We start from the raw sequence: 72089 nt of genomic DNA, 5'->3' as shown, positions 1-72089 counted from the left end.
TCAAGATACAAAGGTTGGGATCACAATGCATCCACTACCCTGCCGGAAAACTGCCTCGGTCAGGGACTCAAGATACAAAGGTTTGGATCACAATGCATCCACTACCCTGCCGGAAAACTGCCTCGGTCAGGGACTCAAGATACAAAGGTTTAAAGGTGTTTCATTTTCTTTCTCAAAAAGAATTTCCATATTTCTCAACTTCCCATGTTTCATGATATGATGAATGAGGATGAATGCATCAAAGCACATATGCATGGATGTAATAATCAACTCACATGTGGTATAAGGTTCAAAGTTCTCAAAACTTAACCTACACATGATATTCACCCTCAATAAATAGTAATGGGAAGAACACACTTTCATTTAAATATTCACCCCTTTCTCAATAATATTTCAATACTCAAGTATGCTCAAAACCCCCAACTCAATCTCTCAGGCGGCATCACAAGTCAAATAATATACTCAAGCCTCTCTCTTAGGCAAATCATAATTCACATGCTCTCAAAGCAAATAAGATAACAAATAAGGCCCCCACACGGGCTATGTAATACAAATAAACCCCGTCACGGCAACACATTAATAAATAAGCCTCCACACGGACATCACAATATATATAACATTCTCAACTCATATTACAACCCCATCCCAAAGTCTATAACATATGAATGACTAATTACCCCATCTCAATCTCAAAGAAAGATAGTCAAACCTACCTCAATTGTCGAAACCGCACTCGAATACCTCCACCGGACAAGCAACTCTCGAATTTAGCGCCCGGAATGACAACCCACTATCAACAATGAAACATACACGTCACAAGGAGTCCAATGACACCCATATTAATAGGTTTTGGAACCGGGGGTAAAATGGTCCAAAAATTAACTATTTTCGAAAAGGGTCAAATCTGGAAATTTATTGAACAACCCCATTCTATTGGTAATAAGGAACTCATGGTTGAAAAACCCATAAAAATAGAGCTCAAAACGAGTTGGAAATCACAATTTTCCTTAAATTCGGATTAGGGAAGAAACAAAGATTTTTGGGGTTTGAAACTAAAATTTAGGAGTTAAAATCATCAAAAACTTAATGAAAAAGGAAGGTTTTAGGTCAAAAATCACTTACCCAACACTTTGCCTCGAAAATCTCTTCTCAAATCACCTCAAGGAGTTCAAGAACTCAAACAAATAATGAAAAATATTGAAATGGGAAGAAAGGGACATTTTTTGCCCAAAAAGTTACTGTTCACGCGTGTTACTGTTCACGCGTATTTTGTACAAATTTTCGAAAATCACCCTCAAGGTCATTAAACATAATAAGGATATTACTGCATTAATATCAAAAAATCATCTTTGAAATGTAAATGGAATATTCACAGTTTGCATTCAACAAGCTCTATTAACAGGAATAATGATTCAAATTACTATACATGTATCTTCTTTTTTTTTTGATAGCTAACTTTATTATTTAATTAGCAAGAGCAAATCATTACAAGCAAGCAGCCATCACAACATGTTTTTTTTAACAATTGAAACACTCAGTAAGCAGCAACTCTAACATATCTATTGCTCAAAACTTAAAGTTATTCAAAACATTCCTTATGTTGGACTTAGATCTAACAATAGTAGCATAAGCTATCTCTTTGGCTGTGTATTCTATATTACTACACTTCTTCACAAAGATTCAATCGTTTCTCTCAATTCATATTCCATAGACACATGCTGTAGGATAATCTTGAATATTTGAGCTGCCGTGGACTTTCCTTTTTCATGTTGTATGCTCCATCTCATAAATTGATCCAGTTAGTAGAGCAAAGCTATGATTGTGGCTCCATAATAGGAGTTAGTTTCATAGGCATTTGGCAAATTGGTTTTGGGCAAACAAGTGCTCTATAGTCTCATTTGCATTTTGACACGGTACACACATCTGAGGCACTCCTATTCCCCATTTAGCTAATCTATCAATAGTTGACAGTCTCTTGAGAAACATGAGCCACATAGTAAAGTAGGCTTTAGGTGTGGCTGCATTCTTGAACATAAGACATCTTCATTCCATTCTTGGTTGATCTCCTATCATGTGGAGGTAACATTGTCTGATCATGCTACCTTTTTTGTTCCCAATCAACTCCATTTGATTAGCTATATTCATGGCCTCCATGACTTTCTTAACCATCCAACTAGGTTGTTTTGGTGTTTGCCATTTGTTTTGACCTTTTATGTAATAATTATGAATCTATTTAATCCATAACTTATCTGTTTTGCTTGATAGATCCCAACATATTTTTGTCCCTGCTGCCTTGTTCCACACCTGCATATTAACTAGTACCATACCTCTAGCAGATTTAGGACAACAGACTCTATCCCATACCACTAAAGCTTTTTTGGTTATATGGACCTCCAGACCACAGATAACTTCTACATAATCATTTAATTAGCTTGATAATCTCTGTAGGTATAATGAACAAATGTGCCCAATAAGATTGTACTTTAAACAACACAGTCTGAACCAATTGTGTTCTGCCAGCATAAGACAATTTTCTTGCTATCTAGGAGTTGATTTTAGCCATTATTTTCTCTATACGAAGGTACCACTGGAGTACTGATAATTTCTCTGTAGATAATAGGATCCCAAGATACTTAAAAGGTAGCTTCCTTACTGAGTAACCAAATTGTTGTATAATTAGTTGCCTATCCCCTGGTGCCACCCCTCCAAAATAAATGAAATTTTTGTTAAGATTAGCCTGGAAGCCTGAGAAAATTAAGAGAAACATTGTTGGAGGGCTTTAATGGAGTTCATATCACCCCTGGAAAAAATAAGGAGATCATATGCAAAGCATAGATGAGTAATTCCTAGCTTAGAGCATTTTGGATGGAATTTAAAGTTCTTAACATCCTTAAGACCATTGAGAGATTTGCTGAGGTACTCCATTGCTATGAAAAATAAGAATGGAGACATGGAATCCCCCTGCCTAAGTCCTTTAGCAGCTGCAAAGGCTTAGAAGGTAGTTCCATTCATATCAATAAAATAGCTAACTATTTTAACACAGTTCATTACCCATTGAGTGAACATATCAGGAAATCCTAGCTCCTTCATTACCTGTTCCAAATAGCTCCATTCCACTGAGTCATATGCCTTTTGCAAATCAATTTTTATCATACATCTAGATGAAATGTTCTTCCTAGTGTATGCTTTAACCAACTCATGATCAATCATAATATTATCAGAGATTTTTCTCCCTAGTATGAATCCATCTTGGCTTTCACTTATAATAGTAGGCATAACATTATGTAATCTTTTAGCCAATACTTTGGAGATAATTTTGTATAAAACTGTGCAGCATGCAATAGGTCTGTATTCTTTCACTGTGTTGGGACTATTTCCTTTTGGAACCAGGGAAACAAAAGTGCAGTTGACACGTTTATGAAGCTTTCGAGTAATAAAGAAGCTCTGAACTGCCTTAATAACATCATGTCTAATGACCTGCCAAGTATACTTAAAGAAGTAAGCATTATAACCGTCTATACCTGGAGCCTTGTCATTCCCAATGGATTGCATTCCTGTATATATCTCCTCCTCTGAAATATCAGTAAATAAGTTAATCCTTTGCTGTCTAGATAGTATTGGCCCTCTCTTCATAATCTGAATGCCAATGCAGGTAAGTTAGTTGTTAAGGTACCCATTAGACCCTTGTAGAATTGAACAAACTCATTTTAGATGTCTTTACGATCATGCAACCTCTTTCTTGACACAGAAGTAATATTCCTTATTTGCTTCTTCTGAGTTCTCTTTCATGACAGCACTGAAGTATTTGTTATTAGCATCTCCCAATTGAATCCAATTTGCTCTTGATTCTATTTTAAAACACTCTCCTCTATCATAGACCATTTTTCCAGCTTCATCAGGATCTCATTCTCTTGATCAATTAGCTCATCTGTAGCATGGATGGCTAGTTGCTCTTGAACACCTTTCAGATCATCTCTGGCCTTTTCAATCTTCTGACTAATATATTTAAATTCAACATTATTTAGCCTTTTTAGCTCATGTTGTAGGTCCCTTAGATTGAGCCACTCATTCTTTATAGTTTCCATGCCATAATTTCTCCTCCAAGTGCTCTCAACCACAGGTAGGAAATATTCATGCTCTGTCTATATATTAAAGAACTTAAAATTCACCCTACCTTGAGGTTCCTATACAGGTATCTTCACTTGATCAAAATATATGATTTTTACAAGGCTCTGAAGCATCCTCTGGGTCTTAATTCTACCAAATATGTTTTGCAATATTTTACATGTATTTACAAGAATTTGAAATATACATTATGCCAGTGTATGCTCTTTTCCAAAATTCAATCTCAATTCCTATACTCAGATCACCCAAAATTGTTGCATTAAAAATCAGTGTAAATATATGAATATATTACACATTAAAATTGTTCTAGCACTTTTCTTATTGACATTTATCTTGTGTTGTTTTGATTGATGCATTGAGTCGAATTTGGGCTTACTTTTGGGCTTGATTTACTATTTAGTTCTCTTACTTTTTATTTTGAACAACTTTATAGAAAATTTACCTAAATAAACATTATATTTTATCATTATTTCTAAAATTCTCTACCATTTAAAAAAATTAAAAATCACTTATCGGATACATCACCCCCTCTCGCTGATACATCTCTATTTTCCTCTCGGATACATCTCTCCTCTCACTGTTACATTATTTCCCTCTCGGATACATCCTTCTCCTATGTATCTAGATATCCTATTCCCTCTCTGATACATCTCTATCCCCTTTTTGATACATTCATCCCCTCTCAGATATATCTCTTCCTATATATTCGGATGTATGTTGATGTATCCAAAAGTTCAATGATGTATTCAAAATCTATAAATTTTAAGAGATTTTTGTAATTTGGAAAAGAGTAGGTAAATAATATAATTAACTCTTAACACTATGAGATTTATGTAAATTAAACAACTTTATATGTAAAAAAGCTCTCTATTTGAATTTCTTAGTTTTGTTTTAATTTATCACAGAGTTAAAAGAAGTAACTAATATTTTTTGAACTTATGATTTTAAATTATAAATATATCAAATTCACTAAAATGCCCTTTTATCCGGAAGTCATACAACTTTTATATGAAAAGTTAAAATTAAAGAGTTACAAAAAAAACATGATTTTTAAAACAGAATAAAAGGAAAAGTAGGATAAACAAAATGAAATGAAGAAAGAAATTTCTATTGAGTCTTATTAACAACAATAGGAGCTTTAATAGGATAAATTTTAAAGTAGATACAAGTCATATTTTTCCACACTTTGTAATGACCTTGAGGGTCATTTTTGGAAATTTGCGTGAAATTATCATTTTACCCCTTATCATTAGTGCTCCCGAATATTATTTGTTTAGTTATGTGGTTGAATGCGTTAAAGTCTTAATAGTTAGTGAATTGGACAAATTCTTGAGTTTTATAGAGCTAAATTGTGAAAAAGTGATTCTCGAAACAAAATGGAGCTATGGGTCTCAGAACGTGATTCCGTCAGTTCCATCAGTTTTGAAACATTGAAATTGGTCTAGGAGAGTCGTTGGAAACAAATTTGGGGTTGATATGTAAATTTGAGATTTTAAGTTGAAAAGTAAAGTTTTAAATGAGTTAATTTGACTTTGGTCAACAAATCGAGTTTGGAGACTTGGATTGGATTTCTAATAATTCCAATGGTTTCAGAGGGTGATGCTAACATTAGAAAAGATTTCTTTGTCATTTTTAAAGATTCGAGGGCATTTTGGGTATTTCAAATGCTAAAACTAGTTTAGTTGCGACTTATTGAATTTCGGCTCAAGGAGACCTTGAATTCAAAATCCAATAGTTCCATTGAGTCCGGAATGTTGAATTGAGTGTGATAACATATCTAGTTTATTTTTATCGAACCCCGAATGATTTTCGAGGGTCCAAACGGAGTCGTTTTGAGTTGTGTTTTAACTATTGTTGCTGAGTTCTGGTGCAACACATTTTTCTTCATCGCGATATCGATGTGTCCAGGCTTATGTCTTCACGATCGAGAGAAGGGGGTTCGTGATTGCGATGGTCTCTTCTTCTCAGTGTTCTTCGCAATCGCGAGGAATAGTGGTTCGCGATCGCGATGCCTAAATTGATGCCAGAATAGTGAAATATAGGGAAAACTTTCATTTTTCACCATTTTGAGTTCTTGGGGCTTGGAGATGTGGCCATTATGACCTCGATTTTTGGGTCATGACAAATTAGAATTAGAGTGTTAGGTTCACCGGTCTTATAAGTTAAAGAGCGGGGTGTCTAATAGAGTCTTGAGGATTGGTACGTAGACGTCCGTACCTATCTTCGAGAGGCTACAAGATAATTGTTAGGATAAATCTTTCTTTTGATTCCTTTTGTGCGCGTTATTCATATCAAATATTGTATACCTCTAATCTATTCCTTCTGCACAGATGGTGAGGACTAGAGCCGGAGTCACTGAGAGTGAGGCTGGACCTGTTGCCCGAGCCCCAGTTCGCGAGCAAGGCAGAGGACGTGGTGGTGTCAGGGGGATGAGACCGAACTAGGGGAGCAACACCTTCTCGTGGCTGAGCTAGAGAGCCATCGCTTGAGCCGGTGTATGAGCATGAAGATGATTATGAGCAGCAGGCTGAAGAAAAGAGGACAACCCAGCCTTCAGCGGTCCCCGATAGTGCTCCGATGCTTCAGGAGTTATTGATCAGATTATTGGCTAGATTGGATGGTGCTCTGACTCTTGGTGTTCTTCTAGGTACTTTAGGCTCTCCTATCATAGATGGTACTACGTCACCACTTCAGGGTCTAGTGTTAGGTTTCAGACCCCGAGATTTTCTTCTGTACCTTCTGTCATACCTCCAAAATTTGCAGCTCTACTAGGTTTTGCTAGTGCTGATATATCGGTAGCTGAGCAGAAGATCTTTAAGAGATTTGTTCGATTAGCACCTCCCATATTTAATGGTACAGTGGGGGAGAAGGCTTATGATTTTCTGACTGAGTGCTAGGACAAATTGTTCCACTTGGTATTCTTGAGGCATATGGAGTAGCCTACACTTCGTATCAGTTCACAGGTGTGGCCAAGGAGTGGTGGAGGTTGGTTATTGCCCGTAGACCTGCTGGTTACCCTATAATGGGTTGGGAGCAGTTTTTAGAAGTGTTCTTTGAGAGGCTTGTGCCTTACAACCTCCGTGACCAGCGCCGAGATTAGTTTGATAAATTGGAACAGAGCTCTTTATATGTATCCGAGTACAAGGCTCACTTTCATGAGTTGTATCGTTATGCCATGTCTAATATTCTTACTAAGTTTGAGCGGATCCGCAAGCTGGTGAAGGAATTAACGGGTTATCTCCAGAAGGCTATAACTTCCCTTATGTTATTCGGTGGTACCTTCCAGAGTGTTATTGGCCACACCAGGATGATTGGGAGCATTCAGCATGCTAGATAGGGAGGGGCCAAGAGGTTCCGTCGGCAGGGTTAGTTTGGTGGTCACTCCTCTTGAGGCAGGAAATATTCAGGTTCAGGTGCCCACGCCTATTAGGGCAGACTAGTCTAGGCAGCTATTCTGGGCTCAAATAGTATAGGCGGGCCTAGGTCTAGTCAAACGGGTTATGGTGATTCTTCAGGGCTCTTAAGGATGTGTTAACACTTCTGGTTATCCTCCACACGGTTCAGAACCTCAAGACTGCTTTGTATGTGTTGATTTTGGGCATAAGGCCCAAGATTGTCCTAGACGTGCTCCTTCTACTGAGCGTCTCGAGACACCAGCTGTTTGTTCTACTCCCGCTCCAGCTATCCGAGGTATTACACAGGGCACTAGGGGTGACACCAAGGGTGGAGATAGGGGTGGTGCTTGTGGTAGTTCATAGGTCATAGGGGACCTTCAATTTTGCTACGCTCAGGTAGATCTGAGGCGGAGCCCTCTGGTGCAGTTATTACAAGTATTATTACGGTTTGCCACCATCCAACTTTGATATTATTTGATCTAGGGTCTACCTATTCTTATGTGTCGACATATTTTGATGTGGTTAGCGATTATGTGTGTGAGCCTTCTACTGTGCCTATTACTGTTTCTACCCAATAGGTGAGTCCTTAGTGGTGAAGCGGGTATATCGGGGGTGTTTGGTGATATTTTCGAGTAGAGAGATCCGTGCAGACTTAATTTTATTAGACATGCTTGATTTTGATATGATATTGGGTATGGACTGGTTATCTCCTTATCATGATATATTAGATTATTATGCAAAGACCGTGACCTTAGCTTATTTGGTATGCCTAGCTTGGTGTGGAAGGGTAATCCGAGTTCGTATCCAAAGGGGGTGATATTTTTTATTCATGCTTGTTGTTTGATAGATAAGGGTTGTTTGTCTTATTTGGCTCATGTACGTAATCTCACTACAGAGTCACCTCCTTTGGAGTCTACGAGGGTGGTGACAGAGTTTATAGATGTATTTCCCATAGACTTACCGGGTGTTCCTCTTGACCGTAATATCGATTTTGTGATTGATTTGGAGCCGGGCACCAATCCCATCTCTATTTCTCCTTATCGGATGGCTCCGGTGGAGTTGAAGGAGTTAAAAGAACAACTAGAAGATTTTTTGAAGAAGGGATTTATTTGGCCTAGTATATCACCGTGGGGTGCACCGATCTTATTTGTGAAGAAGAAGAACAGTACTATAAGGATGTGTATTGACTATCGATAATTAAATAAAGTCACCATCAAGAATAAGTACCCTCTTTCTCGCATCGATGATTTATTTGACTAGTTTCAGGGTGCATCAGTATTTTTCAAAATTAATTTGAGGCCGGGTTATCATCAATTGATAGTTCGAAAATCTGATATACTGAAGACTGCCTTCAGGACCCGTTATGGTCATTATGAGTTTGTAGTTATGTTCTTCAGATTGACTAATGCCTCTGCTGCTTTTATGAAGTTGATGAATCAGGTATTCCAGCCTTATTTGGACTCATTTATGATCGTGTTTATTGATGGTATCTTGGTTTATTCCAAGAATGAGGCATATCATGTTTTACACCTATTTTAGCCTTTCCCGAGGAGGAAGTGGCCTTCATTGTATTTTGTGATGCTTCGGGATTCGTCTTGGATGGTGATTTGATGCAAAAGGGTAGATTTATAGCTTATGTTTCTCGACAGTTGAAGGTACATGAGAAGAACTATCCTACCCATGACCTAGAGTTGGCGGCGTGGTGTTCGTTCTAAAGTTGTAGAGGCACTATATCTATGATGTGCATTATGAGGTCTTTACTAACAGTCGTAACCTTAAGTATATCTTTTCCCAGCAGAATCTGAACATGAGGTAGCGTAGGTGGTTGGAGTTATTGAAATATTATAACATCACCATTCTTTATCATTCGGGCAAAACCAATATGGTAGCAGATGCCTTAAGTCGCAAATCCCCTAGTATGGGTAGTTTGGCCTTCCTTAAAAAGGATGAGAGGACTTTGGCCTTGGAGGTTCAGTCATTGGCTAGGAAGTTGGTTCGACTTGATATTTCTACACATCCTAGCATTTTGGCCTTCATGGAGGCTAGGTCTACCTTGATGGAACAGATTTGGGCACACCAGTTTGAGGATGACAAATTGAGGACCATTCGAGACAAAGTATTGAGTGGTGAAGCAAAATCAATCTCTCTTGATCTGGAGGGAGTTTTGAGGATTAATAGTTGTATTTGTGTGCCCAAGGTTGGTGATTAGGTACATATAATATTGGAGGAGGCTCATTGTTCCAAGTATTCGATTCATCCAGGAATAGCAAAGATGTTTCATGACTTGAAACAACACTATTGGTGGTATGGCATAAAGAGGGACATTGTTGATTTTGTGGCTAAGTATTTGAATTGCTAACAAGTAAAGTATGAGCATCAAAAACCGGGTGGTTCTACGCAAAGGATGCCCATTCCCTAGTGGAAGTGGGAGCGTATTACTATAGACTTCATGTCTGGATTACCTATGACATTGGGTAAGTATGACTCTGTTTAGGTGACTGTGGACCAATTGATTAAATCGTCCTATTTCTTTTTGGTAAAGACTAGCTACAATGCAGATTAGTTAGCTAGGATATACCTTCAGGAGATTGTTCGGTCGCATGGGGTGCCTATCTCTATTGTGTCGGATCGGGGCTCAGTGTTCACCTCTCACTTTTAGGAGACATTACAGCATAGTTTAGGCACGTGAATAGAGATGATTTTAGCATTTTATCCCCAGACCGATGGCCAGTCCGAGCGGACTATTCAGGTGTTAGAGAATATGTATAGGGCCTGTGTGATTGATTATGGTGCCCAATGGGACAAACATTTTCCCTTAGCAAAGTTTGCCTATAATAACAGTTATCACTCCAATATTCAAATGGCACCATTTGAGGCATTATATGGTCGTAGGTTCCAGTCACCTATTGGGTTGTTTGATTCAGTTACAGTTGATGCATTAGATATGTCTTACCCAAAGATGCCATGGAGCAGGTACATTTGATTCAGGTTCGACTATTGATAGTCTAGAGTTGTCAGAAGAGCTATGTTGACGGGAGGGTTTGACCCTTTGAGTTCATGGTGGGTGATTGTGTATGGATTAAAATATCGTCCATGAATGGTGTGATGAGATTTGGAAAGAAATACAAGCTTAGCCAGAGGTTTATTGGCCCATTCGAGATTTTGAGAAGAGTGGGTGGGGTGGCTTATGAGTTGGCCTTACCCCCTATATTGTCGATTTTCCATCCGATGTTTCATGTCTCCATGCTTTGCAAGTACATACCGGATGAGTCTCATGTGATCTCATATGATGCGGTAGAGTTGGATCCGAATAGAAGCCGATAGCTATACTAGACAGACAGATTCATAGGCTTAGGACCGAGGAGATCCCTTCGGTTAAGGGGCAGTAGAGGCATCGTCCTGTTGAGGAGCCGACATGGGAGTTAGAGTCTGATATGCGGTAGAGTTGGGTCTGGATTTGACTTATGAGGAGGAGCCGTTAGCTATCCTAGACAGATAGATTCGTAGGCTCAGGACCAAGGAGATCCCTTCGGTCAAGGTGCAGTGGAGGCATCAGCCTGTTGAAGAGCCGATGTGGGAGTTAGAGTCTGATATGCGGGCCTAGTACCCTTAACTTTTTGATACTCTAGGTACCTATCTGATCTTATGTTGTAATGACCTGAGGGTCATTTTCGGAAATTTGTACAAAATTACCATTTTACCCTCTATCATTAGTGCCCTCGAGTATTATTTGTTCAGTTTATGTGGTTGAATATGTTAAATTCTTAATAGTTAGTGAATTTGGCAAATTCTTGAGTTTTATAGAGTTAAGTTGTGAAAAAATAATTTTCGGGACCAAACAGAGCTACGAGTTTTAGAATGGAATTTCGTCAGTTTCATTAGCTCCAAAACATGAAAATTGGTGTCGAAGAGTCGTCGGAAATAAATTTGGGATTGATATGTGAATTTGAGATCTTAAGTTGCAAAGTGAAGTTTTAAATGAGTTAGTTTGACTTTGGTCAAAAAATCTAGTTCGGAAACTCGGATTGGATTTTTGATGATTCCAATAATTTTGGGGGGGTGATTCTAATGCTAGAAAAGACTTCGTTGTAATTTTTAGAGGTTCTGAGGGCATTTTGGATATTTCAAGTGCTAAAACTAATTTAGTTCCGACTTATCGAATTTTGGGTCAAGGAGACCTTGAATTCAAAATTTGATAGTTTCATTGAGTCCAGAATATCGAATTCAATGTAGTATCATATCCGTTTTATTTTTATCATACCCCGAGTCATTTTTAGTTGTGTTTTAGCTGTTGTTGGTGAATTCTGGTGTAACATGATTTTCTTCATCGCGATCGCGACCAGAGATCATGCGGTCACGATGTGTCCTGGCTTATGTCTTCGCGATCGCCAAAGGGGGGTTCGCGATCGCGATGGTCTTTTCCTCCTAGTGTTCTTCGCGATCGCGAGAAATGGTAGTTCGCAATCGCGATGCCTAAATTTATGCCAGAACACTGAAATATCGGGAAAAGTTCCATTTTTCACCATTTTGAGTTCTTAGGTCTTGGAGATGTGTGCCATCATGACCTCGGTTTTTGGGTCGTGACATACTTTTATTAATAAATGTATAATATACGTGCAAAACACGTACTCTAAACTAGTATATATACTATAATGGTATCAAGATCCAATAGAGCAGTTTTTGGCTGAGACATTACATGTAGGACTGTTCACAGTTTTGGTTAAAACCAAAACCAAACCGAATAAAAAAACTGACATTTGGTTTGGTTTTAAATTTGAAAAACCGATAATATTTGGTTTAGTTATGGTTATAGTAAAAAATAACCGAATAAATAACCGAATCAAACCGATAATTATATACATAAAATTTATAATTATCTATATGTATAATATTCGCTTTTCATAAATAATTAAAGATGGTCGAAATACTTTTGATTATATTATGGATTCTCTAGTTAGTTTAGTTTAAATATGTAATTTTTTTCACTTTAATGGACAAAGTTGTTTGTATTTTGAAACCTTTGTTTGACTTGTTTTTTTAAATCTAAACTGTATTGCAAGTTTGGTCCACCTGGTTTGCCAATAGCATGTCTTTCCCTCAATATGCAGCAAAGTTCGCCCTTGTGGGCCGTGAGAAAAAAAAAGCTTCATAAGAAATTTAAAGAATGTAGAGAGTGAATATTTGAATTATCCCGGCTAGTCATAAACCGAAAAACCGAACCAAATCGACAATAACCAAACCGGTGGTTATTATTTTATTTGGTTTGGTTATAGTTTTAGATATTTAAAAACCGATTAAATTAGTTTAGTTATGATTTTAATCAATAACTGAACCAAACCGAACAATGAACACCCCTAATTAAATGTTCCTCTTTATATACATACTCTGATGGTATCAACAAGCAAAATAAGTAGTGTTTTCACTGAAACTGCTCGTTCGTCCTTAATACCATCAAAGTGTCACCTGAGAGAGCACTCTAGGCATGACCGAAACTCAAAAATCATCGCTGGCCTCAAGCAAACAATTGGTCTGATCACTCATTCAATCACTCAGCGAAAGACTCGACTCAATAAATAATTGACTCAAATGGGTATTTAGAAACATCATCATCAATCAATAAATAAATAATAGATAAAAAATACTCAAAGAATAATGTAATTCAACCTCGTAAACTCAATAATAAAATTATGGTTTAAAAAATAGACTCTAAAAGAGTCCTTCTACTCAACTCTACTCTATGAAGCTTTTAACTGACGCATAAGAAGGTGCAGAAATAAGTCCACAACTACCTTAAATAAATATTAAATAATAAAGGAATGAATGGAAAGAAAGAAGCTCTTCCGAATACAAAGAGGTCTCACCAAAATTGAAGTAGATCCTTAACGATACGCCTGTTGATGATCTCTAATACCTGTGTGTGTATCATAAAATGATGCAGCCAAATGACGTCAGTACATGGAATGTACGAGTATGTAAAATAGCTAAAAAAACTTTTTCAAAGATACTCAACTCAAAGGACTCAACTCTGAAAAAAATTCAACTCAATCAAGCATGCAATATGTGTAAAAGAATGCTTTAGGAGATATGAATATGTAAATGTAACTCAGTATATAAAAATATAATATTTTATTTCTTGGGGAGTTTCTCTAACCGACAACCTTCATTTATGCTAGTGATGATACAACGAAGCGATGCCGTTGCCACATCCATCCAATACTTTGCTAGGGTAAATGACGTCACATCTTTAGATCAACATCAAAAGTCCTCTTATTTGGGACAAGAGAGGTTTTACCTCTATCCTACGCTAGCTACGTAGTTTATAGGGTTTGAGTTGCCTCTACTCTTACCCAAATCGGTGCTTAATACTACTCCCAAAATACTTTATTATGCTCATATACATCAAGTGAGTAAAATACTCAATTAACTTATTTAGTCTCATTTGGACTTAGCTCAAAACTCAACTCTTATCAACTCATCTCCTCTTTAAAATGGATACAATCTCAACTCAATGAATGCCTTTAAAAGCATAATTTAACTCCTCAACTTAATCTCAAAATAGATGTTTTAATGTAATAATGCTCAATTCGTTTATACGCAAAATACTCATGCTCAAAATAATAATTAACGCATTTCTCAAGCTAATACTCAAAATAATAATTAATAGACTCCTCAAACTTAACTCATTCTCAACTCGTGCTTATTTAAAACGTTCACAAATCATGCTTTAAGACTCAATAAAATCATGAATGACTCAAGAACTCAATTATATGAAAACTCAAACTCATTTAAAATCAATGCTCATGCTCAAATCATCAAGTTCTTTCAGTAAAATATGCTTTCAAAATCATTCACATCTCATCAAAACTCTTTCTCGATTTCAATCAATCATGTTTGACCCTCATACCCATTTAGAACTATATATATTGTTGTGGAATCAAGCAGTAAATTAGAAGTGTGTTTGTTGAAGGACTATCTATCTATCTTTGATACCATCAGAGTATAATATACTCTGGTGGTATCAATGAGTAAATAAGTAGTGTTTTCACTGAAGAACTATTTCTTCATCGTTGATATCATAAGAGTATATGTATATCATGATGGTATCAAGAACTAATTGAGCAGTTTTTGAGTAAAGCATTACATGTAGAGTGAAATTACGTTTGTGCTTTCAATTATTTGTGTTTTAAATTAATGGATACTGTGATGATATACATATATACCCTTATGGTATAATGCAATAAGTGATAATTTCTTTTTCTTAATATTTTGATTTTGTTGATTTCTTTGTGTACTTTTATCGTGTGGGCAGGTAGGTGATTTTTATATCAAAATAGATATTGATTACAAGCCAAAGGTTGAATGCTCTACAAATTGTGTTTTAGTTAACGATTTGAATTTTGATAGTAGAAGGTAGTTTGGGGAAGAAGAAGATAGGTTTGGGAAGAAACGACAATTTGCACGTTACTTTTTTAGCAAAGAAGAGTGCGAATTAGCTGATATATCCCTTATTGGGGCATGAAAGTAATAGACTATTCAATGGTAAATAATTTTCCTTTTGGGGTATAACAATAATTATCCCTAAAAACAAAGCTCTTTCAGAATGCGAAAAAAATAAAAATAATATACAAAGTAAATATTATTTTAACAAAAGACGTGCAAATTTAGGTGTTACACACATGTTCGAATCAGTGTTTTAAAAGGTGGAAGCGTGAGCCGATGCGTTTTACTTAGTATAGGACAAGACATAAGCCTCGAGAAGTGGGTGTAAGTCCTATGAATCTTTAAATTTTTAATTTATAATATGATATAATAAAATAATAACACAACATTATAAAAATACATCAATAGTTTGAAATAATTACAAACATGATTAAGGAAACTCATAGAAAATAACACTTCTAACATGATTGTACAAGTATAAATAATCTAATATCTCAACTTTCTAATAATAAAAGAATCATTATTTCTAAGTATATTTTTTATCATACTATACAATTTTCCCCCGAAAAGAAAATAATCAATAAAACTTACTAGTATTATAATAAAAACATCACTCCATCATGAATAAAAATAAAATTACTTTCAAATAGCTAAATAAAATATGATAATTTTGAGACATATGACAAAATCATGAAGACCAATGATAAGTGAAAAAGTAAATTTTCGCTAAGTAATTTTAAAAGAAATGTTACGTAATATATCACCTTCATAGTGTTACCAAATAGTAAAGATGTGATATTACTTGTTATTTGAGTTACTCTCATCTCTATAGATTAAAAAAAATATTAAATATCATTTATTTATTCAAGAATTATTAGGGTCAACAATATTAACAAAAGATTTCAACACATAATTTGTGTAAGATTTGTTAGGCGAGCCCCAAGCGTTGGATTGTGGACATGCTTAAGGTCTACAGTCGGGCACTTAGGGCATAAGTCTTATAAAATTAAGTCTCACACTTGAGTCTTGGCGGGTTTTGCTAAAGTCCCGCCTCAGAGCGAGCCTCGAGGCGAATCTCAATAGAGTCTTTTAAAACACTGATTCAAATATACTTATCACTTTTTTTGTTAAATCTGACATATACTCGTAATGAACGTGACTGTAATCTCATCATGACCAAATGAAGTAATTATTTCGTTTCCTCCTATTTTTAAATACTTTTCAATAAAAGTTTCATTAATTTTCTCTACTCTCATGAAAGATTTATTATTTATAAGGAGCCCAATTTGATCTTATTAAACACAAAACATATTTCTTATCATCATAAAATTGATCAGCGTAGTCGTTATTAGAGTGATTTTGTGTACAAGGATCTCAATATATTTGTAAAATATGATTAGACACTTTTTTGCGAAGAAATATACGTGTAACTTTTTCAACTTATAACTAGATACTTCTGGTGTAAAAATAATGTTTGAATAATGTACTAGTGTTGGCATTAATATGAATGGGTATTAATTTATCTTGTTTATTATTACATGAATTTTGATTATCTACTTGTTTACATTCTTATTTGTGAGTTTGGTGATTACAAACACTAGATGAAGCCCTACCCATCTATTTCTTGCTTGAAAAAGTGGAAACTAGATTTGTTTTTAACAAATAGCAAGTAATCCAGTATATTAAAAAAAATATGCTAAATTAATGAAATCGAACTACGAATAGAGAGATTCCTACTTGAATCTATCCATTGGGTTTTAATATTGTTCTCTCTTTAATTTTGGAATAACTTATAGAGATTAACTTGTTAGAGTTGGAAAATTCTAATAGGTAGCTTTCAATTGAATCATAATAATTAATCCCTCTTATATGTAAGCAAGATTTTTATATCTATGAATATATATCTCATATTGAGGCTACAACTCTGGTCCATTTTAAAAAGGGAAAAGAACATTTATACTCAAAAGGGAAAGTATTTATCCTTAAATATCTCAGTACTTTCATAATTCTTTTTATTTTAAAATGATTTAGATTTATTTTAAAATTCGCTTGCTGACTTCAACGCATCGGCGGAATATCACAGAGGATTAAACTCAGTTCTATATAATATCGATATGGTATCAACATACCGACGGAATATCACAAAAAATATATTTTCTACTAATTTAGAATTTAATAAATAAGATTGTGACTTAAATAATTTTCTCTTAATTGTTTTATTTTTATTTCTTAAAAATAGAGCTCAATCCTATATGATACCGATAGAGTATCAATATACCAATGAAGTATCATACAGAATTAAGCTCAACCCTATATGAACCTATATAGTATTAATATACCGATGGAGAATTACATAAGATTAATTTATAACAGTGATACTGACGTCATGCTGATGTCATGCGCGAAATAAAAAAGAAAAAATTGGGGTAAGAGGGCAAATAGTTTGGATCATGGGTCCATTCAGGATAAATAATTGAAAAAATTACCTAAATACACAACTTATTTTACCATATTTTCTAAATTTCTCTATTATTTGAAATAATTACGCAATGTATCGATCGGATACATCACTTTACGTGATATATCAGGACGGTCAGTGATGTATCCAAAATCGAGACACGATATATCATGATGTTTTGGGATGTATCCGAAATCTAAATGAGATGTATCAAGACGTTTTGAGATATATCCAAATTTCACCAAATTTAAAAAAAAATTGTAATTTGAAATAGAGTAGGAATAAGATGTAATTAATTCTTAATACTGTGAGATTTGTGTAATCCCTATTAGATAATTTGAGTTGAATCCAATTTAGATAAATAGTTTCAATTAGATCTATATTTTGTAGTTTCCTTTAAAAAATAAAAGTCATATTTTTTGCATTCCTAACTTATACAATAGTCTAGTTTTTAAGTAATCATTTTGCTCTTATTATTTATAGATAAGCTTAGAAATTCAAAAATTCGCACTCCATATATTTAGTTCAAATCTCATTTTATTACACATTTGGATATCATAATACCCGCTGGTTAACCCATTTTTTGACTGTTAAATATGAGTGAAGTGGATATTTTGTTCGTTTTTATTGAACTTATTTTCAACCAGCACATATCCGATCCGATCCGACCCGCCCGTTTGTTTTAATGCATGCAAATCAACTGAACCCTCTAAGGTTTACCAAAAATGTAAAAGAGAGATTACACTAAGGAAATTTTTAAATGGCTTTTACAAAAATTAGAATATGATATTGCCCAAAAATGCTGCCATTAACCACTACATAATTACAAAGGCAGCTTACAAATGTGAACGACAAACATTGAATGATCAATGTTAGTAATGTAGCTCTGTTCATGTCAGCAATTCTAGTCTTTGTTTCGAGAGGAACGATCTTTGCGTTGACCACCAAGAATACGAGAAATCTGAAGACCTCTACTGAACGCTTGGTTGAACAGCATACGAGTTTGAAACTCGGATACAAATGGAAACCATGCCAGAAAAGCAACTGGAGTGAACAGAAGCAATCCCATCACAATCTCATAGCCACGAGCTAGAGTCCGAACTGATCCCCAGAATCCAGCTCTCCGAACAACAGGCTTCAACGCTTGAGCAATCTGGAAAAAAAAATGCACACAGAAGGAAATTAACACACAAACTACAGGTTTCCTTCATAGACACCGATTATTATTAAGTGCTCTCCATTTGGCTTAGCCATTCCGGATAAGCATGCATCTTAATCAATGACGACTACACCTCAATCCCAAGAAAGTTGGGGCCTTAATTTCCTACTAACACATGTTAATTACTGTTCATTGCAAGAAAATGTCATGTTTTAATCCTTAGTCTAAGCTCAGTGTTCAGTTATTATAAAGGAATCAACAATTCTGAGTAGAATATCACCAAGGAATACTTGTTGGAAATTTATGATATATATGCAGAGTATGGGAAATTTTATAGCATCACCAATATGAGATCTTAATGTATAAAGCTAGACAAGAAAATACAGGAAGGAGAACATAAAAAGGATGATGACTAACCAGAAGCATGCCCCAGCCAGTTGGCAAGAAAGCGAGAATACACACCAACATGTCTTTAGGAGTCATATGGAGCAGTGTCATCAGAATCACCAGTGTTGCAACAAATGTTAAGAATATCAAGCCCTTTATAAGACGGAACACGAGTTGGAGATTTGCGCTGAATTTTCGTCGACCAACAGATATTGTCTGAAAAATATAGAAAAATAAATCAGAAAAAGATAACAGCATAATAATACTTGTCAGGATATATTAATTTAAAGGGGTAGTTATTGACAACTCGAGTTGATCATTTTTGAGTTATCAAAGCAAACAGCAAATAAGTATGATGGATATCTCATCCCGTTTCATTTTGAAGCATTCCATATTTTTCAGATAAGCAATTTGAAAGCATCTCAAAATACGGAAACAGCTTTGAAATGCACCATTGAATGATGCCACAGGCAGAGAAAAATGCTCTTTATTTTTGTAATTTATCTTGTAACAGATTATATGAAGAATTTGGTCTTACCTTCATGACAAATAGTACCAGAATTATTACTAACCATGATGCACCATAAACCTGCAATCCATGCATAAATATTAGAATATAGCCTGATGTCCATTCAAGATCAAAAGAAGGGGCAATACATGTCATACCAGAAAACTCTGATTTTTCAATGTGATCTTCAAGTGATAGACGAGCCCATACTGATAGATAAAGAAGCGCAAAGACAACAGAATTTCAGCAACAATACCACGTATTCCAGAATGCCTAAGATGCTCTTGTTCCTCCTCCCACCATGATTCCCAACTTTTCTCGGGGGGGACACCAATACCTCCTCTGTTACTTATCCACTTATTCCAATCAGTCCAATCATCAACTATCTTTTGCCATTCAAAACCCGAGGGGTTGAAGAGGAAGGGAGCAAAGAGCCAGGTTCCCACCATGAACCACATTGACACAGTGATTAAGATATATGCAACAGCTCCTCTATATTCTTGACCAAAAATTTGATACACGAGTAATAGTATCATAAGCTCAAGTCCCTTGACAAAGTGGCTACGGGAGTAGAAGCGATAGTTATCGGCAAACTTGGCATGAAAGACCACAAAACCACGACCAGTAGGCCTATATTTTGCACCTCCATGGAGTAGCGTTCTTCCATAATAATGGGTCTTTGTCCCAAGTGAAAACGTGAAGAATACTGGCGCCAACTGCAGTTGCATCAGTATAAATTCACTGAGTGCTGTGCGGAATCCCTTTTCCAACCCAATCTCCATCATCATAGGGAGAGCCATCAAAAATCCAATTTGCACAAACGACTGAGAAGCAAGAGCCACTTGAAGAGGTTTATTGTCTTTTATAGCTGGTTCATTGCTGAGCCCTTCCTCAAGTCCACTAAGGACAAGGTAAAGGCGTCCATAGAGGAACACATACACGGTGAGGACTGTAATCTGCCAGAGGGAAGCAGAAAAAAGTCAGGGGTAAATTAGTTTTTTTTGGAAACAATACAATCATTACAATACAGTGAATTTTGAGCTACATACCAAGGTACTGAAATAGAAACCAATAGTAGTGAAATAACATGATAACATTCTGAAATAATCAAAACGATGTCCAAGCCTGTATAAATCCCGACTCAGGGTCTGTTCTCCATTGCCATTCGCTATTTTCGCCTCAAATAGAGATATTTGATTAAGTCCCACGTCCCTCCCTTTACCAACTTGAATGTATTCATGGTGAGTAACATTGCCTTCACGAAGTGTAGAATTAAAGCCTACAAAAGCCGTAATGAAGAAATTAGGTTTCACAAGTCAAATTACACAAGTAGATGAAAAAGACAAACATTAAGGTAAAGATGTTCAAATTTCAAAAAGTTTGGACCTACCAGCAAATATGTCCTCACTTAAGTTGATAATCTTAGAAGCCTTGCTAATCCCACCCCTTGTAAGGTGGAAAAGTCTGTCAAAAATATCAGGGTGGCCATAATGGAATCGAACCCTGGAGAAATATAAAGTGGAAGTTATTAAATAAGAGTGTAGAAAGAGCCACATTCGTATAGGACTTCGAACTTGGACAAATAGAGTATAGTCTAAGTAAATTTTAAATGAAAGAGAAGCACAGAGTAAACTAACTGTAGCACAGTTCAATGACAAATGTGGACTAGTATTTGCAGAGGGCTATATTATCAAATGCCAATTTTATTTCATAAAGCTGATGTGTTCATTTTATCTCCAACTGTAAGTAAGACAATCTAGAAATCCACATAATTGGTTGTTGTGAAGGAACTATGTATACACCAGCAGTCCTCAGATTTAAGATGTCTTCAAACACTTTGCCACAGCCCCGCATGATCCTAACTAAGTTTTAAGCTTTGTCTTGCACAGCTTTGAGGTCCCGACAAGTTGGAATGAGGTAGGAGACTATGATTTACCCTATATATATTAGGTAGCAGCACCATAAAACTGATATCTAAAAAATTGTATTCACCGAACTATCTCACTACATAAAAATCAGCTAAGAAGACAACATTTAGTATTTATATAAATGGATAACACAGTTCTCTTCTATAGAGCTTATTAAATGTTTGTTGAAGGGCTAACTATATTAGAAATAGAAACAAGGAGGAGCACTGGAAATTTAAAGTTCTTACTTCAGAGGGTTTGCCAACAGTCTCTGGCCTATTGTCACAAAACTTGTCTCTTGATTTGACATAAACCAAGCGAGAGAAGAAACACTGCATCAGACCAAACAAGAGATAAGTATTACTCATAGAAACAATTTTTTTTTTTTGAGAAGGTAACATTATTTGCATAACTATTTGCTGCATAAAAACTGCAGCTGTCCATGCTTACAAGGGAATATAGGACGATGTACTAAGCTATAACCTATATACAGAGATACTAATAATATAGATAACAAATCAGAAGTGAAATACTATTATAACAAGTGTCACCTTCCAGTAAATATGTGCTCTCTCAGCCCAAGTATAGTAGGGAACCTCACACCATCATGTTTCTTAAGAAATTCTTCGAGCAAATTCCTCACTTTTAAGGCTTCCTCCATGTAGTTATCCTAGAAACGGATATTTAATGTCAAGATTAGAGAAATTGAAATCAACATCTCATATTATTACAAGGACATACCTGATTCATATCTATAGTCTGCAGCCCCTCTCCACGAGTGAATATAATAGCATGATTCTGGTTTTCAGGCTTTCCCTCACCCAAGATAGCAGGACCTGGAAGTTTTATGCGGTAGATAACCTAAAAGCAGAAGACAGATTAAAATTAGAAGGTATTGTATTATACAAAAAACTATACTGTTCTGGCTAGTGCAACTTAACAAAAATGTCTAGATTACTTTTTAAATGGTTTTCCAAAAACTGCTTTCTATTTTCAAGAGAAATTCAAACAAGTTCACATGCATTCAAGTTGTGATTAGTGATGTCAAGAACTAGAAAAGAGGCCACTCTTGTGAAATCAAACCATATTGACATCTCCCAAGAAGAGATTCTGCCATGGTAAGAGCTTCAAATGAGTGTAAATGTAATAGCATTTAACAAGTTACCTCCATAAGGCAAGATAAACAACCAGAACAATAATAGTACCAGTTTAAAATTTTTAAATAAAAAAAGAAATATGCTTCAATTGGGTTAGCTATATGACTCCTCACTGACCATGTTGCTCCATTTGTAGGGCAAGAAACCTTGACTTTTTTTCCCTACTAAAAGAAATATATGTACTCCCTCTGCTTTAATGTGTTTGTCCTGATTGACTTGGCACGGAGTTTAAGAAAGTAAAAAAGACTTTTGAATCTTGTGGTCTTAAATCAAAGATATGCAGATCTTGTGGTCTTAAACATGCCATGTGGAAAGTTAGAATTAAAAAGTTGTCAAAAAAGGAAAGAGGCATTTTTTAAAACGGACTAAAAAGGAAAGTACGACAAAAATTGAAACAAAGGGAGTAATAATTATGACAGATTATTTCACACTTCCTACTAACCTGATCCAAGTTTTGACCAGGCTCAGTAGAATTTGAATTTGGAAGGGCAGCTTTGACAAGAGTGGAATAGTAGGCCTTTGGATTGACTTTCTTGGATTTATCTTTGCTTGGTTCTTCAATTTCATCAATATAAGCAACACGCATAGATGGGTACCTTTAATGAGAATATATAGAGGTTAGCACATTGCCTTATCAGATGGACTATCTAAAAGAGTTTACACATACGTTGTCATAAGCCGCAGAATATCTTGTGCACGTTGATCACCAGATCGCTTGTGAATACCATATAGCTGGCATGAAACAACATATGTAAATTTCATATCAGCAACTGCTTGACATTGTGCCCACAGAGACCGTTCTCCCTTCATCTGATCCTCATTTAATTCGATAGCCTTATACCCCTCCATCAAATCTGTTAAAGAAAAAGTAAACGACTTCTCAATTCCGATGAATACAATGTTAGGAGGTAACTCAGGGATTCTTTGGTAGTAGTCAATTACCATCATCCTGGGCCATATCAAGGAAAGCTTGAAGCTCTAGCGCTCTTCGGTAATACATCATCCCTCGCACTAGAAATCAAACAATGCATCAATGTATCAGATGTGTCACAAATTGTGAAGGAGTCCTACTATAAATTGCTGGAGTGCAAGTTTAGGCGGAGTAAGAAGAGGAAGAGGATAAACTAGAAAACATCAGTATAAAATTAACAGCAAGAACATTGCCTTCTTTTATCCTCATATGCACCAAACAAATATGGAATTCATACCAGTCCTTGTTAAAGTCTGTCCTCTATATGAAGCCCAATGACGGAGGTTTTCTTCTAAGTCAGGAGACCATTTATACCTAAGGTCATCTTCACTTGTGCAGTCCGCACGCTCAAGGAAATTGTTCCATTCATCTGTGTGCCACCATTATCAGTTTAGTGGAATGAGAGAAGGAACCAGAAAATTACATTTAAACTTAACCAACAAAGAGGAAAAATAACTAGCAGTAGATCATGTGACGACATCTTGAAATTCAAGGTTAACAAACAAACCTGGATAAATTTTCTGCAAATAGAACAGAATGGAAACACCATCTTCATTTTGTTTATCCAAATCATCTGATGAGAAAAGGACCTCCTCCGTGTAGTATGGGCTCAAGACACTAAAGTAAGAAAGTTCAAGAAACAAGTCAGACTGGTAAGCTAATTGTGTATGCTTCACGTCAGTTGAAGAAACACGAGAAGAACTACCCGACACATGATCTACCTCTTGTGATAATATAAAATCTCCAACAATAAACTTCATTCGACATTCCACGACTTAAGTTAATTTGAATAACACAAACTCAGCTAAGGTTGTGAGTGTTAAAACTGTGTGAACATCCTAGTAAAAGCTTGATAAATTAGAGAGAACACACTTTTACTTAATTATGTCTTCAACACGGTCCCCTGATGATTTTTCATGGGAGAAGGTGAACATCCTTTGGATAATGAATGATGGTGAACTTGAATCCAAGATCTCTGCCTGCTTTGATACTATGTTAAAATTGAGTGACCATCTTCATCTAAAACTTTATTAACATGTTAGAGAGGCACACTTTTACTTAATTATATCTCCATCAATATCCTATTAGAATTGTCCAACAACTGCTTATTCTTCCCTTTTTTACTGAAGTTTGGTTGTTTATTCACAATAACATTCCGAGATTGCTGCATTCGTTAAGACATTTAGTGGATAGTAGTGCATAATCCTTAAACACTATTTTTGGAGATAAATGTATAATCCTTTAGTTCATGTGGTGCAAAGCTTTAGGCTTTAAATTAAAATTCCTTAAATGATCTCTTCAGAGATGGATGACACTAATTGTTAAGAAAATGGACCTTTGGTCTATCTCAACCACAAAAGCTAGCTCATGGTGAGAGGATTGTCCAAGACCATTATAAGGAGATGATGTTACAATATATTCTTTTTTTTTTTGCTAACTGTGGTGTCTGGGCCCTCGACTAATTCCATTGGATACATGTTACCTCCCACCAGTAAAGGTATCATGTGACTCTGCTCATCAAGGCAAGAAAAAAATCATCTGGTTTATATAATTCAGATAGGATAGTGAGATTTTAACCTAAGACATCATGATTGTCAATCCACTTAATTGACTACCTGACAAAAATCATGGTTGTCAATCCTCTTAATTGACCACCTGACACACCCTTGAATGCTGATTTGACAATATGTTCTTATGTATCACACATAGTTGACGTTTTATATATACAACAACAACAACCCAGTGAAATCCTACAACGTGGGTCTGGGGAGGGTAAAGTGTATGCAGACCTTACTCCTACCAAGGTAGGACGGCTGTTTCCGAAAGACCCTCAGCTCAAAAAAGCATAAAATGCATAAAAGGAGGTCAGATAAGGCTAAGAAATTCAAAGCAATTTGGAAAGCAAATAACGAAAGCTTTACAGATAAAATAGAGTAGTCAAAGTACATAAAGTAATAAATAATAATAGAAATCAGAGCACAAGAAATCATAATGTGCTAATGCGCCTACTAATAAGGAAAAATAACGAGACTATGTACTAGTCTTCTACCCTAATGTGGGTCCTCCACACTCTCCTATCTAAGGTCATGTCCTCGGTAAGCTGTAGCTGCGTCATGTCCTGTCTAATTACCTCTCCCCAATATTTTTTCAGCCTACCCCTACCTCTTCTGAAACCATCCATGGCCAACCTCTCACACCTCCGCACTTGGCATCTGTGTCTCTCCTCTTCACATGCCCAAACCATCTCAGTCGCATTTTTCGCATCTTGTCTTCCACCGAGGCCACTCCCATCTTGTCCCGAATAGCCTCATTTCTAATCCTATCGCTCCTGGTGTGCCCACACATCCATCTCAACATTCTCATCTCGGCAACTTTCATCTTTTGAACGTGAGAGATCTTAACTGGCCAACACTCCGCCCATATAACATAGCCGGTCTAACCACCACTTTGTAGAACTTGCCCTACGTTTTATATATAAACAAACAAAAAATACAATAACTATATCTAACTACTCATACTTAGTATGATTGTGGATATTTAGTAGTCCAAATGAGCATGTCTAAAGTTACATTTTTATTTGCATTTCCTTTACAACAAATATTTTTTATCCCTCATTCTCCAAATGTTACATTTAAAGTATTTAGAATTTTCAATGGCAGTAGGCGAGTGGCTCAGCATGTCAACCAAAGGAATTAAGAAAAAGTGCTTTTACGCTACAACTTACTACCCATTTCCTCATTTTCCACAATATTCAATATTCTCTAAGATTTTCTGCTTATGGGACAAGCAATTTCCCCCTTAAAACGTCCAGTACGTAAATATAAGGAAGATCTGTCCACTATAGGCACATCATGATACCTCATTTCCTCTGCCTTTTTTCCCTAATGATGAGTTCATGTCTAGTTGACTCCATATGCAATATAACACGATGTTAAGAAATGAACATTGACCCTAACTCAACCTCAAAAGCTAGCTCATGAAGCGACTATTGCCCAAGATCATGTAAGGAGACAAAACAACCCCTCCCTTAGCCAATGTAGGACAACCTAACACCTCCTCACACATCCGGGTCTTACAATTGGAGCATAGACACAATATTATGGGGCCCAACATCGGAAAATGCAATTGGAGATAATAACATTATCAATACTACCTATAATCAACCTCCATCTTCAGCAACATCACTAGCCAAAAGTAATTTGTGCAAATAAACATGAAAACTCGTTATCATTGCAATGCACCTATTGATAACAGGAAAGGAGAAAGACCATCAATAAACAAGGCCCGAGGACTTACGAGAAAGAAAGCATATTGCGGACTTTTGGTGCTGTGGGCATGTCCATGAACAATGAATTGGAGAAAAAGGATATTCGCCTCCTAGCTTCTAAGTTGGATGGTACATCCATTGCAGACTCCTTTACTGTAAGCAGCAAATACAATCTTTTGATCTGTGGAAAAATAACAACTTTTAGAAAAGGAAAATGAACACTAACTGCAAAGATATTTCCCTCAACTTGACCTACCTTCTCTTTCCAAGCTTCTGATTCAGGAGGGGGGAATTTGATAGCTCCAGCAGAAGCAAATAACTGATATTGCTGATCAAGAGGGACCATTCCTTCATACCCTGGGACTCCATGGATGGAATCTACCAAGCTGTTTGATTGAAAAGAAAAATGCCCAAACAGAATTTATCACCAAATTCATGAATAACCTCCATGATTAACGATTATAGGCCAAAGAAAAACCTTGATACATGATCTTCCATCATTATATCTCGTGTAACAACTTCTAGCATGTCTTGGAATAGAAGTACAACTTGATCCCTGTCCTCCTGCCTATTTTCTAGCTGTAAAATTTCAGAAAAATCAATTTCAGTTCAATATTTCCCAATTTACCAGCAATAAAAATTGGATGGGTAGAGATATCCATAAAGTGACAATGAAAAGAATTCAACAAGAATGGACTTTGAAAACTTACCAAGTACTTTATGAGCTTAACAAACAGCTCATAGAGACTGGGAAGAGCACTCATCTTGAATTCACTAATTAAATCACCAGCTTCAATATGCTTGTCTACTTCTGAGAAGATATATTCTATAACCCTAAATAACAACACAAATTGAGAAGTTACAACATGAGAAAGCATTCAGAGTAAAGGAAAAGCAGCATTAATCACTATAATCTTACAGAAACTTACTCCTTCTCACGATGACCTGAAACCAAAACTTTTATCACATTGCGAAATGAAGCATAGCACTCACAAACAGCAGATGACATATATGGGTCAGCCTCAATCCTCTTTTTCAGCTCACGGTCCTTTCCGTTGCTATCCTTAGCCATATCCACTGCTATTGGAATCTATTCATACAATTTGAGTGAGTCAGAAATCAAGTGAATAAAATATGCCATCAGCTACTGATTTTTGTACGAAGACAGAAATAATCATTCAAAATGCACACTGAGTAAACCCCACAATATATCAATATTAAAAAGACCAAACAAATCCAGTCTAGTCAAATGGAATGCACACTCATTTACCAACACCAGAAAATAAGTTTTTCTTTTAGTGCAAAATTATAAAAGAAGTCAAATCTTTCACTGAGATGCAGCAAGTGTGAGACCAAAATCTTCAAAAAAGAAGAGAAGAGAAGAACCTTGCTAGCAAGCAAAAATGGTGGCCACTGCACGAGATCCAACTCACGATCAGCCCAGTAAGGAACAAGCAAAAGATCCATCTCACTGAAAATGAATGCAAGCATAACAATAGTAAGTAAATGCATAATTTAGATTAGCAAATAAGGATATGATGGAAGGGCCAAAATGATGTATGACAATTCAGAACTTACCGATTGCTAATAAGATCTTCCTCTCTAAAACTTGTGATTATTTTATTCCACAATTGAGCAAACCTTGCAGCTTCCTTTTCCTTGTTGGATGGCACCTAATATATTATGACATTTTATAAAGTTCACAAGTTAAAACTTCCTGATCACTTCCTTCTCATTATTTCTAAGCTTAAAAAAGTACAGATATTAGAAGCCAATGACAAGGAAAAAGAAACCTAACCCTGGCGAAATTTCGAGAGAATGTTGCTTTTAGTCCTTTCTTTTTAGGTTGCTCACTCTTCTCCTCCGGTATTAAACAAGCATTAAAAGCACCAGGCAAAGACTGGAACCTGGACCTCAGCATTCCTAAAGTTCGAATCTGAAAGCAAGACAAGAAATTAGAGGCCAATAAAGAAACGTATAATGTTTCCTGGGAGCAATCAATCCATCAAAGTACAAATCTGCAAATATAGCTGCTGCTGAGGTTCAAATCACACTTTTTCCAGAAACAACAGCAGTTGGATTAGCCCCTAAACTTTACCATGGTATGGCAGATAAGAACGAACACTGAAAAGATTCTCAGCTACTGAATACACATAAATTAAACCAAGCATATGATTCCTTACATAGTTTAAAAAGAAATGGACATAAATTGGTGACACGTTCAGCATTTTAATATGAAATTTTCTTACTGGCACTTTAGTCAAACAGGTTGCTAGAGAACACCAAGCTCATATCAAAGTCGACCCAAAACATAAAGGTCACATCTAAATCTATTAGCTTCTCATCTTATTTTGTTAGAATTTGCAGAAACAGCTTATACTTAAAACTAAGGAGTCTATATTATGTTCATTTTTCAATTAGAATCCAAGATTATTACCCATAAAAAAATCCAAGATTACGAGAGACAAAAAGACCACAGAAGTGAAGCAGTTAAACCACCAACCTCTCCAAGCCTACGAAATGCTCCATAAATACCACCGAATATTGTGGAGAATATGGCATACCATATCTGAGCATCCATGAAATAAACCTACAATAAAGTAAATACGACCAGTGTTTTAGCTAAACTGGAGTAAACTACTAGTATTACACCACGCCGCTGTTAATGACTATCCAAACGAGGAGAAGAATCCTACAAGGATAACCGGAGCCCAAAGAGCGATAACAACACCAATGTTGCTGCTTGCTGCAAATTAAAATAGCCATATTAGGACCACGAGGAGAGGGGCATAATATCAAATAGCATAAAGTTCACATCAAGTTCATTACCATGGGGGAAAAATTCATGCCACTGGTAAGTGGTAATGTGGACACCCATAATTTTTTTTGTTGGTTCCACTAAAGGCTTTATCTGCAGCAAACAACATTTCAGTGTCAGTATAACTCGTAAAGCAGGCACCTTTTACGAACATACCATATTAATTTGTAAATAAGGAAAAAAATGTGAGGAACTGGGTCACGATGAGCAATCACATCCCGAAAATCAAGGCGGGATTGGTGGCAATACATCCCAGTATGTATATGGTAGACTCTGTGGAAAGAAAGATATTCAAGGCGTTCTGAAGATAGAAGCAATCACATCCTGAAAATCAAGATGAGCTGCCTTGGTCTCTTTTATTTTTGGTGTAAACAGGAATTAATGGGGGATATAGAAGATTTAGCAGTCACAGTTTAATAGGAAAAGTGTGAAGTTTTTGTTTTTCAGCTTTTTACTCATCCTAGTGTCCTTTTGGACTGTACATCCCCTCCCTAATCCCTATAATCCTTTGAGTGGTGGATTTTTGTGATATATTAAATAGTTACCTTTACCTCAACAAAAACATTTCTATTATTTGCAAGAAATCCTTCTACGAGAACAAATAATTTTCGGGAAAAATGCTTATTCTAATGAATCAAAGACTAGTCACCAAATTCATGTTCCAGTTGATGGTGATAAGAGCACACATAATTTTGCAATGTGAAGCTATGACCCTTGTGCTTAACTCAACCCAAAAAATTAGATCATGAGGACAGGATTGCCCAAGACCATAGAAGACCACAACTCATTTCATCAACCAATGTGGGACTTTACACTCCCCCAAGACTAGACAACTCAAGTGCAAATAACATAACACGGGATCCAACATGGAGAAATACAACAAAGAGACTAATGGGTTTGGCTCTTAGGCCTAACACAACCCCAAGAATTAACTCATGCGGGGAAGATTATCCAAGACCATACAAACAAAACTCATTCCATTTACCAATGTGGGACTTGACGTCAGAAAAGCTAGCTTAAGAGATGAGGAATGCCTAAGTCATATTAAAGAAGCCACTCATTCCTTAAAGGACCGATGTAGGACTTAAAAATATGGTTTTGGACAATCCTCACCTCTTTAGCTAACATGGTATCAAAGTCAAGCCCAACCCAATTCATTATTAATTTGATGTTGGGTCCCCGTCTAATATAATTCACAATTCAAATGTCCAGTCCTAGCCGTGCGGGATGTTGGAGTCCACATTGGGTGGGTTAAGGGTACTTGGTCTTTGTATATGGTCTTGGGCAATCTTCACGTCTTGAGCTAGCTTTTGGGGTTAAGTTAGACCCAAGGTCCATTTTTTTAACACTTAACAAAAGAAAGTAGCAGCCCGATGCACAAAGCATCCCGTGTTAGCGGGATACAGGGAAGGGCCGCACCCCAAGGTCATATACCAATTCATAGAACACTAGATTAGGACAAAATGTCTCTAAAATAAGACAATAACAGCTATTGGCTAGCACGTTGAAAATTGATGCATATTACAACTCAATCCCCTAAGACAAATGTGTTGTGGCTACAATACTTGGTTGACATACTGCTGCAAAGAAATCATACGAAAGGACCTCCGAAAATGAGAGGGATCTACGTTCTCTGAAAAAGTGCCTGAATAGCTATGGTTCAGCAAGAGAAGCAACATCGGATGTTTTCTTTTCTGACTTGTTCGTTAACCTCCAGCATTGACTCAGAAGAATCCCCCAATAAACTAAGGTATTTGCTGTGACTTAGCTATTCTTTCAGGAATCTGAAAGTGCACTTTCCGGAGGAGGGTTTCCATGAAAAGCATTAGAAACAGGAATGTCGCTTCCATTCCTTTACTTCTTGTCTTCATTTAATTTAATTTTTCTATATCATATTTTTTGGGTTAGAAATGTAACATTAAGACCCCTTGGTAGTTGGTAAATCTCAAGTAATTGGGATATGATTAAAAAAAACATTTAAAAAAAATCCCCTAATATGAAAGCAACATTGTCCTTCCAATAATCCAATACATCTAAACAGAAATCAATAAACAAAACAACATGCTTCTAGATTATATGGCTTGCTTTGATAGACTTAAAAGGTAAAAGTTGACAATAGAAGAGGCATTACCTCTACATAGAAACTGAATGCTAGTTTTGTCGCAATTAGAAGTACCCAGAACATAGTGTATCTGAAATTTAGAATAAAAACTAATCAGATATAAAGTGGAACCATTGATATGAAAGTTTAAAGCTTCGACTTAGTGTGTCTTACTTGAACAATGAAAAAGTGCTTTCATGCATTCCTCTACCAACATAAAGACGAGGCTGCAATTGATAACAAAAATCGTATCAGATTTCTAAACAGATGAATAAGAGCTCTTACAAATGCACAAACAAGTGAAAACATATACCTGTGACCACCACATCATCAGCATCACGATTTTATAGTGTGATCTCTCTAGGAATCGACGAACGAAGGGAAAAAGAAAGAGCAGAGCAGCGAGCATATTGGGTGACAAGTAGATTACCACAGCCAGTATAAACAGTGAAGGAGAATCTGAGTTGCTGCCAAACCAATTTCTAATGGCTTGGGCAAATGGAGGAGGATTTTCCCATGTATAAGCATATGTAACCGGTAAAACGATCACCCAAGCAGCTGCAGATATGACCTTCAATATGTATCGTAGTTTAACATAGAATGACATGCTTCGCCTAGCTTTCCAATTAAGCATCACATCAAGAGTGGCTGCAACAGTTTAAATGTAAGTTATCAATAAAGTGTGGCAACACAAATCAGAGCACTGATGTAGAGGTCAACAAAAATGATGCACGTCCACTTAAATAAGGTAATTTCTCCAGTATACTTTTGTCACTTGCGACTGCCTGTGTGCAATCCAACAGTTTTTGTCTCAGCGATACCCATTTCATTGGACTATAAGGGGTCGTTTAGTAGGGTGTATAAGAATAATGCTAAATAGAGTGTATTAGTAATGCTTGTATTAGTTATACTTGCATTAATTATGAAAATATATTTCTTATGCATTGTTTGATTTGGTTTATTAAAAATAGCATGCATTGCATAATTTTTTTAAAAACTATTTATTTACAAAGATACCCTCCACAAATATGATGGAAAAGATGTAAAAAAAGGTTTTGAGGGGCAACTGGGTCTTTAACCATGCTAATGCACGCATTAAAGTCCCTTGAATTACTAATATCTAGAGTGTATAACTAATGCAAGTATTAGTTATACATAGCATGAAAAAGTGTACCAAACAAGGTACTACTAATACACCAAATTAATGCATGCATTATTTTTGTTAATACACTCTACCAAACGACCCCTAAGGATATTCTAATATTGCAGAACATCAAATGCTAAATAACTTTTTTCTTAATGACAATTTTGTCTGGACAGCTTTCCATCAGATTAATTTACTGGATACCTTTTAACTCCCACTACCACATCTAACAGATTACACTTGAGCAAATGGAAAGAATTAACCTATACTCACCTCTAAATAACTTTTATCATAAATTCTGTTCAACAAATTGCTGTTAGTAGCTCATAGTATTTCAGCTGTGTCAAAAGGGACACATAAAACGTTTACCTTAAAAATAAAAAAGAAAAGAAAAACTATCCTTCATGGTATATCCAATCACCTACTAAAAACTTCCAATTTCATGTATTATCCAATCACTTATTGAAAACCTCCAACAGTCATCCATGAAAATTGCATCAACCATAACAAATAATAATACAGTTTTTCTATTCAGCAAAGAAGAGAAAATAATTTTACAAACCTTGCCCAAGCTTCAAAACTGCAGCTGTTATAAACACACTCAATACTTTCTTGAAAACATTTGAAGTGAAAACCATGCTCAGGTCTCCCGAACCATTCCAAGCAATAATTATCATTGCCTACACACAATCAACAGTTCCTTGTCAATTACATAAAGATAAAAGACGATCCAAACATGGTTTCCAAAAGAAGAAGGTACCTGCAAACACAATATGAAGAAGCTCCACATTCTGTCAAAGCTCCTAAAGATGTGCAAATATGATCGTATCTCAACAAAATTAACTTTCCCCAGCCAGCGATCAGTAGAAGTCTTGCTTTCCTAGATTTCAGAATAACTTGATCTAATTAGTTCATGAGTTCATGTCATCAAGGATAAAGTTCCACTGAACATACAAAAAACAGCAGATACTCTGATGCATTAATCACATAAGCTAATGGGAGAGAGCATATGGACATCAGTTCTGTAACATCATAAAATAAAGAAAACTGCAATTTCAAAGAGACAGAAGCATAAACGCTAAATTAATTGCCAATGGCGGGAAAACAGACAAATCCACATACCAATCGCCAGGATTACAAGCAGTATACCATGAGTTCAATGGCTAGTATCAAAAGGAAAAAGTAGTTAATATATACCACACAGTCACCGACAGCGAAGTTCCCTTAACAAACCTCACAATTTTGTTAGACAAAACCCCAACTCTAAATGATTAGAAACAACACCTTTGTTATATGGTGAGTTGTACAAACAATAACCACACACAAATGGTGCAAATGGGCAGGAATGGAGCTAAACAACTAGGTAGTTGCAAGAAAATTCGCAGCTGCATTAAGACAGGGAACACACGAACTTAAAAATGTCTTCAGCTATAACTATGCCTATTGAACTAATAAAAGGTGCTCTTATTGCACGTTGAAGTTTAACTACGTGCATTAAAGGACAAGGTTCTGAGCTACATTTAGACAGAACAAAAAACATCTGTTCCTTCATACTGTCAGTGTTATGGCCTGTCAGTGCTATTGCCTAATACACCAAAAACCTAGGTCCTCTGTATAGCACGTTTTAAGTTATCATCTATGCAGTGGATGGAGAAAGGGACCATCATATTGTCAGTGCAATGCCCTATTTCCCTAAGAAAGTCCACTTACTAACAAGTCAGAACCTTATATTTGTTCAGTAGAAATATAATCCCTCTTAAAGCATTATTAGTCCTTTCAAACTAGAGGACCTGAAAGAGCAGATGCAACTTTTATCCTCTCCTTCAAAACTTAAAATTCAAATTAAGAAGCTCAAAGACAAGATAATCAACCAGAAGATAATGTATTATTAAGAAGCCTTCAGCAGCTAAAAGTTTTACCCCATTTCTCTCAGCCCGCTGTTCTTCTACAGGGAGGCAAAAGAAATCAGCATCAGCGCGCATGGGCCAACCTAATCTGAAGCAGTCAACTGACCTACAGTTTTACGCATAAAGTCAGAGATAAAGAAAATATTGGTCAACTGAACCAGAAGAAAGGTACCGAAAAGGGAAAAGTTGACTACCAAAAGTATTCATTTAAATCATCATAGTTCCTCCACTGGGAATGCTTTGCTTTTCCTCTTCTGCTTCTTGCAGCTTCCTGAAATGACAGAAAAGGATGTAAGAGTTTTTTCTTCAAGTTCTAAAGAAAAATAAAAATGCCATACAATTGATTGGAGAAAACAGATAGCACTAAAATGCACGCAATACCCGTGCAATCACTTCATAAATAGGAGTAACAACTTTTCTCAAGAAAGCCTCCTCTTCCCCTCCATACGCTGGCTTAACATTTTCACCTGTCATGGGACTAACATTGCCAGCTAGCATGCCATAGAGTTCAAAAGCCATCTACATGAGAGACCAATGTGTGAGATCCAAATGATTTAACTTAACAAGAAATATCTGAAGCATATTAAAAAGGGAAATTTGTTAAAAATATAAATAACGCACCACAGCAGCTGAGTATCTGACAGATAATTGCAACATATTCTCAGCTGAGAATCGCATTTAATTCTCTCGATAGGTAGAGTCACAGCTAGTTTATGGGAAAAAATCTCTTTTCTAGATTTACAATCATTATTTAATCTTACTTTTTCTACTTTGAGTATTTTCGTATCACCAAGCTGCAACTTCTCACAATATCGAAGAGTATGAAAAATTATGTCAACCGTCAGCCAAAGAAAGTTTTAACATGTCTGAGAACAATTTCATAAACCAAATCACCATGTAACTACAAACGATTTACAGGTTTGCTCTCATCCAAAAATTCAGTAACAAAGAATCCTACTATTACATCAATGTTGACTTTCTCATTTTTTTTGGTCATAAACAGTGTTATCAAAGGTGAAAAGCGCAAAAAAGCTCTAAGGTCCGTTGGGGCTTTAAGCTCAAAGCGCAAATAAAGCGTGGGCTTTAATGAAAAAAGGCGCAAATGGAGAAAAAATACAAATATATATGTTTAGTCCAAGATTAATAATTATAAACATGAATGACAAATATATGACCAAAGAAATTGAAAACAAATTATGATAAAGTGAAATATCAATTGTTTAGTGTCGCTTCTTAAGAAGAGGCTCATTGGCAAGGAAAAGTTTGCCTTAGAACCTTAATGACGACACTGAAGCGCACATAAAGCGAGGCGAAGCGCTCACCACGTTTCGAGCCTCGCTTCAGGACTTAAGCGCGCTTAAAGCAAGCCTTTGACTACACTGGTCATAAATACAAAAGATAAGATAATAATATGTTCTTCAAAACATTGTTTCATACATCCATTAAGTTCGTAAAACATAAACATTTTAAAACCTTACGTGATGGTAAATATAGCATAGGCATTCCGGCATGAATCTTAAATTTGCAGCTTCCCCCCATATGAGAAGATACAATCCCATATATAATAATTTACGCTGCTGCACTTCCTGTTGTATTGTTGGCAGCCTGCAGATTTTGGCAATCAGAAAAATCCACATATACAAGCGAAAGATGAGCTTAAATTGCAACATATTCGATTCTTTCCTACAGACTAACACATCCACAAGAGATACTACAGGAATCTTTAGGTACATATTACGCTGTTCTGAAGTACAAAGCACCAAAGCAGAGACTTCTATTTTTTTTTGAGGAAAAAAACAGAGACTTCTATTCTATCTACTAACAATCAAGAAAAGATCTTCGATGAAAGTTTGAGGTATATTAGCTGTTTCCTTACAAAGCCGAATTTCATTTCAAGCATTGATGTCTGAAGGCAGCAGGACATAACTATTTAAAATTTAAAGAGAAGCCCCTCACCATAAACTGCTTTTCCTGTCCAAGTACTTGCACCATTTCTTGTAGTTTTTGAAAAGCTTCTTCATGACTTCATTCAAAGCACGCTCATCCAACTACACAAAATAACACAATGAACAAGGAAAACCCATCATTGAAAGCTTCCCCCACGCACCAATCAAAGCAGATCAATCAATCAAAAACAAAATCAAAACTAAAGATATTTATGCATATTCTTGTTATAGAATTAGTCCTTTAATTCATCATATCAAATATATCATCTCAAAGTCTGCATTAATAAAAACACTTAGCAATTCCATTTTGCTGTGTATAAAGGATTTATTTATTTTTTTGATAAAGGTCACATGTGTATAAAAGATTTATTACACACTGGAATTATGCATTAAGGTTCTCATTTACTTCAATGAAGACTAGGATAGCTGCAGAAACCAACTATTGTTGTTTTAAGGCCCAAATGAGGATACTGGCCATCTAGAGAAGATAATTCCTCCAAAAGTTTGAAAGATGGATACTAAAAGACGAAGTTCAAAATCTGATAGTCATGGTGCTATGGGCATTAAGAAACTGAGAGCAAGGAGATAACTACAGAGCAGATATCTACTTTCAATGAATTTATTTTTCAATATGAAGAAGACAGTTCTCTTCTCGTCTTTTTAAGCAGTACATATTTCTTCAGAAAAACTAGAATCAGCATGACAAAGAACATATGTTGCAAAATAAGAATATAACAAACACCAACCAAGTAGATATACACTCTTTGAGCTTTAGAGAGAGTAGGAACTCAAAAATACAATGTTTTTTTAACAGTCTCAAGGGTCTCATTGAGAGTTACTTTGCCAGACAGCAAGTAGTCCCCAACTATCAGCTATCCAGCAGATTCAACAATGCAATCAATCCTGTTAAATATTGAATAATGACATTCCTTTTTTTTTACCAAGTATGAAAATCCTTTCAACTAAAAAATATGTTTTAGCAGTTGAGGGAAAATATTGATCACTCATCAATAACAAAAAGCAGTATCATGTCTCACACCTTGGGTTGTTGGTCAGGCTTTGGATATTGGCGTATGTGTACATTGGCAAGTAGCAAAATGAGATGCTCCCTTTGATTTGCAACACTATCTTTCTGAGAAGCAATTGACAAAAGAAATGAGCTCAACAAAGCATATTGATTTTCATCCTAACCAAAATAAACTTTCTTCTAACCTCAGAATAAGTATGAATAGCATGTCAAAATTAACAGTGGATCAAAAATGAATTGCTCTACCTGAAACCCAAACATAACTTGAAGCCAGTCAAGAATATCTTCATCTTTCTTCTTCTTGTAATCCTTGGGCCATGGAAGACCTCTAGTATTTCGGAGAGCGTAAACAGCAGCCTGAACCTGTAAATGGAGGAAAAAAGGAGAATTTATTAAAGCAATAAATGTGAAAAAGAAATGCAAAGATAAAGAAATGCCTAAAGTTGGAAGTCCTGTCTGCGAGAATACAAACCTCAGGAAATCTCATAATTGCCTGATTTACACTATCAGGATCCAGAGGAAGAATATTATAAGGGACTAAGATCTGTGTCTTCTCAGCAACTTTATCATGAGCTTCCAAAATCTGGTTAATGGACAACCAATAATCCAGCACACACAAAGAAAAAAATGTTATAAGCAAGGATAAGCAGTAGACATAGCAAATCAAAGCAGGAACTTGAAAAGCCAGCAGAAAAAGAAGGGTTTGAATGACTTGTCGATGAAAACTACTTCACCTCACGATCAACTTCTACTGCTTGAGTCTGATTAACTGCTTTCAAAACCTCAAAGAGTACATTTGCAGTTTGGTATGCCTTGGTAAGTTGTGCACTGGAAAATTAGAAAATATGAGATTAAGTATGTTCAGTTTAAACTGAAAGCAAGAAAGAGACCACTATAAGAAGGCATAATAAATCTTTAACAAAGGGGCAAGATACCCACCGATCTGCTTTCTCAGCAGCATTTTGCAAAGCTTGAATGTACTTCTTGTAGTAATGCTGGTAAAAGCTCTGCATTTCACGTGCATCACTTTTTTTAACCCTTCCAATCAAGGTTGGATCATTTTCCTGAAAAATAAATTTGTTACACACACGAATTACAATTGTGCACAAACGTATAAGAGGTCTTCAATCAATTTTGATTAATGACCACACCCAAAGATGAAAGCACAAAAGAGCACTGGGAAAGGAAAACGAAAAGCAGTAGATAGATAAGCAAATGTTGGACAACAAAAGGACATGACAGGCACATGACCTTTTTAGTTGGATTCCTAAGTATCACTAAAAAGTGTCTACAGGAATAAACTGTTAACTAGTGAAAACTATAAGAACATGGAACAAACGGATATCACAAAAAAAATGCCACTACCGCAAGTAAGAAACACGTTTAACAGAACATATTGAACCAACTGTCCTTTGAGCATGTCATTGACATATTATTAGGGAGAGAAAAATCCATGATTTTTACCCTTTCAAGCCGCTGCAGGAGGGAAGTTTTAAATTGCCGAACACCACGTCCACTTGAAGTGGGATCTAACCGATGAGCTTTCTCAAAAGCATAAAACCGACCTACAAACAGATTGATGTCTGAATGTTAGAACAGAAAACTAGAAAGCATGTTTATATAAGATCATATCCAAGTCCAGAATTTGTCAATAACAAGATGAACAGAATTAATCATAGTAAGTTCACATTGTCCAAATCCACTCAACCCATTTTCCTCTTTAGTTGTTCGCAATTTGTAAGCCTTCACTCAAATCAAATCTTCTGCCTACTAAAATACAATTACCTTAATTCAATTACAAACTACCTCACTTCATTGTATTTCAGCTAAGATTTAAATGCAATATCTAACTCCAAACATCCATATTAACACCAATAGAAGATGGTTGCCTCAGAGGAAAGAGTAATAGCAAAACCATGATGCCCTCCTAATCTAATTTGATGCTTGGTTAGTCCAAATACTCCTAGTCTAATTTGAAGCTTGACTAATCCACATTCTAATTTGAAGCTTGGATAGTCCAACTACTCATGAGGTAGGGCTGACGCTGTCTCCTGCACGACCAAATCTACCAATTAAAGGCCAAAACTCCATTCTTATGACATGATAAGTGACACAAAATAAGAAGTGTGCTCTCTAATAGCTTCAACTTTTAAGATGAGATGGTTACACAAATTCAACTTGGTATCAAAGCAAACAAAGGTTTCGGGTTTGAGTCTCCCCGCCACCCGTTATCAAAAAGTATTTCCCCATGCTGGCTGAGGAAAAAGAATTAAGCCCGTACATGAGGAGGACGTAGTGAAGATATAATTAATAAAATAAAAAGTGTGTTTCCTCTACTAGCTTAAGCTTTAGCTGTTAGATGAGATGGCCACAAAAATTCATCTAGATGAGGGCATACAATTAGACATCAGTAGATGTCATCTAATTGATTGCCCCTAGCATTGACTATCTGAGAGTATAACTCAGAAATTCCATAGCAAACTATCTCAAACAAAATTCTAAGGACAGTTGTCGTCCATTTTGATGAACTTGACATTGAAACACATTTGTCCATCTGTGAGTTCATTTTCTGATAAAGAAATCTGTCGGTTCTAAGCTTTTAAAGCATTGTAATTACTCCAAAGAATGTCTCTTTGTTAGTTGAATCGTTGAATAGGATAGGAAGAATTCTAATCTGAAAATATTTTTTTCCGATCAAACTGAGAAATGAATAATAAAGGGAGCACTACAGCTTCTACATGATTCTCTCCCAGTTATCATGTTAGCATAATGACTAAACTTTCTAGATTACAAGGTTCAACAATGAATAACTGCAGAGATGAGCACAGGAACTCACATAGATATGCGACACGGGGGTTACTGGGCTCAACTTCATTCGCAACACGAAGAATAGGAGCAATCTCCGCCAGAGACGATGGCACCACTTCACTGTCAATCATCGACTCCCCTATGTTCCCCATCGTTTGTGTCCGTGTTATCCGCCGCTGAAGCGACGGCTCCGGTCCCCCTCTCGATGCCATAATAATTAACTTTCACACCTTTATATCTTCACTTAAAAAATCTGAATATAAATTTCATTGTGCAAGCACATTAGCATCAGGTAAATAAGATTAAAAGCCTTAAAGGAATACTAACAGGCAACTAATATTACATCAAGTGATCTTCACAGGCATTGAGTGAAAATGAGAATACTTAAGCACGGAAACAAAGAACAAATGGATTTAAGCAATGTTAAGCAAGCAAAAGAGCCGCATTTACCATTGATATGGTGATCAAGATTTTAAATAAATGAAAAAAAATACATTTTACAGCACATAAGCATAAACTCGACAAAATGTACAAAAAAACAAACACACCCACAGAACATAAAAGAGTGATTTTGCATAAGGACTAAAGAATGATAGATAAAAGAGGACAGTACATAGAGAAGAAAGATGGGCATCTAGCGTCAAGCAAAGAAACAAAGAACAAATGGATTTAAGCAAAGTTATAAAAGCAGAAGAGATGCATTTACCATTTATACGGAGATCGTGATTTTAATAAATGAAAAGAAAAAAACATTTTACAGCACATAAGCATAAAACCGACAAAATGTACAAAAAAAAAACAAAATACACCCACAGAACATGAAAGTGCGATTTGGCATATTCAAGAAAGATGGAAAAAGAGAGCAGTACATGGAGAGAGCAAGATGGGCATCCACAGTCAGTAAAGAAACAAACAACAAAAGGGATTTAGCAAAATTAAGTAAGCAAAAGAGCTGCATTTACCATTGACATGGTGATCAAGATTTTAAATAAATAAAAAATATTATATTTTTACCAGCACATTAAAATAAACCCAACTGAACGTACAAAAAGCAAACACACCCACATAACAAAAAGGTGAAATTTTGCATAAAGATTCAAGACAGATAGAAAAAGAGAACAGTACACAGAAAGAGCAAGATGGGCATCTAGATTTTAGCAAAGTTAAGCAAGCAAATGATCTGCATTTACCATTGACATGATGATCAAGATTTCAAATAAATAAAAAAGATCATATTTTTCCCAGCACATTAGCATAAACCCAACTGAATGTACAAAAACCAAACACACCCACATAAAAAAGGGGAAATTTTGCATAAAGATTCAAGACAGACAGAAAAAGAGAACAGTACCCAGAGAGAGCGAGATGGGCATCTAGATTTCAGCAAAGAAACAAACAACACAAGGTATTTTAGCAAAGTTAAGCAAGCAAAAGAGCTGCATTTACCATTGATATGGTAATCAAGATTTTAAATTTATTAAGAAAAAAAAGATACATTTTTACCAGCACATTAGCATGAAACCAACTGAAATGTACAAAAACCAAACACACCAAAAATAACAAAAAAGGTGAAATTTTGCATAAAGATTCAAGACAGACAGAAAAAAGAAGACAGTCTAAAGAGTGAGCAAGATGTGCATCTACATTCAGCAAAGAAACAAACAACAAAACGGATTTAAGCAAAGTTAAGCAAGCAAAAAAGCTGCATTTACCATCGACATGGTGATCGAGATTTCAAATAAATAAAAAAGAATACATTTTTACCAGCACATTAGCATAAACCCAACTAAATGTACAAAAAACAAACACACCCACATAACAAAAAAGGTGAAATTTTGCATAAAGATTCAAGAATGCTAAGAAAAAAAGAAAGCAGTCCATAGAGAAAGCAAGATGTGTATCTACATTCAGCAAAGAAACAAACAACAAAAGGGAATTTAACCAAAGTTAAGCAAGCAAAAGAGCTGCATTTACCATTGATTGTTAGTTCAAGAATGGTGAACAAGCAAAAGGTGGAAAGTGAAGAGAAACCAGCAGAATAAACCCTAGTAGTAGTAGAGAGAGGGGTTAGTTTTTTTTTAGTTTTTTTTTTGGGGAGGCTGCAACTTTAAGCTACTTAGCAAGAAAGAAAGCAAGAATGATGATGAGAGGGAATTTGGTGGGGTGGGGGTAGGAGTGGGGAGTGAGGGGTGGGAGTGATCAAAATTTGGAATTTAACTATGAAAAGGGGGGTCATGAGGTTAGAGTGTAGGGCCCTTTTTCAAGTATCAAGGTATGTTTATGGAAAAGCCCATGTTATTTGGTTATATTACTAATGTGCCATTATCTTAGAGTTATATTTGTCCAAGGTAAAAGAGTTTTGAGATAAGAATTCCTTTTGAAGAATAAGATTCAAAATATGAGTTAATGGTAAAACAAACATTTAAATTATTATTTTTTGTGAATTTGTCCCTTAATTATTCATTGCCTATTTACCTACTTAAATTACATAATTTTGTAAGTTGTATATCTCAAAATATCACTTTCTTTATTCTAAAATATATATTGATGTTGAGTTGGCCTACAAGTATTTATTATCGATTGAGAATAAATATTTGAACAACTCAGTATGGAGGTGTGTTTTAATATAAAAGGAGTGATAGATTAGATAGGTAAAGAGAAGAATGGATAGTTGAAGTATGGAACTCTAGAAAAAAATGATAGTTTAAATGTGTTTTTAACCACTAACTCTTGAAATAACATTTGAAATATATTTTTGAGAACTTTTTATTTATTAAGATAATTCATTATTTCAATTTCAAACGTGAAATATGAAATTGGAAGTTAAAAAAATCTTAATTGATTAGCGTCCTTTGAGGTCATATCTAAATTCGCGGTTATTTATACATTGTCTTTTTTCTCCCTCTGCTCTTACGCTTTACATCTAAGATTACTAACCTATATTCGGTGATCATCGTTTCTCCACGAATAACCCTATTATTACTATGTATATTGTCTTCTTATATAGATAAAATTTATTTTATTATGATTATCCGCTCTTACAAGTTATTATGTGAGAAATTCTTCTTTTAAAATCTGCCACTCTTATCATATTTCTACATCTACGTCGTAAATTTAACAAAAGCTTTAAGTTTCAAAATAAAATTATTACTATTTAAATTTCCTATCATATAGAATAATCACATCCACAATTTTAAGGCAACAAGCTTAAGAAACCATTTATTAAAAAGGAGTTTGGTAGATAACAAATTGACAAAGAATTAGACGTGAAAAAAACTATTTTAAAAGAAAAAAAAAACATAACATGAATCTTGGTGCAAAATGAAAAAAGAAAAAATACTTTATTGTATACTCCTTTTTTTAAAGTCAAAAGTTGGCATATCTTTTGCTTATATGAATGTAAGTTGTATAATCAATTTTGCCAAGTCATTGTATATATCTTCAATTTAGAAATTAAAGTGTTTTACAATTTTTTATGAAATATATATTGACTACTAATGATATTGGTTGAAATGTCTTAATCAATATTAGAATCTCCAATCAAACTTTAATCACATGGTTAACAGGATAACTTTGAACTTTTTTTGGGATCAAAACTTGTTTTATTTTTTTATTCATTGTTTTTATCTTTTTATAAAAGTTTCATTCTTAGTGTTAGGTCTTTATACCTAAAATTATTAGTTACTACATCATACTTAGGCAGTTAGGCATTAAGTAACAAGAAAAAAAAGGAGTATAATATTAAACATGTTAATCTTCTTTATAAAATAACTTTGATTCTGGTGACGATAGAAGCAAAGCGCAACATCAATAATATATTCAGTTAGATTCCAAAAAAGAGGGATGCAACAAGAGGATTTATCAGGAGGTCACCCATCTCACTACAATTAAATATGATTTTTTTCTTATTCGATGTTTGTTATTTATTTGAAACTTGATTTATTCGATTGTTTTGAGTTAAAGTGTTCCTCATCAAAAGCGATTCAACTCTCATAACTTAAACTCGAGACAGTTACTAAACAACGATTCTTATCATAGTGATTCATGATACGATTTCTTTATATATCTACTATAATTCAATTGATGGTACATTAAACGTATATTTAAAATTATATTTTTTTTTAAAAAAACCACTTGATCGATGTTTGATATTTGCGCTTGGTACTCAAATAATTTGAGTGCACCTTAAAATTAGTGATATATGGTAATTAACTAGTAGAAAGGGCCCATCAAGCAACCTTAGAGACAATTACATACCAACATAATTAACAAATTCTCTATTTGGCATTTTTAGTGCTTTATATATAATTATTATTATTTAGTGATCATACCAATCCTAAGTTTATTTTGGTTTTACTAATATTATTATTACTTTACTGGTTGGTATGACTCTAAGGTATTTTATTTGCTTTGTAATTTATATATTATATATAAAACATATAGCTCTTAATATTAATTTTAATATAGCAACGCTATAAGTATGAGTAATAATTAACATGCAATAACATGTTAAATTATACTTATAATATAAGAAAATATTTATAGTATCAGTGTAGGCAATTTAAACGCTTTGTTTTATACGTGTTTAAACGATGTTTTATCTTGTATTAATCTGTTTACAATTATCTAATCTTTAATTATCGTCCAAATCCCAAAATAGAAACAAAGAAATCAATTGCTGAGGCTATATATGTAATAAAGTAAAAAAAAGCATGACCCATTTCAATAAAACTCCTCCAGTCAAAATTCAAAAAGGTAAATTATCTTTTATCTTTTACATAACAAATAGGTAGATTAGTAAATATCCAAGCTGGAAATATATATATATATATATAAAGAGAATAAAAAGCAGTTTTCTAAATTGAATCCTTAGACCATTATGCCCTCACTTAATGCAAATAATTTCACCCACCTACTTCTTTTCTTTCCACGGATAAAAAGAGAATCCAAATGACTGAGATTTAAAATTAAAAAATATTTGAAATTAATTCGATTAAAGAGTATTTGAAAATTGAAGTCATGTCCAAATATAAAAAAAAATAATCTAAAGGTTTTATGAGCGAAAATTCAAAAACAAACTTAAAATATGTTTTAAATAAAAAAGAAATTCAAATATTTGAGATTTGAAATAAAAAAAGTATTTGAAATCAAATCGATGTAAGAATATTTAAAAGTTAAAGTCATGTTTAGATGTGAAAATAATAAAATTAAGTTTTTTCGAATGAAAAAATAAAAAACAAACTTAAAGTATATTTTGATGTGTAGTTCAAAGTTTGAAGTTGGAATAATGAGTCAGCTTAATAAATACAAAAATTATTTAAAATTATCTTCAAAAACATATTTCAAATCATAGTATGATCAAACGTTTTTTTATTATGATTTACTGCAAAGTATTGTAGATAGATATATATATGTGAATATAATGTAAGTATGGGGTAATTTAGTCATTTAATCGTTAGATCCTAGTATAATTGTCGGTTTTGTTTGATTTTCGAGGTGCTTTTTTTGCATGTTATGCTGTGGGGCCTACAGGTACAGCATTTTAGTGCTAACTCAAGGACAAAAATTTACTCCCCTATGGTGCAAAATTCAAAATTCTAAATAACTTCATTTATTATGTGTTTGAAAAATAAGAATAGCAAAAATAAAGATGTCATGAAATATGTGTGTGCATATTAGGAGAAATAGGATAGAGAACAAAGTTATGTGGAATAAGGTAAGAGTTTTCGTAATGGACAAAATGAGAGAGATTGAATTGAGATGGTTCGAATATATGAAATTCGAGAAGATGCATAAATGTTGCAGTGAGGAGTTGTGAGTGGTTGAGGCCGGCCAAGAAGTTCTTGAGGACATATGGAGGTTGGAGATTAGTTGTAAAAGATTAATAAGTAGACGAAAGTTGTTTAGTTCCCTTATCATAATATTGTTATTATTACTCCTTTACTATATTATTCTTCGATTATATTATTACCAGTAATTTTATTTGTTTCAATTATCTTCTTCATTGTTTCTATCATGACTTATTTGCTGTTGTATTTTCTTTACGTAATTAATTTTTGATATATTTTTCACTTGAGTTAAGGGTCTATCAAGAACAACTTCTCGATCTCCATAAAGTAGTGATATGACTGTATACACACCACCCTCCTCATATCCTACTTTATGAGATTACACTGAATATGTGGCAGTTGTTATTTTTTAAAATTATTTGTGTATCATCAATTATAATAGATAAAATTAGAACTTTTGTAATCTCAACTTTAGACCTATATATCCGAAGTTAATTATGAGGCGATTAAACTTTAAAGACTTTATAAATTTTGGTTATTGTCTAAATATATGTCCTGAAAATGAGTGATTTACAAAAATAGTCTTGAGGGTGAGTAATTTTAAACTATTGACCTCGTTTGCGTCATGGAAAAAACTCAAGTATAACAATTTTTTTATTTTTGACTTTGAAAGTGATTCCTCCATGAAGCAAGCGGGATCAAAAATTCAAAGCCATCGATTTTTTTTAATTATTTGGTGTAAATTATTTTTTTTGTTGGTAATAATGGCTATTTTGTGCGCTTGGCCCTTTGAGTATTAGTCTGGCCCATTACAAGAATTTGAACAAAGGCCCAAAGAAATGGATAGACAGCTACTATTTTCAAACGTCATATCATACAATGACTAGTCTGGTATCACACTTCTTGTGTTGATTTGCCTATTTTAAGAACCATACCTATTTGAATGTTGAAGTAAGATCCGCTTACCAACGTGGTTTGTCGTGCAGTGGAAAAATTAATTTATCTTTAATCAGAGATTTCGAGTTTGAATTTTTGAGTATGAAATTTTTTTTTTGTTGAGAGCGTCACCTCCAAATGGGTCATGCAGTACGCGATTCAAATTTAGTCAAGGCTCCAAAGATTCCGAACAACGGATGAAAAGTCGAAAAAAGAAGTGAGATCTGCTTTATTTTGGTAAATTGCAACAACTATGAACACATTGCTATCATCATCGCAACATATGAAATATGTGATAAGAGAACAATCCTATGGTTAGGAATGTGACACATCAATCCCCTCAAATAAATGGATTTGGGATTGATTGTGGAACCCAGCACTTTCCTTTCTTTCCCTTTTATCATGCTGGCCTAAGATGCCTTTTATTTGGGAATTTGACACTATTTAAATCTAGCATAACGAATGAACTAAACTTGCAAATTAAAGAGATAAAATTACTTATCAAACAACTCAAAAATGACGAATTTCATAATTGCACGATAATAATAAAATGAACCACAACTTTTCACACGTTTGGATGAATCATTATCTAACGATGACGACTCAAAATGATCATATGCAAATCTTGATGACGACTCAAAATGATCATATGCAAATTTTGATGGCGACTCAAAATGATCATATGCAAATCTTGATGGCAACTCAAAATGATCATATGCAAATCTAACTTAAAATAATTTGGAGTTTGCATATTTTTAAATATCGGCAAATCAAAATTTAAGCTTAGCGTATTTGTGAATATTCATATTAGGCTATTATTGCTCTGTGAATCTTTTTGTTTGATTATCGTATATTCACTTATGATTAATTACTAATGCATTGTTATACACAGGGGCGGAGCCACGTGGTGACTATCCGAACTTTTTTTGATAAAAAATTATACTATTTATATATAATTAAAATAATTTTTTATATATAAATAATAGATATCAAACCTCCTTCAATTAACTCGTGTGTCTACTTCTTAAAATTTTAAACCTCCTTATTGATAATTTTGACTGCGCTACTGATCATTCATGCATAGTGAGTTTAAGAAGAACTCCAGAAATTGATACATAAAAAGGCTCCCCCAATTGTTGCACGTATTAAGAGGACATTCGCATAAAAAATGACACGAGAATTGAAGATATGCCATTACTTCTCAAACAACTTAAAAATTGCCCTTAAAAGCGATGATGATAATTACACGATAATAATATATTAACAACAATTTTTTCGACTTGTTTGGATGGCTCGTACTCTAATGCATCTGATTTAAATAATTTGAAATTTGCACAATTCTAAACATTACCAAATCAAAAATTTGGAACTTTATGCATTGTCCGTATTAGATCGAGCTCGTACAATTTGTTTTTTTAAAAAAATCTCCACATTAAGAACATTCAACACCTTATAAGCTTTTGGCCTGCCAAAATGAATAAACAAATATTACTTCAGCCAAACAAAGCCTTATTTCCAGATAAACATTTGCATCATAGGTGAGTACAAAGGGATAATATTGTTGTACCTTGTAGACTGATGCTATATGTCAGCTTCTATTTGTCTTCTCTCTGTTCACTCTTTTCTCCCCATTTGCTGCCTAGTGTAACCTTCTGCAAATCCATATTCATCTGTTTATTAACCCAATGGCATCTCAGTTTTTCTGGGTTTTATGTGGGAAAATTCTATTCCACTTTGTTTGTATTCCAAAATCCAAAATTCCAATTAAGAAAAATCAAACAAAATTAGTGATTCTTGGTGGGTTTTATGTGTTTTTCTTGTTTGTTTTATGGGGTCTCTTGATTGAACATAAAAAAAGCTGAAAGGTACTTCCCTTATTTCAGTTGCTCTTTAAGGTTTTGCTCATATTTGTGTTTCTTGATTATGTTCTTTGGTGGGTTTTATGTGTGTTTTCTTGTTTGGTTTATGGGGTCTTTTGATGGAACATAAAATAGGCTTAAAGGTACTTTTTTCTCAGTTGTTCTTTAAGGTTTTGCTCATATTTGTGTTTCTTGATTATGTTCTTGGTGGGTTTTATGTGTTTTTCTTGTTTGGTTTATGGGGTGGAAGATAAAACAAGTTGAAAGGTACTTCCTTTTTCACAGTTATTCTTTAAGGTTTTGCTCATATTTGTGTGTCTAATGATGTTCTTGGTGAGTTTTTTTGTTTGGTTTATGGGGTGGAAGATAAAAAATGCTGAAAGGTACTTCTTTTTTCACAGTTATTCTTGAAAGGGCCGTTTGGTACGCGGTATAAGTATAATCGTGGGATAAAATTTGGGATTAACGTAATCTCATGTTTGGTTTGAGGTATTACCTAATCACGAGATTAGATTATTCCACCATTTCTACTAAAATAATAGGTGGGATAAAATAATCCCATGGGATATCCTCGCTTATCCCATTCCGCGTACCAAATGGCCCCTAAGGTTTGATCATTTTTTGTATTTCTTGATTATGTCCTTTTGTTCTTGGAGTGTATGTTGCGTAGTCGGAAACAATCACTCTACCTCATAAAGGTAAGGGTAAGATCTGCGACATCCTATACTTGTGGGATTACACTGGGTATGTTATTGGTGATTATGTCCCTTTTGTTCTTGCAGAGTATGTTGCGTAGTTGGAGATACTCACTTTGGAATTTTGGAATTGGTTAGAAATAGATGAAGCTGACTTCTTAAAGTTTTTCCTCTCCCAATTTCATATATGAATACCACCGAAAAGAATTGGTTCTTGATGAGGTGTTATGTGCTTTTTCTTTTAGGTTTGGCTTTATGGGTTCTCTTGATAGAAGATAAAACAAGTTGAAAAGGTACTTTTTTCATATTTCTTGTTTATGGTCAGAGGCCGATCAAGATTTGAAGTTTATGAATTCCTACAACAACCTCAAGTTAATATTCAATAATAACTGGTTTCACAGTAAAATATTTATAGTTATTTAGTGGATTTCTTAATACATATATAAAGTTCGTGCAAAAGCTACTGAGTTAACGTGAACCCACAAATTATACGATAGATCCGCCTTTGTTTATGGTTTGCTCATGTTGTTCTTGGTTGGTAGGTTGCATCATTAGAGTACTTACTTTGTAAAGTTGTTTTTTTATTGGAAGAACGATAAAATTGATGTTTTCAATGTCCTAATGTTAATAACAGGTTCGTTCCTTAGTTTCGTTTTGCCTTGTTTTTGATCTCTTTTGGTGGAGAAGATATTAAGGTGTCAATGCTCATTTCCTGAAACTTAAGTTCTTATTCAAATATAAGGTTCTGATTTTCCTTTCAGCACCCCTTTTTGTTGAAATACTTGATCGGAAACTGGAGAGTAGGTACACTCAAGCACCTAGGCAGTTACTAGTATATTACTACGATTTGCATTTTCCGTTTCCCCTATGTTTTTTTGATGTTTACGTTTGTTACTGTAGGGGAGAAAAATGAAGATTGAGGATTCATGTAGATGACTCCAACTAAATTGAATCAAAGACGTAGTGATAATAGTAGTTGTTATGTGTTTGTTTCTTCTTTTTTTCGATAGCATGCGAAGTATGGTTGTGGTAGAATCACATTTCTGATATTTATTGGCATTGAACAATCTCTTTTCTTGGCTCTCGTTTAGGTGGTCTGATATTCTAATCTGAGAGAAGATGGCCATGTCACTGGAGGACCTCCTCACGAAGGAAGGATTCAATAGGAGGATGTCAAAAACGATGCCTAGAGCTTCATCGGGAACAAAGGGAAGAAGTGGCCCAAGTTACCGACTTCAAGATCCTCGTAAGTATGTTGCTTCATCAGGCACAAAAAAGACGGAGAGGACAAAATCTGATATTCCCTGGCATGACTTGAAAAGTAAGCACAGAATGGACTCCTGCGATCTATCATCGGATGTTAAGAGAATAAGCATTAGTTCTTTTGATGAGTTTCTATCTGCTGAGGCTTCTCAAAGCAATGAGATAGTTGAGGTCGGAGAGCGAAATGATTTGAGATACAACTGTATATACTCCAATCGAACTTACAGAAATGAGAGTGGTGAAGGTAGGTCTTCTACCAGAAGTGCTGAGGAAGCAGAATTAAAGAGACAATCCTTCGGAAAAGATACACAAGCTACAACAAAATGTCTCAATAAATCTAGCAAAAAGATTTCAGAACATCCAATCTTTAGAGATGGTTATCGGAAACATATGGAACAACCCGAGACCTCAAACAGCAGATCAACTAGAAGTTCAGTAACCAACAAAAGTTATGATGCAACTACAAGCCTAAGGAAGGCTGAGATTGAGCACACTGCAGCTATTCCTGCTCTTGATGAAGTTGCTATTCAGGCTGTAATCTCTATCTTGAGCAGGCATATAAAACAGTTTCTCCTAGATGAGGATTTTAGGACCTCACTGCGTCACAATAGTTTCGCTTCGTTAAATTTTATTGGATTTGAAGAAGGCCTGAATACTGAAAGCAAGATCATAGCCACTCTTGAACAAGCTATAGAAACAGTAGAAAGAGCTGTAGAGGATTGTGCAAATGAGAAAGAGCTTAAGAAAGCCTCACTGCAGCTTAGTGTAATCACAGGGTTGAATTCAGACGAGTTACGGGATCGATTTACGTCTGGAATTCCCAATTCTAAATTGGCAGCTTGTGCTCATCTGTATCTCAGTGTCATATACAAGACACAGAAGAAGGACCATATCGCTGCAAAACATCTCCTGCAAGTTTTCCTTGATTCACCCTTTCAAGCAAGGACTAGTTTGTTGCCTGATTTGTGGGATCGCATGTTTCTTCCTCAGCTTTCACATTTGAAGGTCTGGTATAATTCAGAAGCTAATTTTTGCGGTAATCTCCGTAACAAGTCAAGGAAACTGAAGCTTCTTGACAAATTGTACAGTGAAAATCTGGACAAAGGTACTTATCTGTTTGCAGTTTACTACAAGGATTGGCTAACCGAAGGGGCTGAGATTCCTTTAGTTCCTTCCATTCAAATTCCTTCAATATCTGTTTCGCGTGAAGGGTCCTTTAGCAACTCTTCCCACTTAAGTAGTGGCGTTGGCGGTTTCTCACCTCAGCCGGTTGTCAGCAAAAAGTTGTATGATGAAGTATTCCGTCGTTCACATAAACTAGGAGTCGAATCAGAAGAGCACCAGGAAGAAAGCTATGAAATTAATGTGAGGAGGCCTGCTGGTTTTGCTGCTGAAAAACTGGTTGCATTGACATACTCTGCTGAAGTGATTAAGTGTATAGATCAAGATGCTGAGCCTGCTGCTACAGTTGATTCAGTAAGTGTTGAATACATAACTTCAAAGAACTTGGATCAGTATGTGTATATTGTTGGTTAAAATCCTGGCTAGGTTTCTGCCATATTTTGGCTGGTGAGATTTGAAGCAAATGAAATTCTACATGGTCCATATAAGACGATAAATAGGGAATATTTGGATGATGTAGATACTAGATACCTTAGCTCGTGTATTCCAACTTATCCTCTGATTCTTCAAAATCTATTTTGTAAAACAACTTGTACTTTTGTGGAATACTTTTAAATTTCAGTCACCTGCATGTCGTTGTTCCTTCAGTTGTTGATGTTATTTCTTAAGTTCTTCATTTAGGATACGGGTGCAGCTCATAAATTTAGCTCTTTCTAAGTCACAATGACAGTTTCATTAAACTAGAAAATGATGATAAACAGTCTTGTCAAAGGCTAATTTAAGCTGCTTTTATGTCCCAAAGGTCAGAAAAAGCTTAGGGAGGCCACTTCACCTTGCTTAAGGCGTTTTTTGGTGTATGCAATGCATTAAGGCTTGCGCTTCATTGCCCATGAGTCCTACTTGAGTCAAGCAGTACTGATGCTTAAAGCCCCAATAGACCTATAGCACTTAAAGCTTTCGCCTTTGACAACACTGATGATAAGCTGACAGAGTTGAACATATGTGCCTTTTCTTTTGCTATTGGTGTTACCAAATTAAGACATGCAGCTTGATTGTACTTTTTAAATAGTGTTTACGATGAAGAAAGTAAATAAAAGTTGTCAAATCTCTGTAGTAGTACTCTATGCAGCTTTAAATCTAGTGAGTTAGGATCTATGCTTGCCAAACATTATTATTCCCTCTTCAGATTTTGCATTACATTATACGAGTTACATTCTGGGGGCATTCTGATGTGTAGTATGGCGCATCAACTGCTTGGGATGCAGCGGGGGTATTTGGAGCCAATTCTCCAGAAGAATTTTTTTTCATGGATATATTTGGAAACACTAATATGAAGGAAACAGCTGCATTAAAGTCCAACATACTGGATTCATTTGCACCTGCAAATCTGACCGAGTTCATATTCAACAGGATAACAAAAGCAGCTCTTGAGCAGGAGACCGAGGAGGTAGTGCTTCCTGCTCAAGGTAGATGAAAGTCATCTTTGAGAGTGTCCCTACTTCCCTTTATGTTGAGTAAGTAATTAATTTCTTATGATGATGCTTTTTGAAAATGTGTAGGAGTCGATTATGAAGATTATGTGGGAAGACCTTCTACACACATCCCACAGGAATTTATCTGCCCTTTGACAGGACTTCTTTTTGAAGATCCAGTTACCCTTGAGACTGGCCAAACCTTTGAGAGAGCATCTATTACAAGCTGGTTTTCGAAAGGAAATAGAACATGTCCAGTAACACGAAGATCGTTAGAATGTCAAAATGTGCCCCGTACTAACTTCATTTTGAAGCATGTCATCACCAATTGGAAGTCAGAACATTGGAGGCAACTTCTGGCTCATTTCTCTATGGTAGCTGGCAATTCAGGGGGACACGGTTGGTTGAAGAACGAAATAGCTGTTCCTGTATTGGAACAACTACTTAATGCTTTAAATCAGGATGAAAGAAAAGCAGCTTTAGTGCAGCTTCTATCCCTCGGAAGCTTACAGTTTCTCATCGAGAGATTTAATTGTGGAAACACAAGGGAGAAGATATGTGTTTCTGTATTACTTTGCTCTTGCATTGAAGCTGACAATAATTGCAGAAATGTCGTTGCTAGAAATGTTGATAAGATGTGTCTGCTTAATCTTCTTCAGAGAGAAGAATTGGAATCAAGGAGAAACGCCTTTTTACTCCTGATCGAACTCATATGCCTTAACAGGTACTTGTTTTTTCAAATGTATTCTCTATTACACACTGACTTCTCATTTATTTGCCTCATGGCATGCATAGTATGTTCTGTTTTGGCTAAAAATAGAAAAGCAGATGAGTAGGTCATTCATTAGTCATTGAAAGGTAAAAAATAGCTATGAAATTTCATATTTGTCCAGGAGAATTTGCATGGAGAAATTATAAGTGTATCAATGAAGATCAAGAGCACATCAAGTTGAAGCTCAAGAGCTCTTTTTAGCAGATGCTCAGTGACACATCTGAACAACGTGACATGCAGATTTCACTTTTATAGAAAAAGTGATTCTTTTACTTGTAAACGTTCTCACATCGAGCATGATAGCTAATATGTTTTACATTCTTTGTTAAAGTGAAATGATCTGGATACTTTGTCAAACAAGCACATTTGAATATATTCGGATGTTTCTTTTTTTGCAATGGCATGAGTGGAAATGTAGACACAATACTTCACGAGAAAGCTGTTACTCCTTTTCGGAAAATTGAACATTAGATTATTTGGATTCATGTATCCAAATGAATCCAAGTCACGGGTTCGAGCAGTGAAATAGCCACTGATGTTTGTCTCAGGGTAGGCTGTGCACATTACACCCCTGGGGTGCGGCCCTTCCATGCACCCTGCGTGAACGCGGGATGCTTTGTGCACCGGACTGCCCATATTATATCGAGATGAAGCATGCTTTGGATTTTAGATGCTGAAATACTCTATATTTGCTGGATTATGATGCAGTCTTAGGAGGTAATGATCTTTACATTAACTCTGTGCTGCACTCCCACATTTCAGGAGAAAGGATGCAAAGTTCTTCCTAAAAGGCCTTCATAAAAATAACATAGTCAAAGCGATGCATGATTTGCAGACGTATCTCCAGAACTGTCCATGTGAACAGAAAATCATGGTTGCTGTGCTGCTCTTGCACTTCGATCTTCTGGTAGGTTTCAAATTTGTCGATTTCTCTAAAGAAAGTTAATGAACTTTTTCATGTTTCTCCACAGTACTGCTTATCTCCTTTGAAGTTTCTTTTTAACTTGTTCTTCATGCCTTAATTGTTGTTCTTACAATTACATTAGGTCCGTATAGGGATAAAATGAGATTTTGGGAATCACTTGTTTTATAGAAAACAAATTATTTACCAGTATTGGACTGAAATTTGTTCGAAAAAGTTGAATGGATATAGATGATAATTCGTTCTCAATAGCCATGTGATGAATTTCTTAAGAGTGATGATGCTCTTATTACACTCGTAGTCTCTGAAGGATGAGAACCAACTGTATAGCTTCTACATTGAGAAGTATTATATACGTCACTGGTCTGATCCTTTTGTAGGAACTCCCTGTAATAACAAACTTGCAAAATGGATCTGTTTATCATAAAGAGATGCATCGTTCCTGACCTTGCTTCACCTTAATTGCTATTTAAACAATTAAATGTTCTGTCTTGGTCCGAGTGGGGATATCATTTCTCTTCTGCACGTCCATGGGGTTTTAAAAATCCAAACATCTCAAAGATAGATAAAGAGGTAGGAATTTCTCAAATGAACCACACTCCTTTGTATACGTCAGGAATCCATTGATGAGAAGGGGCTTGCAGAAAGCTTGAACTGAATATCACATAACTATGTTAGTGATTGAGGAAGAGTTATTGTAGCTTTTGTTACTTGCTTAAGAGAAATGCATACCGTTTAAGGTCACTGTTATTTCGAGCAAGATTATAACAGGATTTGAATCTTACAGGCAGACACAGATATACCCAACACATACAGAGATGATGCTGTTGATGCAATTACTTTGGCCTTAGAAAGCAGCTTATCGGATGAAAGGAGCAGAGAAATATGTTGCAAAGCACTCCTTATTCTGGGAGGGTATTTTTCGTTCTCGGGTAAGATTATGACAGAGGATTGGATCCTAAAGCAAGCAGGGTTTCTTGAAGGCTTTGGAGTAGAAAATCCTTTTGAGGAACAGAATAATGCGCATGCTGATGCAACTCTTATGACAGTACGTGTTCTTTTTGTCCTGGCTGAATTCATATAAGAAATAACTTTATTGGAATGCAAAATTATATAGGCAACCCCAACTTGTTTGGGATTGAGGCGTAGTTGTTGTTGCAAAATTATATGGACTTCATTTCCTGGAGGTTGGTTTGGGTGAGACATGCCTCTCTAGCCACAATCCACGAGAAGCAAGAGACCTTAAAAGGTGCCAAATTGAACGAGATTTTTTTGCTAGGCCATATCTTCCTGTTGTTTGCTTAATTCAAGCATACTATAGCAACTTTTGATAGAGAAAAGCCCCTTGGGATTTCCTTTCCAGGAGAAGTAAGATTTTTTTTTATGTATATGTAGTAGACGACGAACCCCTTTGGTGAAAATACTGTTTCTGCCACTGCCAATAATACCTGTGACTGCATTAACTGTCCTCAAACTCAATCGATTGAGCTCAAACCTGGATGCACATAGGAACTAAATTTTCTTTATCTTGGCAGTGGAAGCAAATTTAGAGCTGTGATGCGAGAAGGCACACAATGTTACTACCAGTGCATGAGCATGACACAGAACTCAATCTAGCTAGTGTAAAGCATGTCATTCATGGTGCTACATTCTTCCTTGTTTACCGATTCATCATTACCTTGACATACCCGTGTCGAACTGGTGTGGATACTTCATATGAATTCTTCAAAACACAAAAAAATTGCAAAACTTGACAGACCCGCAGGAGATACTTTTACACATCCTTACTGGAAATGTACCCATAAACGAACCCATGGAACAGACCCAATATACAAGGGAAGCCCGGTGCAGTAAGCCCCCACTATGCACGGGTCCGGGAAAGGGCCAGACCACAAGGGTCTATTGTACGCAGCCTTACTTTGCATTTCTGCGAGAGGCTGTTTCCACACTTCCTGGTTACATGGCAGCAACTTAACCAGTTACGTCAAGGCTCGCTCCCCTTCACCAACCCAAGATACTGACAATGAAAATTTCCTAGGCATTAGTAACTTATCTATCCTGCAGGCTCAGGGACTCGAGTGGCTGACAACTTACATCCTTATTGTGTCTATAAAATGGAATGATAGACAGAAGTTGACATTGTATGAACTTGGAATAATATCTCTCTCAATTTAACCAATGGAAATTCCTTGCCGGTTTTGAAGTGTGACCATTTCCATCTAAAAGCTTAAGTTGTTAGTTATGTCTTCAATAAAATTAGTCCAATGAACTTAGGACCAGCCAAAATATTCAATACCCCATCTTGTGAGGAAAAACTGAGCCTTTCCTTCAGTCAGTTTGGGAAACATCTCGTCCTCACCATGCTGCTTTCTTTTGTTCGTTTCCAAGTGTGCCAACGTCCTGCAATATGAACCTTTCTTTTATGGCACTTGTAATTGTCACATAATACTCTAATTCTCATTACATTTTCACTCATTCTGTGAGCATTATGAACTTTACATGCTGAATAAAAAAAATACTATTGTTTTTCCATGTCTGTTAAGTGTACATGACTAAAACACAATATATTGTCAGATGGAGGATGAAGAAGAAGAGGCAAGGGAAAAGTGGTTGTTAAATGCATCAGCTTTACTCATTGGCAGTGGGAAGAAGTCATTTGTGGAGGCTCTCTCAAAATGCTTAGAATCAGGAAACTCGGAAATGGTCCGAATCTGTCTAACAACGGTCGCGTGGCTGAGCTCAGCTCTTGGTTCACTGAACGACTCGGAATTTGAAGTATCTGCATTTTTAGCTGTTATCACTCAGCTAATAGAATGCTTACAACATGGTGATCTGATTGAGCATAAGGTTTTAGCTTCAATGTCTCTATTCAATTTCAGCAAAATTCAAGGTTAGTCTTTTTCTGTTTATGACCTTTAAATTGTAGCAAAATGTTTTTGAGTCGTCCCTTCGAGGACATCAGATAAAAGTGGAATGATACAGAGGTCATCTAGGAACTTTTTCCACATTGCGCTATGGGACAAGCTTTTCAAGATTAGATCTGTGTTCGGTATGAAGGAAATCATTTTCCATGAAAAATGTTTTCTAGTGTTTTGTTAGTGATGGAAAAATATTTTCTTGAGAAATATACAGTATTAAAATTAATAACAATATTTAAAAATCGAAGAGCGGCATGATGAGATTTTTAGTGCTAAAGATTAATTGTAGTGTCTAAGGGTTACTTACAGTAAGTAATACAACAACATAGTACCAGATAATCGCACAAGTGGGGTTTGAGGAGGGTGGTGTGTATGCAGTCTTACCCCCCCCTCCCTACCTTGTGAAGGTAGAGAAGATGTTTTCGATAGACCCTCAACTCAAGTAAAACATATCAAAACAAGAGTTAAAGTAAGTAATACGAAGTGAAAAGTTAAGATTGTTGTAAAATATGGGTTTCACACATACAAGGAAGGAAAGTTATTTTGCCCCTTTTGATGAAAATTGTTTTATGATAACCAAACACCAGAAAATGACTTCCCTCTTCCAAACAACCCCAATATCTCATAAATTTTGTCAAGTATTTCCTCCCTAGGTGGCTTTACCAAATGTCACTTTCATCTTTGCAATTATTAGTTGGGCCATTTGATGTCAAAACAAATAAGGCACATCAAAGACAAACTTTTCTCAAGGGGTTTGGTATAGTGTGGGCATAATGCTCTCAAATTTGATTTGTTAGGAAGTAGGAGAATATGTGATTCTTAAAATGGTTTCTTACTAATGTTACTAGATTCTTCAAACATGTCATTTGATGTGGGTTGGATTTTCTAGAAGTACTGTATTTTTAGAGAATTCAACACGACTCTTCAATTATGTCATCGAATGCGTGGGTGTTGGATCCTCCACAAGTAGTGTATTTTTAGAGGATATGACACAGATGTGTGATAGCCAACAACATCGGAGAGTCCGATCCACATGACCTTTTCACCTCGCATGTGTTGATTTCTATCTATTTGATTCTATGATTTTTGCTCCTAGAATGTAGGGTCTTCTTGATGATAGCAGAGGATTTTGTTGGTCCACTAGAAAGCCTTGTTGAAGTTACATGGACAGCAAAAGAGCTTTATGCCATTATTTACTGCAGCTAGCTGTGTCGGAGGAACGGTAAAGTTGTTGCCATGTTGTTTATATCTTACAGGTTCAAGCCGTAGAATCAGCGACTAATGATTGTTTTAGGGTAGCCTTTCTACATTATACCCCCTTACCGTGTGAACCCGCATGAGCACGGGATACTTCGTGCATCAGACTGCTCGTCACCGTAAAAAAGGAAGAAAAACAATATTTCGGTGGTTGATTGTAAATCACGTGGATAAACAAGATGGAAGGATTTCAGTGTAGTTGTTTTTTCTTTTCCTGGCTTCCATTCGATATTCATTTTAGGACTCGAGTAATTCAGATTCACGCCACACATGTTCATCTAAGGAGGAACTGTTCCCTATTATGAATTTTTCCATTTTCAGAACTCGAACTCAGACCAGGGAGTCACTAATTCTGAATCTAAATGTATGAATATAATCATTTATAGTATTTATTATATTATCTTGTCAAAAGAAAAAGGGGAGAAACTTGAAATAAAAAAAAGGGCAGTCCGGTGCAATAAAGCTCCCGCTATGCACAGGATTTGGGGAAGGGAGAAACTTGAAATAAGAAATAATAGATAAGAGAATACAAAGCATCTGAGGATGTGGACCTAACAATAATATCAAAGGCGGAGTTAAAATTTGTCGTTTATGAGTTTAATTTTTTTTTGAGTTGTCGATAAATTATTTATATATATCAAAATGGATTTTTAAAACATAAATACATTGCTTGAGCCTAATCTATTGAATTCTATAGAATTCATAATCGCAATGCTAGCTCCGCCCGAGTGAAAATTGTACTTTCTCAATTTCAATTTTGATGATATAATTTGATCTGACATGAACTATATAAAAAAAAATTGTTGTTTGAGATTAGTGGTTTAAAATATACTAAAATATCTTATCGTTATAAGACTTTCAAAGCTTAGGATTTTAATGTCATGATATTTGTATGACTATAATTTATTTTGTTTTTTTTGATAAATATAAAGTTCATATCTAATAAAATACTAGTTAAAAACTTAATATACATATATAAGCTGATATAAACATCATTATTATTATTATAAGGATTTTGACGGATATGTCAAAATTACTTTTGGTAAAACACAACATTACAATTTACTAGGGTAATTAACAGAAAATTATCTAATACAAGATCTGGAATTAAGAAACTAAACAATCCATTTTTTTAACTCCTCCTCCTTGTATAGCTTAATCACCTGAAATTATTAATTAACAGAAAAAACATCATTAATTAGAAAAATAATTTTAATCAGTATTCAAAAAGAGAAATATAAGATATTTTATTAGAAAGATTTTCCAAATAATATACGTGTAGAATTTAAATAATTCAATTGATGTAAAACTTAATGGTTAATAATTAATATTGACAATGATACCTCTAATTTATATATTTCTTATTTCAAAATAAATATATATAAAAAATGAACAAGATCTAATCATCTTCAAATTGGCCCTAAAAATCCATGATGAAGGACCCATCAAAATATTTTTATTATAATTTTTTTTTTGACATTTTATCTGTCACTTTAACTTAAAAAAAGTATTTCAAAATAGTTATCACTTTTAAAGGGGGAGGACTCAAATATGTCATTGAACTTTGAGAAAAGACTCATTTATGTCATCCGTTAAAAGTTTGACTCATCTATGTCATTATTTTTTAACTTCGATTTTGCAAAACCACCCAAACAACTTTTAACATTTTTCAATTGAAGTTTTGGATTAGATGTACTCTTTTTGCTCGTTCTTATTTAAGAAGAACAAGAACTCTAAATTTCCAACTTGTTCAATTTTTCACAAAATCACCTCAAATTTTAATAGTAGCATCTCTTCGAGCTAGATATCAAAACCCAATATCTTTTGAGCTCGAATTCAACCTAACTCAACAAGACACAATTAAAATTTCTTCAACATCCTTCAATGGTAGAATTTTCTCCACATCACTTGAAAAACAGGAAATTAGTCTCAAAATTTCAAAAATCTGCTTTGATTCATGTTTTTTTTTTGTTTTTTTGACACTAGACCCTTGTTCCTTAGTATTTTTTGATTCTATGTTCAAAATTTCAATTGATTTAGAGTTGTGGAGAAAATTTTACCATTAAATGAGGTTAAAGTTTTGAAAATTTGAAGAAATTTTAAGTATGTCTTGTTGAGTTAGGTTGAGTTCGAGCTCAAATGATATTAAATTTTGGTATCTAGCTCGGAGACACGCAACTCTTGAAATTTGAGGTGATTTCGTAAAGAATTGAAGAAGTTGAAAATTTGGAGTTCTTGATGTTCTTCATGTGTAGAAGGAGTAAAAAGAGTACATTTGATCCAAAACTCCAATTGAAAAGTGTTAAAAAGTTGTTTGAGTGGTTTTGAAAAATTCGAATTAAAAAATAATGGCATAGATGTATCAAACTTTTAACGAATGATATAAATTATTTTTTTCTTAAAGTTCGATAGCATATTTAAGCCTTTTATCTTTTTACAAACCAAGAAGACATTATTTTTCTTTTCCTTTTTCCACTTTTTCTACTCCAAGCTAAGAATATATATATAAAATTATTTAGTTTGAAAAAGAAAAGAAAATGGACAATATCTTCTCTTCAAAGTGGCACCAAGTAGTCTATCATGATGGACCCCAGCACATTATCTTCTAGTCATTTTTATTGGTCACATTTGCTAAAACGTGGTTTCATAATATTTATCATTTTAAAAAATTAAGAAAATATTATTATTTTTCTTCAATTCCACCCTTACTATTTCAAGAAATATATAATCATAAGTCACAGATTGATATTGTCCTAAAAATATCCTTTAGTTTTTATTCAATTATATCCGTAGTATCAGGATTAGATCGTTCTTATGGATCTAAATGATTGTAGATAATAATTTTCTGTGTCAAAATTTTAAACGACCGATAAAAATGATAACTTACTGGTATGCCCCTACAAGGGGTATCGACATCACAATAAGCTTCAAGAGTGATCAAGACTTGATTGTCCAAATCCTCAGCATACTTATAGCAAGGGCAACTAGTGCCTAGTATGCTCCGAAATGTCGGACAACATGCATCGATTGAAGTTGTGTTGAACATACACTTCTTCACCTTTTCTTTGTCACTAGCTGAGCAACTCGTTGCCGGAGCGGGAGGGGGTGGGGACGGTGGTGGAGGCGGTGGCGAGCGTGGAGGCGGTGGCGGTGATGCACATGGTCGTGGTTGTGGACGTGGTCGTGGTCGTGGACGTGGACGTGGACGTGGACGTGGACGAGGACGAGGACGTGGCCTTGGAGGATGACATAGTTGTGGCCACGACCAATACTGACATAGAACATCAAATGGGGAGCTTTGTAACTCGCTCCCGATCCCATTATCGACCACGACCATTTCTCTCGCCACGACCGCTTGTTGGTGGCTGCAAAATAAAATTGCAGCCACCATTAACATCATGAGCATTTGCATGGTTACCATTTTTTTTCCAGTGATAAATGGTTTGTGTGCTATAATAAAGAGATCTAACACGTCTATTTATAATATTTTTTTTGAAGATATAATATGGTAGGTATGACTTCAAGAAAGGGGTAGCTCAGATTTAATTTAATTTCACATGCACATAAAAAAACTAAATTAGTGGACAGTTTACCATGAAATAAAAAGAATATTCATTTTGTTTAGAATTTTCAAAGTTAGAGTTGCGCTTGGTCATATTTTTTTGTAAAGAATATTTAGAATTTGAATATATTTTTTCTAAATATGATTTATATTCCCTAATTTTTAAAAACTAACAAAATTACTCAACTTGACTAATTATCAGAGTTGATAATCAAAATTGTCAGTATACTTATAGCACGGACAATTAGTTTTGATTATGCCCTTAAATGTCGGGCAACATGCGTCAACTAAAGTTGTTTCGAACAATGTATTTATAAACTTGTAGTAATTAATAGAAAAATTGAGAACAATCATTCAATTGATACAAAGTTAATGATTAATACATTGTTTATAATATGGTGGAACTTCAAAAAAGGAAAAAGAAAATTGTTTGAAGGAAATGATTAATTGTGAAGAGTTATAAATAGGGGCGGAGCTAGAGTGCAACCTACAAATTCGCCTGAATTTAATAATTTGATTCAAAATCTATATTTATTTGTCAAATAATATGAAAAATTGAAGAATAAAGATAAATTAGTCAAATAACTCTTATTTATTAGTGTTTTATGAAAGAGTATATATTAGGGTAAATGACAAATAAATCCTAAAGAAATGGATGTTAGTTATTGGGTCATTTTGAAAGGGATCAATAATTTTTTTTTTTTTTTCAAAACAGATACTACATTAATGAAAAAATTATCTAAATACACAGTTTATTTTATCATATTTTCTAAAATTTTCTATCATTTGAAAAAATTATAAAAATTCCTATTCTTTCCTATTCTCAAATACCCTGTATGCGATGTATCGATGAACTACATTATTTTACGTGATATATCAAGACGTCAGATACATCCCTTTATGCGATGTATCGGTCGGATACATCATTTATGTGATGTATCAGGACGTCGGATACATCACTTTACGCGATAAATCGATTGGATACATCTCTTTACGTAATGTATCCAGATTCCACAAAAAAAGGGATTTCGAGTAATTTTTAAAAGAATAAAAATAAAGTGTAATTGGAAAGAATCACTATGAAATTTAGATAAAATTTACTAAAATTAATCATCAACTACACCTTTATTAAAGCCACACCTACCATAGTGTATCTCTCCAAAAAATGACTTTCTACTTTAATTCCTCGATCGATTTTAACTTGACATAAAATTTAAAAAATTATTTTTAAAAAATATTATGATTTTAAATTAAAATACATAAAATATAATAAAATATTATTTAATTTTATAATTTTAAATATACCATATAATATAAACCAAGGAGAATATATATCCAATTATCTTTCCCTCGAGCCGTAGAAATTTATTGTCATTTAAAGATATTTTTTTGGGGACCATGGTAGCTATGACTTTAATATAGGGGTAGTTCAGATTTAAATATGGTAGATATGACTTTAATAAAGGGGTAGTTCAGATTTAGAGCCCGTTTGGATAGACTTAAAAAAATATTTTTTATGTGTGAAATACTTTTAGAATTTTAAGTGCTGAAAGTTATTTTTATAAATAAGCAGTTGAGTGTTTGGATAAAAGTGTTTATGTTGAAAATAAGTGTTTGAATTTTAGGGTTAAAAGAATAAAAAGGGTAGTTTGGGAATTTAGTTAAAATATAAGGGATATAAAAGTAATTTCTATGGTCAAACAAAATGGCTTTAAGCACGTAGTAAAACAAAGTTAGAAATTCTAACATTTTATTTTTGACTGACTTTAAAAACTTTATGGCTTAAAGTTAGCATTAGGTAAACACGTCCAAAAGCTAAAAAGGGGCTTATAAGTTGGTTTGACCAACTAAAAGAGTTCAAAAGCGCGGGTGAAACTTGAATTTGAGAAAAAGATCAAGTGTTTGAGGATAAATAATGGAGGAGAATACACTGGTGATGAATTTGATAACTTCTGTAAACAAAAAGGTATTAAACGACAGTTCATGGTGGCATATACTCCACAACAAAATGGAGTAGCAGAGCGGACGAACAGAACCTTGTTGGAACGGACAAGAGCTATGTTGACAACTGCAGGGTTGGAAAAACCATTCTGGGCAGAAGCAATCAAAACCACTTGTTATGTGATCAATCGGTCATCATCAACCGCAATTGATCTAAAAACGCCAATGAAGATGTGGACAGAAAAATCAGCTGATTATTCTTGCTTACATATATTTGGAAGTCCTACTTATGTTATATACAACACCAAAGAAAAATCAAAGTTGGATCCAAAATCTAGAGAATGCATTTTCTTAGGGTATGTTGATGGGGTCAAGGGGTATCGCTTGTGGGATCCCACTGCCCGCAAGGTGGTAATCAGCAGGGATGTTGTATTTGTTGAAAACAAGATACAAGCAAAAGAAGGTAGCACTTCAAAAGAAAAACCAGAGACTACTACAGTTGAAGTTGAAGAAATAAAAGAAGTTTCAGTTTTTTCTGAAGCAGCACTAGAGCACGAAGAACAAGAGCAAGCTGAGATCGAAACTTCACAAGTTCGACGGTCAACTAGGGAGAGAAGAGAACCAGCTTGACACTTAGATTATTCTATGAAGAGCAATGTTGCATATTGTCTAATGTCTAGTAACAGAATATGGAGAGTTTTCAACTTTTCACGAGGCTATAAAAGGCCAAGAATCATCTCTCTGGATGACAGTAATGCAAGAAGAAATTGAAGCTCTTCATAAAGTATCGTGCAAGATTGGTGGTGAAAGGATTCGCTTAGAAAGAAGGTATAGACTTTAATGAGATATTTTCTCCGATGGTTCGACTCACAACAATTCGAGTGGTCCTGGCGATGTGTGCTACATTCGACTTGTACTTGGAGCAGTTAGATATCAAAATTGCATTTCTTCATGGAGAACTTGAAGAAGAAATTTACATGCTTTAACCAGAAGGTTTTGAAGAACAGGGAAAAGAGAACTTGGTTTGCAGGTTGAGCAAATCTTTATACGGTCTCAAACAGGCACCGATGTGTTGGTATAAGAGATTTGATTCCTTCATTATAGGCCTTGGATACAACAGACATAGTTCATATCCTTGTGTTTATTACAAGAGATTTGGTGATGACGATTTTGTTATTTTGCTGTTGTATGTTGATGACATGTTGGTAGCTAGCCCCAACAGAGATCGTCTCACAAATTTAAAAGCACAGTTGGCTAGGGAGTTTGAAATGAAGGACTTGAGACTAACAAATAAGATTTTAGGGATGCAAATTCTTGCAAATTCTAGAGATCGTCTCACAAATTTTACCAGGACAATCCAGACGTAATCTTCTTGCTTCGCTATTCTCTTTTGAAAGATAAAAACTTTTTTTTCAAAGTTTAAATTTTTTATTTTGAGAGTTCAAACTTTGTAAATAAACTCGCTATGATCTTTTGTATTCATCGACTTGTCAAACAAAGAAGTCATTGTCTAAATATACATATATATTTTTGAGGAAATAACGATTTTAGTCTCTGTGTTAATCATATTGATATGATTCTTCAAAAATATCATTTGATGATGCCAAATACTCCAAAAGTAATACTACATTTTTTTTTGTAGAATCTAGTTCAATTTGAGTTTGGCTAATTCTAATTTAAAAATTCTATTTTTAGTGGTAAAATGTTTTTATCAAAGATAATTTTTATTTTAGGTCGAACTTTGTTAAACAATTCACTATAATCTTCTGTAATTCAGTGACTTGTCAAAAAAAATAAAAATTCATTGTCTTGTCAATCAAAGAAATCATGGTCTAATAATATATATTTTTTCTTTCTTTCTTCTATGAAATATCTTTTTATCTTGAAACAAAATTAAATAATAAAAAATATCCCAGGATGTGGCCTACCAAAAACACAAGGGGATATATTATATTTTATTCCTTTTAATTTACGTCATATAATTTGATTTGATATAAAAAAAAATTTAAAAAGTAATATAAAACATCAAGGATATCCCAACAATAACAGAGTGAAAGTTATTCCCCTCCATCTCAATTTCGTAATTTGATTAGGCAAAAAATTTGAAATTGAAAAAGAATATTTTGAAGAGTATATCATAATATTTATGTGACTATATTTTTTTTCTGAATATAAGAATATAATATTGTTTTATAATGACTAATAAAGAAATAATATCATATAAACGAAAACAAAATAAAGGAACAAGAGATTAAACTTTTGACACATATGTCAAATATATTAGTACTAAAACACAACGTAACATTACAAGTGTACCCTTAGAAAGGGTAATTACTAATTAGCATCTTATTTAATACAAAATCTGAAATTAAGCAATTAAACACTTCATTTTTACTCCTCCTTGGATAGCTTAATCACCTGAAATTAATAATTAACATAAAAACATAATTAGTAGTAATTTTTTTGAATAAGTATGTCAAATCTTAAACTGTAAATAGAAATGGTGACTTACTTGCACGTCCTCACAAGTGCTATTGACATCGCAGTAAACATCAAGAGCGATGAAGAGTTGATAATCCAAATTTTCAGCATACTTATAGCAATGACAATTAGTTTTGATTATGCTTTTGAATGTTGGGCAACATTCATCAATTAAAGTTGTTTCGAACATGCATTTCTTCAACTTTTCTTGGTCACTAACTGAGCAACTTGATTTTAAGGCTGGAGTGGACGGACTCTGTATTTATAAATAAAAGAACTATTTCACACTTGCTATTTCAAGAACATATGAACATAACTCAAATAATAAAAATGATGTTAGATAGTAAATTAAAATGATGATAACTTACTTGCACACCCTTGCAAGGGCTATGGATGTCACAATAAGCGTCAAGAGTGATGAAGATTTGATTGTCCAAATCCTCAGCATAATTATAACAAGGGCAACTAGTGCCTAGTATGCTCTTGAATGTTGGACAACATTCATCAATTGAACTTGTGTTAAATATGCATGTCTTTACCTTTTCTTGGTCACTAGCCGAGCAACTTTGTGGTGCGGGTGGTGGGGGCGGTGACGGGCACCACGGCCATTGAATTGGCCAACATGGAATTATGTCGTTTCCGTCCACAACGACTTCTCTCGCCACAACCGCTTGTTGGTGCCTACAAAGCAAAATTGCAGTCACCATCAACATCGTAAGCATCTTCATGATTTTACTAATTTTTTCAGTGATTAATGATTTGTGTCCTAAAATAAAGAGAGATGACCCATCTCTCTCTCTATATATAAAAATTATAAAGTTACTCATGTGGTAGGTATGGCTTTAAAAAAGAGGTAGTTGAGAAAAGTAGCATATATATTATTCTTTTTGCAATTTAGAGCAAATATATTTATCGTTAAAATTTTTTATTGCATCGGACTGTCTTTTATATTCATCGTTAAAAAATAGTGCATATATACTCCCTTGTCGTCTAACAAATGAAGCACATTTAACCTTTTCGTTAACAATATATATTTACTGAATTAAGAAATATATATTCTAAAACTGACTTTTAAATTTGAAAAATGTCTCGTGGCTTTAAAAAAAATTACATCACTCATTTTTTTTACACCTCCGAAGCCGACCAACTAAAAAATAAATTCAATCCTTCTTCTATTTAGTCATCAACACAATGACTTAGATTTAACACAATGAGGTGATGATTGACAAAAGAGGAATTGAGTTTTATCTAATTGGGTCGGGGTCTCGAGAGTTAAAAAAGGGTAAGATAATTTTTAAGCCACGTGAATTTTGAAATTCAAAAAGTAAATTTTAAGATATTTTTTTAAAAAAAAAATCAGTAAATATAAATTTGTTAACGAAATAAGATACCTACTCTTTTTTTTTTAATCAGATATAAATTCATTATAAATTATAAAATTACGAGGTATATTTTATCTTTTTTCCTTAATTTAATATCACATGATACACATGTAGAGAAAAAAATGCTTTTTATAAGTACTTTATGATTCTATGATTGTGGTTCTGAGGATGGGGTTAGGTTCATCCATAAGAGATGTTTATCAATTGGTTTGTTAGTTCATTAGTTTGGGATCTTTCACACAAATATTTCTACTTTGACTGATTATTAATGTTTGTTTTCAAATTTGATGATCTTCAATTTTTAATTTTTATAACTAAAGCTGTTAAAATGGGCTGATTTAATCCAATTTTAAAGGATTAGTGGGTTAAATGGGTTAATATGGGATGATCCTTTTAATTAAATGGCCTATCAAATAGCAGCACAACCTAGCTCTAAGCGGGTTACGGGTTGATCCTTCAATCAAAAGATGGACAATATTGACCTCTTAAAAAGACCATCGAACATTGATCAACACAACATCAATACGTCAAAAATTTATATGATCATGAGTTTCACACACTTTAGTGGAATATTTACAAAGCAATAGAATAGGCAAGATACAACCGTCAACAATCATAAGATTCATCATAACAACATATATTACATGATCATTTTTTCATAAACTAAACAAGAAAGAAGAAACGAGAAATTAGTCATAGACATAAAAGTAAAAGAGGTCAAAGATTCATAGTTATAATAACTTCAATTGCGTAGTTGCTAAAGATTTGACAAAATAAACACTACTTAAAATATATATAATAAATATTTTTAAAATTCATGATCCACGAGTTGGCCCATGAGGCTCGCTGGTTGAGCCTATGAAACTGGCGGACCAAATAAGGCTGTACTAAAAAGTCTCGTTCCTAAATGGGTTGAATTTTTTTAGCCCAAACCCATTTAATTTAAGGATTGAGTTGGGCCGGCCTCACAGGACAAACCCATTTTTACAGCTCTATTTATAACTTTAAGTAAAAAAACATGTAGTTGAAATTATGACTGACATAATATAAAACAAGTTATGCCAATTTATTCTTACAAAAGTTACGTCGATCAAGACATACAAAAATTCAATTTAGAATACACAAGTTATGCTATAAAAGAAATAATTAGTTCCTACAGAACTTATATCAAGTTAGATAAAAATTGATAATTTAATTCATACCAAACTTATATCAAATGAGACAAAAAAATTTAAATTTATGCCAAGCTAAAATATGTTATAGATATGAGTACTTCAATTAACAAATTCTCATTAAATGAGCAACAAATACAAAAATTAAAAATCACCTTGAAATAGCAGCAATTAAATGCAAAATAAATTCTATACTTCCTCAATATCCTCAATAGATATTCCACTTTGTGTTGAAAATGATAACGGTTTTTTCCATCATAATATGACGACTAGAGTTAGCAATATCAAAAGTGAATTTTAATAGCTCCGCTGATTAATTATCTAATTTTTTTTATTAATAAAATCTCAATTTTCTATCTTGTAATTCCCTCGTTCATGTCCCCTTTCTCTAAAAAAAAGTGTTAGCAATATAAGAAAGAATACACTTTAAATCACCAAAAATAACTAGGTTGTGAACAAAGAAATTCATTAATTTCGTCGTGAGTATTTCCGATGACCAGTGACACTAATTGTAATGGATACAAATCCACTTTCTCGATTGGTTTCTTCACCATTAAAAAAAGGGACGGAAAAATAGTGAATGTTGAACCATGTTTTATTGTGAAATTTGATAAAAAAAATAGTTTTAATTCAAAGTGAAATATAATATTTAAAAATTGGAGTTATGTTTTGCCATGAATACAAATTAACGTTTTCTTTTGTTTTTTATTCACTTTTTATGAGTAATTTAAATTGAAAAAATTAAAATGAAAATACCTTTTTATTATTTTTCAAATTCTTAAAAATTCTAAAATTTAACTTAATTTCAAAATTTTATAATCAAACACATTTTTTAAAATTTAAATCAAAAAATGTAAAAAAACAATTCGTGATCCAACGCCTCTAATAATTTCATTGATTGATTTTAAATCACGTGAATAAACAAGATGAAGGCTTTCAGTATACTTGCTTTATTTCCTTTTCAATATATGATATTGGCTTTGAGTCCAATTAATTTAAATGCTAAAATTTTACTTTGAGAGTAAAACGTTTTTTATTATTTATTCCTCGACCACAAAAATAAATAAAAAAAATCATTGTCTTATCAAACAAAATTACTCTTGTCATTAATGTCAAGTACTATTGTCTAATAGAAACTTTTTTGTCTTCCTTCTATGACTTGTCTTTTTATTAATAAATAATAATTCAAAGCATCCGAGTTTGTGATCGGGTGTTCATTCTAATTCCCCCAATAAAAAAACAGACTTATATATAAGATTTATTTCTTTTATGTATATATAACTTTTGAATGGTTTCAGAAAAAGTAGGGGTAGATCGAAGAAATATTGGGAGAGATGATTAGACAGGACATGACACGGTTACAGCTTACCAAGGACATGACCTTAAATAGAAGGGTGTGGAGAACTCATATTAGGGTAGAAGGCTATTTTATCTGTGTCACTTTCATTATTTGCTTTCACATAACGCTTTGAACTTCTTGTACTTCTTAGCCGTATTTGACTTCTTTTTATGCTTCTATTGAGCCGAGATCTCTCGAAAACAACCGTTCTACCTTGGTAGGAGTAAAATCTGCGTACACTTTACCCTCCCTAGACCCCATGTTGTGAGATTTCACTGAGTTGTTGTTGTATATATAACTTTTGAATCACTAATACACGAGTAAATGTTGACTCGGTGATTTTAACAAATTAAAAATTGTTAGAATATGTTAAAATATATTATGCCTTTAATAATATATATTCTATTTAGGTTCCTTAATTTTAACTATTAGTATCAATCTTTGTATTTAGCATATCTTGTAATTTGTATATATTGACCAAGTTCAATGAAATTAAGCAAGCAATTCACTTCCTTCAAAAATTTATCTTAATAATTCAAAAATTATATTATCTTTCTCAAATTATTTTAGTGAAAATCTTAAATCCCCGCTCATTAGCAAAATATTATAGCAAATCTATCCAAATTGGATTGGTATTTCGAATTTTTCTTTTCAACAATTTCTCAAGATTATCAAGTCGATT

General features: G+C 34.5%; 5 protein-coding genes across 9 annotated transcripts in view; 1 reads left to right on the top strand and 4 right to left on the bottom strand.

The window, feature by feature from the left end:
- Window positions 1-18141: 18141 nt before the first annotated feature.
- LOC129887789 (callose synthase 3-like) lies at window positions 18142-42682 on the bottom strand. The gene is made up of 43 exons (XM_055963015.1): window positions 42500-42682; window positions 40554-40778; window positions 39182-39282; window positions 38657-38781; window positions 38452-38545; window positions 38190-38300; window positions 37964-38080; window positions 37730-37822; window positions 36701-36792; window positions 36223-36349; window positions 35126-35263; window positions 34939-35015; window positions 34757-34850; window positions 33598-33717; window positions 33400-33517; window positions 32007-32341; window positions 31868-31920; window positions 31724-31784; window positions 29604-29685; window positions 29471-29520; window positions 29278-29364; window positions 28573-28710; window positions 28353-28447; window positions 28161-28245; window positions 27704-27864; window positions 27485-27608; window positions 27253-27353; window positions 27031-27160; window positions 26804-26955; window positions 24015-24124; window positions 23745-23876; window positions 23479-23547; window positions 23204-23390; window positions 22979-23132; window positions 22121-22240; window positions 21931-22049; window positions 21628-21711; window positions 20863-20975; window positions 20522-20751; window positions 19631-20428; window positions 19503-19553; window positions 18995-19180; window positions 18142-18571 (listed from the first exon to the last, which is right to left on the bottom strand). The coding sequence occupies exons 2-43, from the start codon at window positions 40735-40737 to the stop codon at window positions 18323-18325; spliced, it is 5847 nt and encodes a 1948-aa protein (XP_055818990.1). The 5' UTR covers window positions 40738-40778; window positions 42500-42682; the 3' UTR covers window positions 18142-18322.
- A 6019-nt stretch (window positions 42683-48701) lies between these two features.
- Window positions 48702-59752, top strand: LOC129887786 (uncharacterized). 5 transcript variants are annotated; one of them, XM_055963009.1, is made up of 9 exons: window positions 48805-49115; window positions 49892-50097; window positions 50896-52543; window positions 53427-53655; window positions 53749-54385; window positions 55196-55340; window positions 56143-56403; window positions 57930-58245; window positions 59370-59752. In XM_055963009.1, exons 3-9 carry the CDS (start codon window positions 50924-50926, stop codon window positions 59477-59479), a joined length of 3318 nt encoding a protein of 1105 aa, XP_055818984.1. In that variant the 5' UTR covers window positions 48805-49115; window positions 49892-50097; window positions 50896-50923; the 3' UTR covers window positions 59480-59752. The 5 variants fall into 5 exon arrangements, with proteins under 5 accessions (XP_055818986.1, XP_055818987.1, XP_055818984.1 ...); XM_055963010.1 differs by lacking the exon at window positions 48805-49115 and having other exon boundaries at window positions 49919-49937; window positions 50050-50097; XM_055963011.1 differs by lacking the exons at window positions 48805-49115; window positions 49892-50097 and adding an exon at window positions 48702-48788.
- Window positions 59753-60511: 759 nt separating this feature from the next.
- Window positions 60512-62991, bottom strand: LOC129887788 (formin-like protein 6). Its single transcript, XM_055963014.1, has 2 exons — window positions 62418-62991; window positions 60512-60693 (listed from the first exon to the last, which is right to left on the bottom strand). Exons 1-2 carry the CDS (start codon window positions 62949-62951, stop codon window positions 60646-60648), a joined length of 582 nt encoding a protein of 193 aa, XP_055818989.1. The 5' UTR covers window positions 62952-62991; the 3' UTR covers window positions 60512-60645.
- Window positions 62992-67284: 4293 nt separating this feature from the next.
- On the bottom strand, window positions 67285-68303 carry LOC129887787 (uncharacterized). The gene is made up of 3 exons (XM_055963013.1): window positions 67883-68303; window positions 67546-67770; window positions 67285-67451 (listed from the first exon to the last, which is right to left on the bottom strand). The coding sequence occupies exons 1-3, from the start codon at window positions 68240-68242 to the stop codon at window positions 67425-67427; spliced, it is 612 nt and encodes a 203-aa protein (XP_055818988.1). The 5' UTR covers window positions 68243-68303; the 3' UTR covers window positions 67285-67424.
- A 3780-nt stretch (window positions 68304-72083) lies between these two features.
- LOC129887784 (probable pathogenesis-related protein ARB_02861) overlaps window positions 72084-72089 on the bottom strand; it is a 757-nt gene continuing 751 nt past the window's right edge. The window contains exon 2 of the mRNA XM_055963006.1: window positions 72084-72089. This exon is cut by the window's right edge and continues 110 nt beyond it. The gene's annotated coding sequence lies outside the window, so the exon portion shown is untranslated.

This window comes from Solanum dulcamara, chromosome 4, assembly GCF_947179165.1.
Source record: "Solanum dulcamara chromosome 4, daSolDulc1.2, whole genome shotgun sequence".
Taxonomy (NCBI): domain Eukaryota; kingdom Viridiplantae; phylum Streptophyta; class Magnoliopsida; order Solanales; family Solanaceae; genus Solanum; species Solanum dulcamara.
This window is presented reverse-complemented; position numbering and strand designations above follow the sequence as displayed.

Coding starts and splice junctions, on each gene's coding strand:
- LOC129887787 (XM_055963013.1), bottom strand. CDS start 68,242: ATGAAGATGCTTACGATGTTGATGGTGACTGCAATTTTGCTTTGTAGG. Junction 67,771..67,882: donor GCCCTTGCAAGGGTGTGCAA/GTAAGTTATCAT, acceptor TTATAAATACAG/AGTCCGTCCACTCCAGCCTT. Junction 67,452..67,545: donor GCACTTGTGAGGACGTGCAA/GTAAGTCACCAT, acceptor TATTAATTTCAG/GTGATTAAGCTATCCAAGGA.
- LOC129887786 (XM_055963011.1), top strand. CDS start 50,924: ATGGCCATGTCACTGGAGGACCTCCTCACGAAGGAAGGATTCAATAGG. Junction 53,656..53,748: donor GGTAGTGCTTCCTGCTCAAG/GTAGATGAAAGT, acceptor GAAAATGTGTAG/GAGTCGATTATGAAGATTAT. Junction 54,386..55,195: donor GAACTCATATGCCTTAACAG/GTACTTGTTTTT, acceptor CCCACATTTCAG/GAGAAAGGATGCAAAGTTCT.
- LOC129887789 (XM_055963015.1), bottom strand. CDS start 40,737: ATGGCATCGAGAGGGGGACCGGAGCCGTCGCTTCAGCGGCGGATAACA. Junction 36,793..37,729: donor AGCCTGACCAACAACCCAAG/GTGTGAGACATG, acceptor TATTTTGTGTAG/TTGGATGAGCGTGCTTTGAA. Junction 27,161..27,252: donor ATGGAAGATCATGTATCAAG/GTTTTTCTTTGG, acceptor TCAATCAAACAG/CTTGGTAGATTCCATCCATG.
- LOC129887788 (XM_055963014.1), bottom strand. CDS start 62,951: ATGGTAACCATGCAAATGCTCATGATGTTAATGGTGGCTGCAATTTTA. Junction 60,694..62,417: donor CCCCTTGTAGGGGCATACCA/GTAAGTTATCAT, acceptor TAATAATTTCAG/GTGATTAAGCTATACAAGGA.